Source organism: Hyla sarda, unplaced genomic scaffold (genome assembly GCF_029499605.1).
Source record: "Hyla sarda isolate aHylSar1 unplaced genomic scaffold, aHylSar1.hap1 scaffold_457, whole genome shotgun sequence".
Classification (NCBI taxonomy): domain Eukaryota; kingdom Metazoa; phylum Chordata; class Amphibia; order Anura; family Hylidae; genus Hyla; species Hyla sarda.
In genome coordinates this window covers 6,256-78,344 of record NW_026610470.1, presented here as the reverse complement: position 1 = coordinate 78,344, position 72,089 = coordinate 6,256, and the positions used below count along the sequence as shown (strand labels likewise).

The window sequence follows — 72,089 nt, the reverse complement described above, 5'->3', positions numbered from 1 at the left end:
CAATCTATTGTTCTCTGTTATCAGCCATGTCAGGAGGGGAGAGGTGACTGTAGGACAGGTGAATACAATCTATTGTTCTCTGTTATCAGCCATGTCAGGAGGGGAGAGGTGACTGTAGGACAGGTGAATATAATCTATTGTTCTCTGTTATCAGCCATGTCAGGAGGGGAGAGGTGACTGTAGGACAGGTGAATATAATCTATTGTTCTCTGTTATCAGCCATGTCAGGAGAGGAGAGGTGACTGTAGGACAGGTGAATATATCTATTGTTCTCTGTTATCAGCCATGTCAGGAGGGGAGAGGTGACTGTAGGACAGGTGAATATAATCTATTGTTCTCTGTTATCAGCCATGTCAGGAGGGGAGAGGTGACTGTAGGACAGGTGAATATATCTATTGTTCTCTGTTATCAGCCATGTCAGGAGGGGAGAGGTGACTGTAGGACAGGTGAATATATCTATTGTTCTCTGTTATCAGCCATGTCAGGAGAGGAGAGGTGACTGTAGGACAGGTGAATATATCTATTGTTCTCTGTTATCAGCCATGTCAGGAGGGGGAGAGGTGACTGTAGGACAGGTGAATATAATCTATTGTTCTCTGTTATCAGCCATGTCAGGAGGGGAGAGGTGACTGTAGGACAGGTTAATATATCTATTGTTCTCTGTTATCAGCCATGTCAGGAGGGGGAGAGGTGACTGTAGGACAGGTGAATATAATCTATTGTTCTCTGTTATCAGCCATGTCAGGAGGGGAGAGGTGACTGTAGGACAGGTGAATATATCTATTGTTCTCTGTTATCAGCCATGTCAGGAGAGGAGAGGTGACTGTGGGACAGGTGAATATATCTATTGTTCTCTGTTATCAGCCATGTCAGGAGGGGAGAGGTGACTGCAGGACAGGTGAATATAATCTATTGTTATCTGTTATCAGCCATGTCAGGAGGGGAGAGGTGACTGTAGGACAGGTGAATATATCTATTGTTATCTGTTATCAGCCATGTCAGGAGAGGAGAGGTGACTGTAGGACAGGTAAATATAATCTATTGTTCTCTGTTATCAGCCATGTCAGGAGGGGAGAGGTGACTGTAGGACAGGTGAATATATCTATTGTTCTCTGTTATCAGCCATGTCAGGAGGGGAGAGGTGACTGTAGGACAGGTGAATACAATCTATTGTTCTCTGTTATCAGTCATGTCAGGAGAGGAGAGGTGACTGTAGGACAGGTGAATATAATCTATTGTTCTCTGTTATCAGCCATGTCAGGAGGGGAGAGGTGACTGTAGGACAGGTGAATATATCTATTGTTCTCTGTTATTACGCATGTCAGGAGAGGAGAGGTGACTGTAGGACAGGTTAATATATCTATTGTTCTCTGTTATCAGCCATGTCAGGAGGGTAGAGGTGACTGTAGGACAGGTGAATATATCTATTGTTCTCTGTTATCAGCCATGTCAGGAGAAAAGAGGTGACTGTAGGACAGGTGAATACAATATATTGTTCTCTGTTATCAGCCATGTCAGGAGGGGAGAGGTGACTGTAGGACAGGTGAATATATCTATTGTTCTCTGTTATCAGCCATGTCAGGAGAGGAGAGGTGAGTGTAGGACAGGTCAATATATCTATTGTTCTCTGTTATCAGCCATGTCAGGAGAGGAGAGGTGACTGTAGGACAGGTGAATACAATATATTGTCCTCTGTTATCAGCCACGTCAGGAGGGGAGAGGTGACTGTAGGACAGGTGAATATATCTATTGTTCTCTGTTATCAGCCATGTCAGGAGGAGAGGTGACTGTAGGACAGGTGAATATATCTATTGTTCTCTGTTTTCAGCCATGTCATGAAAGGAGAGGTGACTGTAGGACAGGTGAATATAATCTATTGTTCTCTGTTATCAGCCATGTCAGGAGGGGAGAGGTGACTGTAGGACAGGGGAATATAATCTATTGTTCTCTGTTATCAGCCATGTCAGGGGGGGGAGAGGTGACTGTAGGACAGGTGAATGTAATCTATTGTTCTCTGTTATCAGCCATGTCAGGAGAGGAGAGGTGACTGTAGGACAAGTGAATATAATCTATTGTTCTCTGTTATCAGCCATGTCAGGAGGGGAGAGGTGACTGTAGGACAGGTGAATATAATCTATTGTTCTCTGTTATCAGCCATGTCAGGAGGGGAGAGGTGACTGTAGGACAGGTGAATATAATCTATTGTTCTCTGTTATCAGCCATGTCAGGAGGGGAGAGGAGACTGTAGGACAGGTGAATATATCTATTGTTCTCTCTTATCAGCCATGTCAAGAGGGGAGAGGTGACTGTAGGACAGGTGAATATAATCTATTGTTCTCTGTTATCAGCCATGTCAGGAGGGGAGAGGAGACTGTAGGACAGGTGAATATATCTATTGTTCTCTGTTATCAGCCATGTCAGGAGAGGAGAGGTGACTGTAGGACAGGTGAATATATCTATTGTTCCCTGTTATCAGCCATGTCAGGAGGGGAGAGGTGACTGTAGGACTGGTGAATATATCTATTGTTCTCTGTTATCAGCCATGTCAGGAGGGGAGAGGTGACTGTAGGACAGGTGAATATAATCTATTGTTCTCTGTTATCAGCCATGTCAGGAGGGGAGAGGTGACTGTAGGACAGGTGAATATAATCTATTGTTCTCTGTTATCAGCCATGTCAGGAGGGGAGAGGAGACTGTAGGACAGGTGAATATATCTATTGTTCTCTCTTATCAGCCATGTCAAGAGGGGAGAGGTGACTGTAGGACAGGTGAATATAATCTATTGTTCTCTGTTATCAGCCATGTCAGGAGGGGAGAGGAGACTGTAGGACAGGTGAATATATCTATTGTTCTCTGTTATCAGCCATGACAGGAGAGGAGAGGTGACTGTAGGACAGGTGAATATATATTTGTTCTCTGTTATCAGCCATGTCAGGAGGGGAGAGGTGACTGTAGGACAGGTGAATATATCTATTGTTCTCTGTTATCAGCCATGTCAGGAGGGGAGAGGTGACTGTAGGACACTTGAATACAATCTATTGTTCTCTGTTATCAGTCATGTCAGGAGAGGAGAGGTGACTGTAGGACAGGTGAATATAATCTATTGTTCTCTGTTATCAGCCATGTCAGGAGGGGAGAGGTGACTGTAGGACAGGTGAATATAATCTATTGTTCTCTGTTATCAGCCATGTCAGGAGGGGAGAGGTGACTGTAGGACAGGTGAATATATCTATTGTTCTCTGTTATCAGCCATGTCAGGAGGGGAGAGGTGACTGTAGGACAGGTTAATATAATCTATTGTTCTCTGTTATCAGCCATGTCAGGAGAGGAGAGGTGACTGTAGGACAGGTGAATATATCTAATGTTCTGTTATCAGCCATGTCAGGAGGAGGGGAGAGGTGACTGTAGGACAGGTGAATATATATATTGTTCTCTGTTATCAGCCATGTCAGGAGAGGAGAGGTGACTGTAGGACAGGTGAATATAATCTATTGTTCTCTGTTATCAGCCATGTCAGGAGGGGAGAGGTGACTGTAGGACAGGTGAATATATCTATTGTTCTCTGTTATCAGCCATGTCAGGAGGGGAGAGGTCACTGTAGGACAGGTGAATATATCTATTGTTCTCTGTTATCAGCCATGACAAGCTGGGATGATGACAACTCAGTGCTGCCATCTAATGGTTATCTATAGGTACACATCCTGCCCCCGTCCTGTAATGCTGCAGTACATCTTGGTGTCCACAGGGGGGCAGTGTGTGAGCGGTTCTATGTTGGGGGTGGGAGGGGTCACACATGTAGCTGAGTGGAGGAGTCACCTGCTGTATATTATGCTGATGATGGGGGTCTGGATGTGAATCTCTGCTCAGGGAAAGACTTTGAATCCTGATCTGGGAAAAACCTCCAGAAAATTCTGCAGGTCGGTCCATGTCCCCTCCTAGACCATTATACGCGTGTAATATAGTGTCCGTGTATTATTAGTTTATGGCTATATTATGTCAGTGCCCCCCCCCCCCCCCCTCCCCATCTGTGTATACTGTGTCAGTGCCCCCCCCATCTGTGTATAATGTGATAGTGCCCCCACTATCTGTGTATAATGTATTAGTGCCCCCCCCCCATCTGTGTATAATGTATTAGTGCCCCCCCCATCTGTGTAATGTATTAGTGCCCCCCCATCTGTATAATGTCAGTGCCCCCCTATCTGTGTATAATGTGATAGTGCCCCCCACTATCTGTGTATAATGTATTAGTGCCCCCCCATCTGTGTAATGTATTAGTGCCCCCCATCTGTATAATGTCAGTGCCCCCCTATCTGTGTATAATGTGATAGTGCCCCCCCACTATCTGTGTATAATGTATTAGTGCCCCCCATCTGTGTATAATGTATTAGTGCCCCCCATCTCTGTATAATATATTAGTGTCCCCCCTATCTGTGTATAATGTGTCAGTGCCCCCATCTGTGTATGTCAGTGCCCCCACTATCTGTGTATAATGTATTAGTGCCCCCCACTATCTGTGTATAATGTATTAGTGCCCCCACTATCTGTGTATAATGTATTAGTGCCCCCACTATCTGTGTATAATATATTAGTGCCCCCCTATCTGTGTATAATGTATTAGTACCCCCCTATCTGTGTATAATATTAGTGCCCCCCCCTATCTGTGTATAATGTATTAGTGCCCCCCATCTGTGTATAATATATTAGTGCCCCCCCTATCTGTGTATAATATATTAGTGTCCCCCCCTATCTGTGTATAATATATTAGTGTCCCCCCTATCCTATCTGTGTATGTCAGTGCTCCCCCTATCTGTGTATAATATATTAGTGCCCCCCATCTCTGTATAATATATTAGTGTCCCCCCTATCTGTGTATAATGTGTCAGTGCCCCCCATCTGTGTATGTCAGTGCCCCCACTATCTGTGTATAATGTATTAGTGCCCCCACTATCTGTGTATAATGTATTAGTGCCCCCACTATCTGTGTATAATGTATTAGTGCCCCCACTATCTGTGTATAATATATTAGTGCCCCCCTATCTGTGTATAATGTATTAGTGCCCCCCTATCTGTGTATAATGTATTAGTGCCCCCCTATCTGTGTATAATGTATTAGTACCCCCCTATCTGTGTATAATATTAGTGCCCCCCCCCTATCTGTGTATAATGTATTAGTGCCCCCACTATCTGTGTATAATGTATTAGTGCCCCCCACTATCTGTGTATAATGTATTAGTGCCCCCACTATCTGTGTATAATGTATTAGTGCCCCCACTATCTGTGTATAATATATTAGTGCCCCCCTATCTGTGTATAATGTATTAGTACCCCCCTATCTGTGTATAATATTAGTGCCCCCCCCTATCTGTGTATAATGTATTAGTGCCCCCCATCTGTGTATAATATATTAGTGCCCCCCCTATCTGTGTATAATATATTAGTGTCCCCCCTATCTGTGTATAATATATTAGTGTCCCCCCTATCTGTGTATGTCAGTGCTCCCCCTATCTGTGTATAATATATTAGTGCCCCCCATCTCTGTATAATGTGTCAGTGCCCCCCATCTGTGTATGTCAGTGCCCCCACTATCTGTGTATAATGTATTAGTGCCCCCCACTATCTGTGTATAATGTATTAGTGCCCCCACTATCTGTGTATAATGTATTAGTGCCCCCACTATCTGTGTATAATATATTAGTGCCCCCCTATCTGTGTATAATGTATTAGTGCCCCCCTATCTGTGTATAATGTATTAGTACCCCCCTATCTGTGTATAATATTAGTGCCCCCCCCTATCTGTGTATAATGTATTAGTGCCCCCACTATCTGTGTATAATGTATTAGTGCCCCCCACTATCTGTGTATAATGTATTAGTGCCCCCACTATCTGTGTATAATATATTAGTGCCCCCCTATCTGTGTATAATGTATTAGTACCCCCCTATCTGTGTATAATATTAGTGCCCCCCCCTATCTGTGTATAATGTATTAGTGCCCCCCATCTGTGTATAATATATTAGTGCCCCCCCTATCTGTGTATAATATATTAGTGCCCCCCCTATCTGTGTATAATATATTAGTGTCCCCCCTATCTGTGTATGTCAGTGCTCCCCCTATCTGTGTATAATATATTAGTGCCCCCCATCTCTGTATAATATATTAGTGTCCCCCCTATCTGTGTATAATGTGTCAGTGCCCCCCATCTGTGTATGTCAGTGCCCCCACTATCTGTGTATAATGTATTAGTGCCCCCCACTATCTGTGTATAATGTATTAGTGCCCCCACTATCTGTGTATAATGTATTAGTGCCCCCCTATCTGTGTATAATGTATTAGTGCCCCCCTATCTGTGTATAATGTATTAGTACCCCCCTATCTGTGTATAATATTAGTGCCCCCCCCCTATCTGTGTATAATGTATTAGTGCCCCCACTATCTGTGTATAATGTATTAGTGCCCCCACTATCTGTGTATAATATATTAGTGCCCCCCTATCTGTGTATAATGTATTAGTGCCCCCCCTATCTGTGTATAATATTAGTGCCCCCCCTATCTGTGTATAATGTATTAGTACCCCCCTATCTGTGTATAATGTATTAGTGCCCCCCCCTATCTGTGTATAATGTATTAGTGCCCCCCATCTGTGTATTATATATTAGTGCCCCCCATCTGTGTATAATATATTAGTGCCCCCCCTATCTGTGTATAATATATTAGTGTCCCCCCTATCTGTGTATAATATATTAGTGTCCCCCCTATCTGTGTATGTCAGTGCTCCCCCTATCTGTGTATAATATATTAGTGCCCCCCCTATCTGTGTATAATGTATTAGTGCCCCCCCATTTGTAGCCTTATGTAACTTTGTATTTATCCTAATGTGTTTTGTATTCGTTACAATGTGTTACCCAAATATTTTTCTGTATAATAGTGTCAGCGAGTAACATGATGAGAAGTCACTAGTACCTGCTATCTCTGGGTATAATAGTCCTGAGCGCTGCCATCTGGGAATAGTATAATGCTCTAGTACCCGCTGACTGTACATACTGTGATTATAATGCTCTAGTACCCGCTGACTGTACATACTGTGATTATAATGCTCTAGTACCCGCTGACTGTAGATACTGATTATAATGCTCTAGTACCCGCTGACTGTAGATACTGATTATAATGCTCTAGTACCCGCTGACTGTAGATACTGTGATTATAATGCTCTAGTACCCGCTGACTGTAGATACTGTGATTATAATGCTCTAGTACCCGCTGACTGTAGATACTGTGATTATAATGCTCTAGTACCCGCTGACTGTAGATACTGATTATAATGCTCTAGTACCCGCTGACTGTAGATACTGTGATTATAATGCTCTAGTACCCGCTGACTGTAGATACTGTGATTATAATGCTCTAGTACCCACTGACTGTAGATACTGTGATTATAATGCTCTAGTACCCGCTGACTGTAGATACTGTGATTATAATGCTCTAGTACCCGCTGACTGTAGATACTGTGATTATAATGCTCTAGTACCCGCTGACAGTAGATACTGTGATTATAATGCTCTAGTACCCGCTGACTGTAGATACTGTGATTATAATGCTCTAGTACCCGCTGACTGTACACACTGTGATTATAATGCTCTAGTACCCGCTGACTGTAGATACTGTGATTATAATGCTCTAGTACCCGCTGACTGTAGATACTGTGATTATAATGCTCTAGTACCTGCTGACTGTAGATACTGTGATTATAATGCTCTAGTACCCGCTGACTGTAGATACTGTGATTATAATGCTCTAGTACCCGCTGACTGTAGATACTGTGATTATAATGCTCTAGTACCTGCTGACTGTAGATACTGTGATTATAATGCTCTAGTACCCGCTGACTGTAGATACTGTGATTATAATGCTCTAGTACCTGCTGACTGTACATACTGTGATTATAATGCTCTAGTACCTGCTGACTGTAGATACTGTGATTATAATGCTCTAGTACCCGCTGACTGTAGATACTGTGATTATAATGCTCTAGTACCCGCTGACTGTAGATACTGTGATTATAATGCTCTAGTACCCGCTGACTGTAGATACTGTGATTATAATGCTCTAGTACCCGCTGACTGTAGATACTGTGATTATAATGCTCTAGTACCCGCTGACTGTAGATACTGTGATTATAATGCTCTAGTACCCGCTGACTGTAGATACTGTGATTATAATGCTCTAGTACCCGCTGACTGTAGATACTGTGATTATAATGCTCTAGTACCCGCTGACTGTAGATACTGTGATTATAATGCTCTAGTACCTGCTGACTGTAGATACTGTGATTATAATGCTCTAGTACCTGCTGACTGTAGATACTGTGATTATAATGCTCTAGTACCCGCTGACTGTAGATACTGTGATTATAATGCTCTAGTACCTGCTGACTGTAGATACTATGATTATAATGCCCTAGTACCTGCTGACTGTAGATACTATGATTATAATGCCCTAGTACCCGCTGACTGTACATACTATGATTATAATGCTCTAGTACCCACTGACTGTAGATACTGTGATTATAATGCTCTAGTACCTGCTGAATGTAGATACTGTGATTATAATGCTCTAGTACCTGCTGTCTGTACATACAGTGAGTGGCACGTGCCCCCCCCCCCCCTTAGGCTCTGCTGAGTGGCACGTGCCCCCCCCCCTTAGGCTCTGCTGATTGGCACGTGCCCCCCCCCTTAGACTCTGCTGATTGGCACGTGCCCCCCCCCTCCTTAGACTCTGCTTAGTGGCACGTGCCCCCCTCACCCCCCTTAGGCTCTGCTGAGTGGCACGTGCCCCCCCCCCCCCAAGGCTCTGCTGAGTGGCATGTGCCCCCCTAAGGCTCTGCTGAGTGGCACGTGCCCCCCCTCCTCCCCCTTAGGCTCTGCTGAGTGGCACGTGCCCCCCCTCCTCCCCCTTAGGCTCTGCTGAGTGGCACGTGCCCCCCCTCCTCCCCCTTAGGCTCTGCTGAGTGGCACGTGACCCCCCTCCCCCTTAGGCTCTGCTGAGTGGCACGTGCCCCCCACCTTCCCCCTTAGGCTCTGCTGAGTGGAACGTGCCCCCCACCCTCCCCCTTAGGCTCTGCTGAGTGGCACGTGCCCCCCACCCTCCCCCTTAGGCTCTGCTGAGTGGCACGTGCCCCCCACCCTCCCCCTTAGGCTCTGCTGAGTGGCACGTGCCCCCCACCCTCCCCCACCTTTGGCTCTGCTGAGTGGCACGTGAACCCCCCTCCCCCTTTGGCTCTGCTGAGTGGCACGTGAACCCCCCTCCCCCTTTGGCTCTGCTGAGTGGCACGTGAACCCCCCTCGCCCTAAGGCTCTGCTGAGTGGCATGTGCCCCCCTAAGGCTCTGCTGAGTGGCACGTGCCCCCCCCTCCTCCCCCTAAGGCTCTGCTGAGTGGCACGTGACCCCCCCCCCCTTAGGCTCTGCTGAGTGGCACGTGACCCCCCTCCCCCTTAGGCTCTGCTGAGTGGCACGTGCCCCCCACCCTCCCCCTTAGGCTCTACTGAGTGGCACGTGCCCCCCCACCCTCCCCCTTAGGCTCTGCTGAGTGGCACATGCCCCCCCCCTCCCCCACCTTAGGCTCTGCTGAGTGGCACATGCCCCCCCCTCCCCCACCTTAGGCTCTGCTGAGTGGCACGTGAACCCCCCTCCCCCTTTGGCTCTGCTGAGTGGCACGTGAACCCCCCTCCCCCTTTGGCTCTGCTGAGTGGCACGTGAACCCCCCTCCCCCTTTGGCTCTGCTGAGTGGCACGTGAACCCCCCTCCCCCTTTGGCTCTGCTGAGTGGCACGTGAACCCCCCTCCCCCTTTGGCTCTGCTGAGTGGCACGTGAACCCCCCTCCCCCTTTGGCTCTGCTGAGTGGCACGTGAACCCCCCTCCCCCTTTGGCTCTGCTGAGTGGCACGTGAACCCCCCTCCCCCTTTGGCTCTGCTGAGTGGCACGTGAACCCCCCTCCCCCTTTGGCTCTGCTGAGTGGCACGTGAACCCCCCTCCCCCTTTGGCTCTGCTGAGTGGCACGTGAACCCCCCTCCCCCTTTGGCTCTGCTGAGTGGCACGTGAACCCCCCTCCCCCTTTGGCTCTGCTGAGTGGCACGTGAACCCCCCTCCCCCTTTGGCTCTGCTGAGTGGCACGTGAACCCCCCTCCCCCTTTGGCTCTGCTGAGTGGCACGTGAACCCCCCTCCCCCTTTGGCTCTGCTGAGTGGCACGTGAACCCCCCCTCCCCCTTTGGCTCTGCTGAGTGGCACGTGAACCCCCCTCCCCCTTTGGCTCTGCTGAGTGGCACGTGAACCCCCCTCCCCCTTTGGCTCTGCTGAGTGGCACGTGAACCCCCCTTTGGCTCTGCTGAGTGGCACGTGAACCCCCCTCCCCCTTTGGCTCTGCTGAGTGGCACGTGAACCCCCCTCCCCCTTTGGCTCTGCTGAGTGGCACGTGAACCCCCCTCCCCCTTTGGCTCTGCTGAGTGGCACGTGAACCCCCCTCCCCCTTTGGCTCTGCTGAGTGGCACGTGAACCCCCCTCCCCCTTTGGCTCTGCTGAGTGGCACGTGAACCCCCCTCCCCCTTTGGCTCTGCTGAGTGGCACGTGAACCCCCCTCCCCCTTTGGCTCTGCTGAGTGGCACGTGAACCCCCCTCCCCCTTTGGCTCTGCTGAGTGGCACGTGAACCCCCCTCCCCCTTTGGCTCTGCTGAGTGGCACGTGAACCCCCCTCCCCCTTTGGCTCTGCTGAGTGGCACGTGAACCCCCCTCCCCCTTTGGCTCTGCTGAGTGGCACGTGAACCCCCCCCCCCCCCTTTGGCTCTGCTGAGTGGCACGTGAACCCCCCCCCCTTTGGCTCTGCTGAGTGGCACGTGAACCCCCCCCCCCCCTTTGGCTCTGCTGAGTGGCACGTGAACCCCCCCCCCCCCCTTTGGCTCTGCTGAGTGGCACGTGAACCCCCCCCCCCCCCTTTGGCTCTGCTGAGTGGCACGTGAACCCCCCCCCCCCTTTGGCTCTGCTGAGTGGCACGTGAACCCCCCCCCCCCTTTGGCTCTGCTGAGTGGCACGTGAACCCCCCCCCCCCCTTTGGCTCTGCTGAGTGGCACGTGAACCCCCCCCCTCCCCCTTTGGCTCTGCTGAGTGGCACGTGAACCCCCCTCCTCCCCCTTAGGCTCTGCTGAGTGGCACGTGAACCCCCCTCCTACCCCTTAGGCTCTGCTGAGTGGCACGTGCGCCCCCCTCCTCCCCCTTAGGCTCTGCTGAGTGGCACGTGGCCCCCCCCTCCCCCTCTATGTTAGTCTGTGTTATGGGCGCCCCTAGTGTTCAATTTTATGGTTTTCATCTGGTTTCCTTTTTTTTTACTCTAGGGAGTTAAACGTGAAGATGTCGGAGTCCGGCTCGGCCACCAAGCGCCACAATCCGGTGGACAGCATCCGGCGCAAAATCAAAACCATCGAGATGCGAGATCAGGACCCCAGCCCGCACTTACAGATCCCAAAGTACCAGTCCCGGAATTTTGACAGCCCCCAGTCCAGCACCAAGAAGAACCTGGAGGAGGTCCTGAAGAACCGAGCCATGAAGAACACCAGCAAGGACCTGGTCAGCTTCTCCAGTCCCGGGACCAGCGTCTTGTTCTCCCCCACCGCACCGGCTCCCAGTCTACAGCGGGTGGCGTCCTGCGATTCTCCGCTCGGCACTGCTCTCTACTCCACCAGCCTGGTGCCCAAGGAGCAGAACAAGAAGCTGTGGGCGACCTGCGGGACCCAAAGCTGCTCAACCCCCCTAGTGGGGCCCCGAGAATCTCCCTTCAAGTTCCAGTCCGTCCTGCCGGGGTCTGAGTACAAGAGCGTCATCCTGGAGGACAGAATCCTCTCCGTCCCCAACTTATACGACCGCAAGTCCGACCACTTCACCCTGAGATCTCCTGTGGTGAAGAGACTGTCCATGAGCGAGGGCGGAGGTACTGGGGGCAGAGCCATGAGATCAGTGATGTCATACGGGGCGGAGCCATGAGATCAGTGATGTCATACGGGGCGGAGCCATGATAGCAGTGATGTCATATGGGGCGGCGCCATGATAGCAGTGATGTCATAGGGGGCGGCGCCATGATAGCAGTGATGTCATACGGGGCGGCGCCATGATAGCAGTGATGTCATACGGGGCGGCGCCATGATAGCAGTGATGTCATATTGGGCGGCGCCATGATGGCAGTGATGTCATACGGGGCGGCGCCATGATGGCAGTGATGTCATACGGGGCGGCGCCATGATGGCAGTGATGTCATACGGGGCGGCGCCATGATGGCAGTGATGCCATACGGGGCGGCGCCATGATGGCAGTGATGCCATACGGGGCGGAGCCATGATGGCAGTGATGCCATATGGGGCGGAGCCATGATGGCAGTGATGCCATACGGGGCGGAGCCATGATAGCAGTGATGCCATACGGGGCGGAGCCATGATAGCAGTGATGCCATACGGGGCGGAGCCATGAGATAGCAGTGATGCCATACGGGGCGGAGCCATGAGATGGCAGTGATGCCATACGGGGCGGAGCCATGAGATGGCAGTGATGCCATACGGGGCGGAGCCAAGAGATGGCAGTGATGCCATGCGGGGCGGAGCCAAGAGATGGCAGTGATGCCATGCGGGGCGGAGCCAAGAGATGGCAGTGATGCCATGCGGGGCGGAGCCAAGAGATGGCAGTGATGCCATGCGGGGCGGAGCCAAGAGATGGCAGTGATGCCATGCGGGGCGGAGCCAAGAGATGGCAGTGATGCCATGCGGGGCGGAGCCAAGAGATGGCAGTGATGCCATGCGGGGCGGAGCCAAGAGATGGCAGTGATGCCATGCGGGGCGCGGAGCCAAGAGATGGCAGTGATGCCATGCGGGGCGCGGAGCCAAGAGATGGCAGTGATGCCATGCGGGGCGCGGAGCCAAGAGATGGCAGTGATGCCATGCGGGGCGCGGAGCCAAGAGATGGCAGTGATGCCATGCAGGGGGCGGAGCCAAGAGATGGCAGTGATGCCATGCAGGGGGCGGAGCCAAGAGATGGCAGTGATGCCATGCAGGGGGCGGAGCCAAGAGATGGCAGTGATGCCATGCAGGGGGCGGAGCCAAGAGATGGCAGTGATGCCATGCAGGGGGCGGAGCCAAGAGATGGCAGTGATGCCATGCAGGGGGCGGAGCCAAGAGATGGCAGTGATGCCATGCAGGGGGCGGAGCCAAGAGATGGCAGTGATGCCATGCAGGGGGCGGAGCCAAGAGATGGCAGTGATGCCATGCAGGGGGCGGAGCCAAGAGATGGCAGTGATGCCATGCAGGGGGCGGAGCCAAGAGATGGCAGTGATGCCATGCAGGGGGCGGAGCCAAGAGATGGCAGTGATGCCATGCAGGGGGCGGAGCCAAGAGATGGCAGTGATGCCATGCAGGGGGCGGAGCCAAGAGATGGCAGTGATGCCATGCAGGGGGCGGAGCCAAGAGATGGCAGTGATGCCATGCAGGGGGCGGAGCCAAGAGATGGCAGTGATGCCATGCAGGGGGCGGAGCCAAGAGATGGCAGTGATGCCATGCAGGGGGCGGAGCCAAGAGATGGCAGTGATGCCATGCGGCGGCCGGGGCTGTGATCAGTTTTATATTACTATTTTCAAAAAACTTTTTTTTTAATCTATCAACTGGCTCCAGAAAGTTAAACAGATTTATTTATTTAACCAATTTAATTTAAACAGATTTATTTAACCAATCACTGGTGACAGGAGTCGTCATGAAGACTGGAAATTAGCAAATGTCGTGCCCATTCACATGAAAGGTAGTAGAAATGAATCAGGCAACTATAGACCAGTAAGTCTGACATCAATAGTCAGGAAATTAATGGAAACCCTACTAAAAGGATAGGATTGTAATAACCCTCCGGCAGATTACAGGATATGTGATCCAGTCCTGACCTCAGAATCTGAGGGAAATGATTTAGGGGTCATCATTATATCAGAAGACTTAAAGGGATATTCCAGGAAAAAAAATAATTTTATATATCAACTGGCTCCAGAAAGTTAAACAGACTTGTATATTACTTCTATTAAAAAAATCTTAATCCTTTCAGTACTTATGAGCTTCTGAAGTTAAGGTTGTTTTTTTTTCTGTCCAAGTCCTCTCTGATGACACCTGTCTCGGGAAACGCCCAGTTTAGAAGTGTTTTGCTATGGGGATTTGCTTCTAAACTGGGCGTCTCCCGAGACAGGTGTCATCAGAGAGGATAGAAAAGAACAACCTTAACTTCAGAAGCTCATAAGTACTGAAAGGATTAAGATTTTTTAATAGAAGTAATATACAAGTCTGTTTAACTTTCTGGCACCAGTTGATATATAAAATTATTTATTTTAAGTCTTCTGATATAATGACCCCTAAATAATTTATCACATATCCTGTAATCTGCCGGAGGGTTATTACAATCCTATCCTTTTAGTAGGGTTTCCATTAATTTCCTGACTTTTGATGTCAGACTTACTGGTCTATAGTTGCCTGATTCATTTCTACTACCTTTCATGTGAATGGGCACGACATTTGCTAATTTCCAGTCTTCATGACGACTCCTGTCACCAGTGATTGGTTAAATAAATCTGGTAACGGTTTTGCTAGTTCACCGCTGAGCACTTTGGGTGTATCCCATCAGGCCCCTGTGACTTAGTCTTCACATTAGACAGCAAACATAGAACCTCTTCCTCTATAAAGACACAGGCATCAAAATATTCATTAGTCTTCCTCCCTAACTGAGGTCCTTTTCCTTTATTTATTGAAGCAGTCAGATTCCTTCCTCATTCCTTTTTTCATCTATATCTGAAGATTGTGCGGGGCTGTGATCACACGTCATTATATTATATCAGTGATGTCATACAGGGGGCGGGGCTGTGATCACATGTCATTATAATACTATTATATGATATCAGTGATGTCATACAGGGGGCGGGGCTGTGATCACACGTCATTATATTACTATTATATTATATCAGTGATGTCATACAGGGGCGGGGCTGTGATCACATGTCATTATATTATATCAGTGATGTCATACAGGGGGCGGGGCTGTGATCACATGTCATTATAATACTATATGATATCAGTGATGTCATACAGGGGGCGGGGCTGTGATCACACGTCATTATATTACTATTATATTATATCAGTGATGTCATACAGGGGCGGGGCTGTGATCACATGTCATTATATTATATCAGTGATGTCATACAGGGGGCGGGGCTGTGATCACATCATTATATTACTATTATATTATATCAGTGATGTCATACAGGGGGCGGGGCTGTGATCACGTCATTATATTATATCAGTGATGTCATACAGGGGGCGGGGCTGTGATCACATGTCATTATATTATCAGTGATGTTATACAGGGGGCGGGGCTGTGATCACGTCATTATTACTATTATATTATATCAGTGATGTCATACAGGGGCAGGGCTGTGATCACATATCATTATATTACTATTATTATATCAGTGATGTCATACAGGGGGCGGGACTGATCACATGTCATTATATTACTATTATATTATATCAGTGATGTTATACAGGGGGCGAGGCTGTGATCACATGTCATTATATTACTATTATATTATATCACTGATGTCATACAGGGGGCAGGGCTGTGATCACATGTCATTATATTACTATTACATTATATCAGTGATGTCATACAGGGGGCGGGGCTGTGATCACATGTCATTATATTATAATAGTGATGTCATATAGGGGGCGGGCTGTGATCACATGTCATTATATTACTATTAGTGTTGTCATACAGGGGGCGGGGCTGACTCAGTTCCATGTCTTCTATACTAGGTCTGAGGCGGATGATAGAGAATAAGCCGGAGCCGCCCGCTGAGGTCAGCCTGATCTGTGAGGAGGACTTGTTGGACAGCATCTTCCACGCATGTGACACGGAGCACAGAGGTGAGGAAGGGGTGATTGGGGAGGAGCGTTTATTGGGGGGCTGTAGTGTCCTGTGACGGTCTTGCTTCTTGTTGGTGACAGGTAAAGTGGCCGTGTCCAAGATAGTGGATTACCTGCGGTACACGACCAGTCGCGGCTCGGAGGACAGCGGTCTCAGCGAACTGTGTAACATGCTGGACCCCGAGAGGAGGGACATCTCCATGGACCTGGACACCTATCACGCCATCATGAGGGAGTGGGTGGACGACTGCCGCAACAATGGGTCAGTGACATTTAGGGGGTTCCCATAATTCTATCATCTGGTCAGAGGAGATTACAGGCTGTGGCCAGCAGAGGGCGACATCTTCATTTTTGTGTTATCTTCTATAGGACCGAGAACAAAACCAAGGAATCGGTCCTGGTGGCAGATGATTCCATGATGAAGCTGCGGGAGAGTATACGTGCCGGTGAGACACTGTCCGCATAATGGTGACTTCTCCGACATAAGTGCCATTATATCCTAAATAGATATAGATCAGATCCACCTTGTTATAAATGTCATCCCACCAGGTATTGCCCTGCTCCCCAGCACCACACCTGGTCATACCTGGCACTGCCCTGCTCCCCAGCACCACACCTGGTCCCACCAGACACTGCCCTGCTCCCCAGCACCACACCTGGTCCCACCAGACACTGCCCTGCTCCCCAGCACCACACCTGGTCCCACCAGACACTGCCCTGCTCCCCAGCACCACACCTGGTCCCACCAGACACTGCCCTGCTCCCCAGCACCACACCTGGTCCCACCAGGCACTGCCCTGCTCCCCAGCACCACACCTGGTCACACCTGGTACTGCCCTGCTCCCCAGCACCACACCTGGTCACACCTGGTACATCCCTGCTCCCCAGCACCACACCTGGTCATACCTGGTACTGCCCTGCTCCCCAGCACCACACCTGGTCCCACCAGACACTGCCCTGCTCCCCAGCACCACACCTGGTCCCACCAGACACTGCCCTGCTCCCCAGCACCACACCTGGTCCCACCAGGCACTGCCCTGCTCCCCAGCACCACACCTGGTCACACCTGGTACTGCCCTGCTCCCCAGCACCACACCTGGTCACACCTGGTACATCCCTGCTCCCCAGCACCACACCTGGTCATACCTGGTACTTCCCTGCTCCCCAGCACCCCACCTGGTATTACCCTGCCCCCTAGCACCGCACCTGGTCATTCTTGGTACTGCCCTGCTCCCCAGCAGCACACCTGGTCATTCTTGGTACTGCCCTGCTCCCCAGCAGCACACCTGGTCATTCTTGGTACTGCCCTGCTCCCCAGCACCACACCTGGTCCCACCAGACACTGCCCTGCTCCCCAGCACCGCACCTGGTATTGCCCTGCCCCCTAGCACCACACCTGGTTATTCTTGGTACTGCCCTGCTCCCCAGCACCACACCTGGTCATACCTGGCACTGCCCTGCTCCCCAGCACCACACCTGGTCCCACCTGGCACTGCCCTGCACCCCAGCACCACACCTGATCCCACCTGGCACTGCCCTGCACCCCAGCACCACACCTGGTCCCACCTGGCACTGCCCTGCACCCCAGCACCACACCTGGTCATACCTGGCACTGCCCTGCACCCCAGCACCACACCTGGTCATACCTGGCACTGCCCTGCACCCCAGCACCACACCTGGTCATACCTGGTACTTCTCTGCTCCCTCCCTGCTCCCCAGCACCACACCTGGTCATACCTGGTATTGCGGTATCTACACTATGATATAACACGTTGCGATCTCCTTGTGTTCAGTGCGCAGGATTTCCGGCACAACCATGAATGTAACGTGTGGGAGTTTGGAGGCTTTTGGAGGCGAAATATCCCGAGGAGACCTGTGAGTGGCAGTAATGAGCACATCCCTTATATATTGTATATACTCCTATAGACCATATGGGACCTAGAGGTATCGGCTCATATATACAGGGATACACGCTCTCCAGAGAAGGGGCAGAGGACCCCATGATAAAGATTAATGACCCTGAGATTTATATCCTTAATATCTGATATCAGTCCGGAAATAAAGATGATGGAGCTAAACACAATGAAAGGACTCCAGGGGGCGGGGAGTAATGTAAATAGTATCAGTGACCCCGCCCCCTCGTATCCAGGGGGCGGAGAGTAATAGTATGTGACATCTGATGAATTCTAAATAAAATCGCTCATGGAGCGTCAATAATATTTATATGGGGAAGAATCAGCAGAATAGTGAGTGCAGCTCTGGAGTATAATACAGGATATAACTCAGGATCAGTACAGGATAAGTAATGTATGTACACAGTGACCTCACCAGCAGAATAGTGAGTACAGCTCTGGAGTATAATACAGGATATAACTCAGGATCAGTACAGGATAAGTAATGTAATGTATGTACACAGTGAACTCACCAGCAGAATAGTGAGTACAGCTCTGGAGTATAATACAGGATATAACTCAGCATCAGTACAGGATAAGTAATGTAATGTATGTACACAGTGTTCTCACCAGCAGAATAGTGAGTACAGCTCTGGAGTATAATACAGGATATAACTCAGGATCAGTACAGGATAAGTAATGTAATGTATGTACACAGTAACCCCACCAGCAGAATAGTGAGTACAGCTCTGGAGTATAATACAGGATATAACTCAGGATCAGTACAGGATAAGTAATGTAATGTATGTACACAGTGACCTCACCAGCAGAATAGTGAGTACAGCTCTGGAGTATAATACAGGATATAACTCAGGATCAGTACAGGATAAGTAATGTAATGTATGTACACAGTGACCTCACCAGCAGAATAGTGAGTACAGCTCTGGAGTATAATACACGATATAACTCAGGATCAGTACAGGATAAGTAATGTAATGTATGTACACAGTGACCTCACCAGCAGAATAGTGAGTACAGCTCTGGAGTATAATACAGGATATAACTCAGGATCAGTACAGGATAAGTAATGTATGTACACAGTGACCTCACCAGCAGAATAGTGAGTACAGCTCTTGGGTATAATACAGGATATAAATCGAGATTTTCCTAGCTTGTGACGGAAAATATTAGTTATATGAAGACAGGAGGCGAGTATCTTATGCATTATCTTTCTTTAATAATGCCCATAGCAGAAACAAAATTCAGTAACAATCAGTGTAGAGAAAAAACTACAACTCCCAGCAGTCCCAGGACCACAGCAGCCACTCCTCGTCTGTAGCCCCTATATAGGGACTGCCCACATATAGATCCTCCTCTTTCTTCATGCGAATCAGAGCCGCACAGGAAACCGAACTCCAGCCAGACGTCCCCACCGCTCCTTGCATCTTCAGCCAGCAGGGCCAGAACTCAGGAAACGAGGCCAATCGACGGCCTAACTTCGTCCCAACGGGGACCGTAAGGAACCCAAGCAATGCGTAACCAACAGGTTATCCGTAATCGGGAAAACAGCCGATGCATTCAGTATCCTGAAAAATATAACAAAAAATCGTAATAGGGTGGGTAGGGAGGGAAGATACTCGCCTCCTGTCTTCATATAACTAATATTTTCCGTCACAAGCTAGGAAAATCTAGATTTATATATCAGACAGGAGGCTCATATCTTATGCAAGTTCAAAGCTAACAAGTAGCGACAAAAGACGACAAACCAGACATAGCATTATAAAACTGACATGGAAACATGGGCCTCCGGCCTGAAGTAGAACCGGCGAAAGGTGGTCTCTGAAGACCAATCAGCAGCCATGAGCAGGTCAGAAAGGGAGCCCCCTGCTGTGACTATTTTAGTAGCCATAGCACCCCTAGAAGAATGAGCTCCGAACAGGGAGACGTCTATGCCCGCCATATCCATGGCCGAACGCACCCAACGCGCCAGAGTAGCGGAAGCCACTGGATGGTGAGGTCTGACATAAGAGATGAGAAGTTGAGAAAAATCCGGAGAACGCAGATCCGCAGTCTGCGATTCGTACGCCTGCAGGCAACGAATCACACACAGTCGAGGGTGCGCGGGAAAGAACGGGTAGAAAACTGAGTGGATACCCGTCTTGGTCCGTCGGACCACCGAAAACTTGACCCCCTGAGGCGAAAATTGTCGCCTAGAGATGTCCAAAGCCTTCACGTCTGAGACGCGCTTAATAGACACTAAACATAAAAGGACAGTCAGTTTATATGACAACAGTTTCAGGGGAAGACCGTCATTGTCCTCCCAAGAAACAAACATCTCGAGTAACCTGGAGACATCCCAGGTCGACTGATATCTCGGTCGAGGGGGACGCTTGAACTTAATGCCGCGCAGAAGCCTACATACCAGCGGGTGCTTGCCCACCGGCAAAGAGTCCACTGGGCAATGGTAAGCCGCGATAGCCGATCGGTATACGTTGATGGAACTATAAGATTTTCCAGATTCAAAAGAATCAGCCAAATAGTTCACCACTACGGACACAGGTGCATGTACGGGATCAATCTGTCGTTGATCACACCAACAAACCCAGAGCCTCCAGGCTGATCGATAAGCCGATCTAGTCCCGGGGGCCCAGGCCAGGGCGAGGAGATCCCTAGCTGATCTTGAAAGGTCGCGATCCGCATCCGGGACCCCGAAACCAACCACGCTTGGAGAGGAAGGTTGCCCTCCACTACCAGAGGGTGGAGACCCCCGGTCGGGTTGGAGAGAAGCTGCGGAAATTGGGGTAGAAGTCTGGGATAGTCCACGGCCATCCCCAGAAGGAGAGGAAACCACGGTTGTGTCGGCCACCAGGGAGTGATCAGCACAATCGTCGCCCTCTGGTTCATCGTATGTAGGAGGACTCTGGAGATCATCTGGAATGGGGGAAACGCGTAGTGCGTTCCCCTGGGCCAGATGAGACGGAAAGTGTCGACTGCCGACGCCTCCGGGTCCGGTCTCCAGCTGAAAAAACGAGGCAGCTGATAATTGAGGCGAGAAGCGAAGAGATCCGTGCATAATGGACCCCAAAGCTGTCTCAACCGTACGAAAACGGACCGATCCAGCCGCCAATCGCTGGAATCTAGTAAATAGCGAGAATTCCAGTCGGCCACCGTGTTGGAGACCCCCGGAATATACTCCGCCACCGGGATAACGTTGCGATGTAGGCAGAAGTGCCAGAAGTCCTTGGCCAGATCTGCTAGGATCTTGGACCTGGTGCCCCCTAGGCGGTTGACGTATTGGACCGCCGCCACGTTGTCCATGCGTAACAAAACACAACAATTGGATGCCTGTGGCATGAAACTCTTGACGGCAAAAAATGCCGCCAGGAGTTCCAAGGCGTTGATGTGCAGATCGACCTCCGTGGCGGACCAAGTCCCTCCTGTGGAAGCCTCCCCGCACCGTGCACCCCAACCGAGACGACTCGCGTCCGACTCTATGATGATGTCCGGACAAGAGTTGAATATGGTCTTGCCGTTCCACTCGACGGCATGACGAAGCCACCATTGTAACTCCTCGATGGCTGCCGGACAAAGAGGAACCTCGTCCGCATATCTGAGGCCCTGACGCAGATGCATGATCTTGAGTCTCTGAAGGGCCCTGTAGTGCAAAGGGGCCGGGAAGATGGCTTGGATAGAGGCCGCTAGAAGCCCCACCAAACGTGCTAGTACCCTTAAGGATAAGCACCCTCTGCGCAAGACTGCCCTGATCTCCTTGCGGATCAGGGCCAATTTGGATTTGGGAAGGCGGAGGACGGCCTGGTTGGTGTCCACCAAGAAGCCAAGGAACTCCATCTCTTGCATTGGGACCAAAACCGATTTTTCTCGGTTGATTATGAATCCCAGACTCTGCAGCAGCAGTACCGTCCATGACATGTGGAGAGAGGCCTGAGCTTTGGAGCGGGCCATGATGAGGAGGTCGTCCAGATAAATGATCAGACGTACCCCTCTGCTCCTCAATGATGCCACCACCGGTTTCATCAGTTTTGTGAAACACCACGGGGCTGATGAAAGGCCGAACGGAAGGCAAGTAAACTGCCACATGTGGTCTTTCCAGAGGAAACGAAGAAAATGTTGGGAATCCTGGTGGATAGGGACGGTTAGGTAGGCGTCTTTCAAATCCACCTTTACTAGCCAGTCGCCTGGTTGCAATAGATCGCGAAGGGAGTGAATTCCCTCCATCTTAAAATGGCGATACGTGACATGTTGGTTTAGTTCCCGAAGGTTTATGACCGGACGGTAACCGCCCCCTTTTTTCTTCACTAGGAAGAGGTTGCTTACGAATCCTAGGGAAGATGGGTCGATCTCTTGGATCGCCTGTTTGGATCGGAGATCCTGGATCTCGTTGTCTATGAGAACTATGTTTTGTTGTGAAAAACGGATAGGGGTTGGTCGCACACCTAGAACCGGTAGGGATTGGAGTTCTATGTGGAATCCCGCTACTGTCTGAAGAATCCACGCGTCTGCCGTAATCGCAGACCAGGCGTGGGAAAAATACATCAGGCGCCCCCCACAGGAATGTGAACATGTTGAATACCAGGCACACTTACCGGTAGGTGGACGGGAACGGGGGTATCCGTGTCCGCCACGTCCGCGCCAAGGTCGGCCTCTGGGAGGGAAGAAAGGCGACGGTTGTGCCATTGGGACGGTGTAGGACGGAGGAGCCTGAGGGTATTGGTATTGGGCATGGGGTCTGCCCTGTGGCCTATAGGGGGGGGTGCGGCCGGCAGATCGGCCTCTACCTCTGCCGGCCCGAGGAAAAAGTTTACTGGTCCCTGATTTCTTTAATGAAGTCTGGGCCTTATCCAAACCTGTAAATAGGCCGACAAACCTGTTGATGTCCTTCATCAGGTTGTCCCCAAAAAGCATCCCTGCTGCTGCAGGCCCAGACTCGGTCTCAGCCAGGTGGGACAGTTGTGGGTCGAGGCGCATAAGAATCGACCTACGTCTTTCAGTCGAGCAGGTGGTGTTGGCGGTACCTGCTAGACATATGGCTCTCTGGGCCCACCCGCGGAGTTGACGGGTATCGACGGGTTGATCCGTCGTTGCGGCCTGTTCAGACAGGTTGAGTATCTTAGTGAGAGGGCCCATTAAGTCCAGAATACGCTCCTGAATGGTTTTAAAGGAGCGTTCTATTCCCTTTTTAGGGAATTTACCCGATTTCATAAGATATTTTGTCAAAATGGGGTCTACTTCGGGGGTAGCCACCACTTTATTGGGAATAAAGGGTCTAGGACACTCAGCTCTCAGTTTGTTACGGCTGGTCCTGTCTAGGGACTTACGAGCCCAAAGCTCCACATACTGGGCCACGTGGGGAAGTGGGGACCATTCACCCGATCGTGGATGAGAGATGGAATCAGGGTGAAAAAGGGGTTCACCTAGGGAGTCTAGGATCACAGCGCCCTGTGCAACAGGGTTGGCGTCGGTGTCAAACGCTGTATCCCCAGCATCCTCGATATCAGGAGTGGATTCATAACCGTCAGACTCGTTGGATGATCCCGACGAATCCTCATCCGAGGAATCTACGTATGAGTCGGGTTTAGTCCGTCTAGCGGATCTGTGCCTCTTCTCTTGTAACTCCCTGAGGCCAAGGGGTCGAGTGGAGTCTGATGGATTCTGGGGTTGGCAGACCGGGGTAGGGGCTGCCTGGAGCACATTATTGTCTTCCCCTGCCGGGGAGTCAGATGTCGCCAAAGTATGTTTCCTTTTATGGGAAACTTTGCCCTTCTTAATCGGCGGTTCTCCGCCCTGAAATGGTGGGATAGACACACCGGATACCACAGATAGTGATCCGGAGGGTATCATGGCGGAAGCCAAAGCCGCCTGAACAGATTTATTAATTAAATCCTGTATCTGGTTGGCGGTCATGAATTGGGCAGCATCTAAAGAAGAACTCTCCCCTCTGAGGGGAACAGATGAAGGTTCTTCAGCCATGGTGAGTAACAGGTTAATAGTATAGTATAGCAAGGGAAAGGAATAAATTCCTGTCTTAGGGGGGTAAATCTACCTACAGGATAATAGAACAGCTAAAGTATAACAAGGAAAGGAATAAATTCCTGTCTTAAGGGGTAAATCTACCTACAGTAGAACAGTAAGGGTAGTACAGGCTCCGTCCTCCACACCGCTAGCGTTGCACTGACGCAGCGGTGGGAGGTGAGCCCGAGAGTCCCTGTACCCGGGAACGAAGTCTCACGAGACTACGTCCGGCAGGGGTCTGATTGGAAGGCGCGGGGGCGCCTTCCAGTGACGAGAGTAAGAAACTCCTCCCCTCTCAGAGAGAAAGCCGCGAGGAGGAATGCGGCCGACACTCGGAGGATCCGCCCCTTTCCCGCGCGCGCGAAAGCGCCGAAGACGGAGGAGAAAAGAGCTGAGGCGCAGGTAAAATGGCGCCGGAAGAGGGGAAAGGGGGGACGGTTAAGGGTAGGATGAAGCGGAAAGCAGAGAAAAGAATAGCGGAGCGGTAAACCGGCGCAAGGGGATAGTATCGGAGAAGCCGCTGACCGACAAGGAAACAATGTACAATATATGAAGGGGAGAAATAACCGCTCCCACAACACTATAAGCTCTAAAATCTATAATATCTATAATATCTTAAGAATGAGGAAAACACAATGTATGAAATCACAGAAAAACTTAGCTTGTATGCTCTGCCATGAGCAGAAAGAAAGAGGAGGATCTATATGTGGGCAGTCCTTATATAGGGGCTACAGACAAGGAGTGGCTACTGTGGTCCTGGGACTGCTGGGAGTTGTAGTTTTTTCTCTACACTGATTGTTACTGAATTTTGTTTCTGCTATGGGCATTATTAAAGAAAGAATAATGCATAAGATACTCGCCTCCTGTCTGATATATAACTCAGGATCAGTACAGGATAAGTAATGTATGTACACAGTGACCTCACCAGCAGAATAGTGAGTACAGCTCTGGGGTATAATACAGGATATAACTCAGGATCAGTACAGGATAAGTAATGTAATGTACACAGTGACCTCACCAGCAGAATAGTGAGTACAGCTCTGGGGTATAATACAGGATATAACTCAGGATCAGTACAGGATAAGTAATGTAATGTATGTACACAGTGACCTCACCAGCAGAATAGTGAGTACAGCTCTGGGGTATAATACAGGATATAACTCAGGATCAGTACAGGATAAGTAATGTAATGTATGTACACAGTGATCTCACCAGCAGAATAGCGAGTGCAGCTCTGGGGTATAATACAGGATATAACTCAGGATCAGTACAGGATAAGTAATGTAATGTATATACACAGTGACCTCACCAGCAGAATAGTGAGTACAGCTCTGGAGTATAATACAGGATATAACTCAGGATCAGTACAGGATAAGTAATGTAATGTATGTACACAGTGACCTCACCAGCAGAATAGTGAGTACAGCTCTGGGGTATAATACAGGATATAACTCAGGATCAGTACAGGATAAGTAATGTAATGTATGTACACAGTGATCTCACCAGCAGAATAGCGAGTGCAGCTCTGGGGTATAATACAGGATATAACTCAGGATCAGTACAGGATAAGTAATGTAATGTATATACACAGTGACCTCACCAGCAGAATAGTGAGTACAGCTCTGGAGTATAATACAGGATATAACTCAGGATCAGTACAGGATAAGTAATGTAATGTATGTACACAGTGACCTCACCAGCAGAATAGTGAGTACAGCTCTGGAGTATAATACAGGATATAACTCAGGATCAGTACAGGATAAGTAATGTAATATATGTACACAGTGACCTCACCAGCAGAATAGTGAGTGCAGTTCTGGGGTATAATACAGGATATAACTCAGGATCAGTACAGGATAAGTAATGTAATGTATGTACACAGTGACCTCACCAGCAGAATAGTGAGTACAGCTCTGGGGTATAATACAGGATATAACTCAGGATCAGTACAGGATAAGTAATGTAATGTATGTACACAGTGACCTCACCAGAAGAATAGTGAGTACAGCTCTGGGGTATAATACAGGATATAACTCAGGATCAGTACAGGATAAGTAATGTAATGTATATACACAGTGACCTCACCAGCAGAATAGTGAGTACAGCTCTGGAGTATAATACAGGATATAACTCAGCATCAGTACAGGATAAGTAATGTAATGTATATACACAGTGACCTCACCAGCAGAATAGTGAGTACAGCTCTGGAGTATAATACAGGATATAACTCAGGATCAGTACAGGATAAGTAATGTAATATATGTACACAGTGACCTCACCAGCAGAATAGTGAGTACAGCTCTGGAGTATAATACAGGATATAACTCAGGATCAGTATAGGATAAGTAATGTAATGTAATGTATGTACACAGTGATCTCACCAGCAGAATAGTGAGTACAGCTCTGGAGTATAATACAGGATATAACTCAGGATCAGTACAGGATAAGTAATGTAATGTATGTACACAGTGACCTCACCAGCAGAATAGTGAGTACAGCTCTGTGTGTAATACAGGATATAAATCTAGATTTTCCTAGCTTGTGACGGAAAATATTAGTTATATGAAGACAGGAGGCTCATATCTTATGCATTAATCTTCCTTTATTAATGCCCATAGCAGAAATTCAAAACTCTTTTGATGAATTTTTACTAAAACTTTAAAGAACCACTTAAAACTACAACTCCCAGCAGTCCATAGGGTGTATTGACCAATCCCTGGTCAGGATGCTTGGTATATAAAGGACTGCTTCCATCGTCTCCTCCTCTTTCTTGATGCGAAAATCGTAGCCGTAACTTGAACCTGGAATCACGGTAGAACCCAAACCGATTCCATAAGACCTTGAATCACCGGCCGAAACCATGTCCCAACGGGGACACCATAACGAGTAGGAAAATTTCCGGAACACCTCAGCCTCCGACATGTAGGGCGCCGTCTTCAGTATCCTGGGAAGAAAAGGAATACCATGATAGGGTTGGGTTGGGAGGGAAGATACTCGCCTCCTGTCTTCATATAACTAATATTTTCCGTCACAAGCTAGGAAAATCTAGATTTATATATCAGACAGGAGGCTCATATCTTATGCAAGTTCAAAGCTAGACATAAGAATGACACAAAATGATATAAATACATGACAGAAAAATTACAAAATTGACATAGATATGTGTTCCTCCGGTCTAAAATAAAAGTGACGGAAGGTGTCCTCTGAAGACCAATCCGCTGCCATTAAGAGGTCTGCCAGGGAACCTCCCGCGGTGACCACTTTAGTAGCCATCGCACCTCTGGTCGAGTGGGCCCCGAACAGGGAAACGTCAATCCCTGCCATGTCCATGGCAGAGCGTACCCACCGTGCTAGAGTGGCTGAAGTCACCGGTTGGTGAGGGCGCACGTAAGAGATGAGGAGTTGGGAGGATTCCGAGGAACGTAGCAAAGCAGTCTGAGACTCATATGATTGAAGACAGCGGACCACGCACAAGCGTGGATGTGCGGGAAAAGAAGGATAGAAAACAGAATGAAGTCCGGTTTTTGTCCTACGTACGACAGAGAATTTAACTCCTAATGGCGAGAATTGTCGCCTGGAGATATCTAAAGCCCGAACGTCCGATACGCGTTTAATGGAGATCAAACAGAGAAGCACCGTAAGCTTGAAGGACAGCAATTTCAGAGAAAGTGCGTCATTGTCCTCCCATGCCGAAAACATGGATAGGACTTTAGATACGTCCCAGGTGGCTTGATACTTGGGGCGAGGAGGACGTTTAAATTTAACGCCTCTCAGGAGGCGACATACTAAGGGGTGTTTGCCTACTGGTAGAGAATCCACTGGGGTGTGATAAGCAGAGATTGCAGATCGGTACACATTGATAGAACTATAAGATTTCCCGGATTCAAAAGAATCCGCCAAATAGTTGGCCACTACAGACACAGGTGCCTGAACGGGATCAACTTGCCGTTGATCACACCAACGTACCCAGAGTCTCCAGGCTGATCGATATGCCGATCTAGTCCCGGGGGCCCAGGCCAAGGCAAGGAGGTCCCTAGCTGATCTTGAAAGGTCTTTATCCGTGTCTGGCACCCCGAAACCAACCATGCGAGGAGATGCAGGGTGTGGTCTGTGATCAGAGGATGAAGATCCCCTGTCGGATTGGACAGGAGATGAGGGAGCTGAGGGAGCAATCTGGGAAAATCCACAGTCATCCCCAGAAGAAGGGGAAACCATGGCTGTGTCGGCCACCAGGGCGTGATCACCACCACCAACGCCTTCAGGTTCGTCACCTGTAAAAGCACCCTGAGGATCATTGAGAACGGTGGGAATGCATAGTGCGTCCCCCGGGGCCATATGTGGCGGAAGGCGTCTACCGCGTAGGCTTCTGGATCCGGCCTCCAGCTGTAAAAACGGGGCAGTTGATGATTGAGTCGGGAGGCGAACAGGTCCATAGAGAGAGGACCCCACAGGCGGCAAATGGACTGAAAAACTAATCGGTCCAGTCGCCAATCGCTGGAATCTGTCAGGTAGCGTGAGTTCCAGTCCGCCACTATATTGGAAATCCCCGGAATGTATTCCGCTATGGGGACAATGTTGCGGGCAAGGCAAAAATGCCAAAGCTCTCTCGCGAGGTCTGCAAGTACTCTGGACCTGGGACCTCCCAATCGATTGACATATTGGACCGCAGACATATTGTCCATGCGCAACAATACACAGCAATTGGATACTCGAGGTAGAAGGCTCCTGATGGCAAAAAATGCTGCCAGAAGCTCCAGCGCATTGATGTGCAGCAGAGACTCCTCTGCGGACCATGTCCCTCCTGTTGAAGAGAGACCGCATCGAGCACCCCAACCGTGCCGGCTCGCATCCGACTCCAAAATGAAGTCTGGAGTGGGATTGAAGATGGTCTTGCCGTTCCATTCGACGGCATGACGTAACCACCACCGAAGTTCCACTACGGTTTCCGGACATAGGGGAACTTCGTCCGCGTAACGGAGCCCTCGTCGCAAATGTAGCGACTTGAGCCTCTGAAGGGCCCGATAATGGAGAGGGGCGGGAAATATGGCCTGTATGGAGGCTGATAAAAGTCCGACCAGGCGTGCTAGCACACGTAACGACACTCGTCGTTTGTGTAACACGGTCTTGATTTCCTTGCGGATGGTGGTCAGCTTGGCTTTGGGTAATTTGAGGACAGCATGATCGGTGTCCACCAAGAATCCCAAAAATTCCATCTCCCGAGTTGGGACGAGAACTGACTTCTCGTGATTGATGATGAACCCTAAGTGTTGTAACAATTGAACCGTCCAGCCAGCATGTTCCTCCGCTTGAGGTTTGGAACGAGCCATGATGAGCAGGTCGTCTAGATATATAATCAATCTCACTCCCCTGCTCCTTAGGGCTGCCACCACCGGTTTCAGAAGTTTGGTGAAACACCATGGGGCGGACGAGAGACCGAAGGGTAGGCAAGTAAATTGCCACATTCTGGCCCTCCACAGGAAACGTAGGAAGTGTTGGGAAGCCTGATGTACGGGAACCGTGAGATATGCGTCCTTCAGATCTACCTTCACCAACCAGTCTCCCGGTTGTAGAAGGTCTCGTAGAAGGTGGATGCCTTCCATCTTGAAATGTCGATAAACGACATGTTGATTGAGATTTCGCAAGTTTATGACGGGGCGATAACCTCCCCCTTTCTTTTTGACCAGAAAGAGGTTGCTGAGGAAACCCGGGGAAAGGGGGTCCACCTCCATCACCGCTTGTTTGGACAGAAGGTCCTGTAATTCGTTGTCTATAAGAGCAACGTTTAGTTCGGAGAACCGGATGGGGTGTGGAATTGAAGTTAAGTCTGGTAGGGAACAGAATTCTATCTGATACCCTGCCACTGTCCGGAGTATCCATGCGTCTGCAGTAATTGCTGACCATGCGTGGATAAAATGTTGCAGTCTGCCCCCTACGGGAGTGGGAAAAGAACTCAGGTGTGTTGTACTCACCAGTAGTATGCCTGGAGCGGGGGTAGCCTCTTCCTCCACGTCCTCTCCAAGGGCGTCCACGGGGTGGAAAGAAGGGTGAAGATTGTGCGACTGGCACAGGGTAGGGTTGAGGAGCCTGGTTGTACTGAGGAGCTGGGGCTCTGTTGTACGGTCTAGTATTGTAGTTGCGGCCGGCAGATCGGCTCCTGCTTCTGCCGGCCGTTGTGAAAACCTTAGCCGAACTCGATTTCTTAAGGGATGTTTGGGCTTTGTCAAGGCTGGTATACAGCCCGACCATCTTATTGATGTCTTTAATAAGGGTATCTCCGAAGAGAAGGCCCTCGGCAGCGGGTCCGGGTTCAGTCTCCGCTAAGTGAGAGAGTTGTGGGTCAAGTCTCATCAAGATGGATCGTCGACGTTCAGTCGCACAAGTGGTGTTTGCACACCCGAGCAAACATACTGCTCTTTGGGCCCAACCTCTAAGTTGCAGCAGATCGATCGGTTGATCGGTTGCCGCCGCCTGTTCTGATAGATTGAGGATCATGGTGACAGGACCGAAGAGGTCCAAGATTCGATCCTGGATGGTCCTGAAGGACCTCTCGATACCCTTCTTGGAATATTTTCCATGTTTAGTGAGGTATCGTAAGAGTATGGGATCAATTTCGGGCGTCAGCACCACCTTCTTGGGTATGCATGGTCGGGGGCATTCCGCCTTTAACTTGTTGCGGTTAGCCTTATCCACTGACCTGCGAGCCCAATGTTCAATATATTGGGACACTTCAGGGGTGGGAGCCCAGTCTCCAGAGCGTGGATGGGTTATAGCCTCTGGGTCAAAGAAAGGCTCTCCACGAGAGTCTAACACGATGTCACCCTGGGGTACAGGGTTAGCGTCCTCAGGGATCGCCATATGCCCACTATCCTCAATTGCATCGTCAGACTCATTGGCATCAGCCACTTCGGATTCCGCGGAGGATTCTTCATCTGTAGAATCTACAAATGAATCCGGTTTGGTCCGTCTAGCGGATCGTTGCCCCTGCTTACGCAACTCCCCGGGGCCCAGGGGTCTATTAGAGTCTGGAGGCAAAGTGGGTCGGCAGGCCGGTTCGGGAACTGCCTGGTGCATACAATTTACTTCCCCTGCCGGGGAGTCGGATACCATGATGGTATGATTGCGTTTTTGAGACGCTTTACCCTTTTTATAGGGTGGTTCGCCACTGCATGAGGGTTTTTGAGAAGTATGTGCAGGATGCTGCGAACTTTTGGGGGGTAGGACAGAGGACATCGCTGCTTGCACTGATTTATTTATCAGATCTTGGATCTGGGCAGCAGTCAGGTAAAGGGGTGCATCCAAGGAAGGATCCTCTCCCCTGGGGGAACTGGTAGTATTGTCATCTGCCATAATGCTAGTCAGTATGGGGTATGTGAATGTACCCAGGGACTGTAGCAGTTAGAAACTACAAGGGCTTTATAGAGGTAAGCTGGGGCAGTAGGGGTAATAGGGAATAAATTCCCAGTAAATACCGAATGTACAGCGACAACTAGTCCAGGCTCCGTCCCTCACGCCGATCTCACTGAACTGGAGATTGCGATGCAGGGAGGAGTGTTGAAAAATCGCAGAGCGGCGAAATCTCGCGAGATTACCGCTCACTGTGCACAGATAGGACGAGCTAACTGGCTAAGACACGCCTACCTCCCCTCCGCGCGGAGCGAGCGCGAAAAGGAGGAAGAAGAAGAAGATAGGTAAATAAAATGGTGCCGAAGATGGCGCTGAAGAAGGAGAGATTTGACTTGTGACAGGCGCCGCACAGGGGCGGCGTGTGCCGCTGACAGGAAAAAGAAAAACCCCGAAGTGGGTGTAAAAGGGCGCAGTATAGAAATAATAGATAATATAATCGCAAATATAATGAATAGAATGTAATAACAAATGGAATGAAAAATGGAATGAAAAGAATGAAAAACACACAGGGCAACAGGGAGGACTGTATTATAGAATACAGACCTATACTTGAAATGCCCAGACAGTCAAACAACATTGATAATACTTATCTGAAGTTCTGCTATGAGCAGAAAGAAAGAGGAGGAGACGATGGAAGCAGTCCTTTATATACCAAGCATCCTGACCAGGGATTGGTCAATACACCCTATGGACTGCTGGGAGTTGTAGTTTTAAGTGGTTCTTTAAAGTTTTAGTAAAAATTCATCAAAAGAGTTTTGAATTTCTGCTATGGGCATTAATAAAGGAAGATTAATGCATAAGATATGAGCCTCCTGTCTGATATATAACTCAGGATCAGTACAGGATAAGTAATGTAATGTATGTACACAGTGATCTCACCAGCAGAATAGTGAGTACAGCTCTGTGGTATAATACAGGATATAACTCAGGATCAGTACAGGATAAGTAATGTATGTACACAGTGACCTCACCAGCAGAATAGTGAGTACAGCTCTGGAGTATAATACAGGATATAACTCAGGATCAGTATAGGATAAGTAATGTAATGTATGTACACAGTGACCTCACCAGCAGAATAGTGAGTGCAGCTCTGGGGTATAATACAGGATATAACTCAGGATCAGTTCAGGATAAGTAATGTAATGTATGTACACAGTGACCTCACCAGCAGAATAGTGAGTGCAGCTCTGGAGTATAATACAGGATATAACTCAGGATCAGTATAGGATAAGTAATGTAATGTATGTACACAGTGACCTCACCAGCAGAATAGTGAGTACAGCTCTGGAGTATAATTCAGGATATAACTCAGGATCAGTACAGGATAAGTAATGTAATGTATGTACACAGTGACCTCACCAGCAGAATAGTGAGTACAGCTCTGGGGTATAATACAGGATATAACTCAGGATCAGTACAGGATAAGTAATGTAATGTATGTACACAGTGACCTCACCAGCAGAATAGTGAGTACAACTCTGGAGTATAATACAGGATATAACTCAGGATCAGTACAGGATAAGTAATGTAATGTATGTACACAGTGACCCCAGCAGAATAGTGAGTACAGCTCTGGGGTATAATACAGGATATAACTCAGGATCAGTACAGGATAAGTAATGTAATGTATGTACACAGTGACCTCACCAGCAGAATAGTGAGTACAGCTCTGGAGTATAATACAGGATATAACTCAGGATCAGTACAGGATAAGTAATGTAATGTATGTACACAGTGACCTCACCAGCAGAATAGTGAGTACAGCTCTGGAGTATAATACAGGATATAACTCAGGATCAGTACAGGATAAGTAATGTAATGTATGCACACAGTGACCTCACCAGCAGAATAGTGAGTACAGCTCTGTGGTATAATACAGGATATAACTCAGGATCAGTACAGGATAAGTAATGTAATGTATATACACAGTGACCTCACCAGCAAAATAGTGAGTACAGCTCTGGGGTATAATACAGGATATAACTCAGGATCAGTACAGGATAAGTAATGTAATGTATGTACACAGTGACCTCACCAGCAGAATAGTGAGTACAGCTCTGGAGTATAATACAGGATATAACTCAGGATCAGTACAGGATAAGTAATGTAATGTATGTACATAGTGATCTCACCAGCAGAATAGTGAGTACAGCTCTGGAGTATAATACAGGATATAACTCAGGATCAGTACAGGATAAGTAATGTAATGTATGTACACAGTGACCTCACCAGCAGAATAGTGAGTACAGCTCTGGAGTATAATACAGGATATAACTCAGGATCAGTACAGGATAAGTAATGTAATGTATGTACACAGTGACCTCACCAGCAGAATAGTGAGTACAGCTCGGATATTTCCTGCAGTGACACCTCGGACCTAATCACCTGTATCGCTGATCTCCAGTATAATAACCAGAAGCTGCAGGAACAGCAGAGTAAACTGAAGGCGGCCATTGAAGCGCAGGAAGAATCCAACCACCGACTCCTGGAGGAGAACGAGGATCTGCGGAACCAGTTGAAGAGGTGACAACCGGCCCCATTGTTATAGGAAATGGGGGTTCAATAAGAGATGAAGAAATGACAGGAAAATGATTGAGGAGGATTGATGATGATTGAGGAGGATTAATGATGATTATTGATAGAGGATGGATGATTATTGATGATTGATGATTGAGGAGGATTAATGATGATTGAGGAGGATTAATGATGATTGAGGAGGATTAATGATGATTGAGGAGGATTGATGATGATTGAGGAGGATTGATGATGATTGAGGAGGATTGATGATGATTATTGATGATGGAGGAGGATTGATGGTGGAGGAGGAGGTGGAGGGGGATTGGAGGAGGAGGAGGATTGATGACGGAGGAGGAGGAGGATTGATGACGGAGGAGGAGGAGGATTGATGACGGAGGAGGAGGAGGAGGATTGATGACGGAGGAGGAGGAGGAGGATTGATGACGGAGGAGGAGGAGGATTGATGACGGAGGAGGAGGAGGATTGATGACTGAGGAGGAGGAGGAGGAGGATTGGTGACGGAGGAGGAGGAGGATTGGTGACGGAGGAGGAGGAGGATTGATGACGGAGGAGGAGGAGGAGGATTGGTGACGGAGAAGGAGGAGGATTGATGACTGAGGAGGAGGAGGAGGAGGATTGGTGACGGAGAAGGAGGAGGATTGATGACGGAGGAGGAGGATTGATGACGGAGGAGGAGGAGGATTGGTGACGGAGGAGGAGGAGGATTGATGACTGAGGAGGAGGAGGAGGATTGATGACGGAGGAGGATTGATTATTGATGATGGAGGAGGAGGAGGATTTATGATGACTGCGGAGATTGAGGCTTCGTTTACATGATATGGATATACTGTGTATAGTGGAGATCACTGCTCAGCGCCCGGTACACAGGTTCTTCTCCTTCCCGCAGGATCTTGTGGATAGGGGATGTGTGTCTGATCACAGGGGGGGGGGGTCCTACTGCTGGGACCCCGCAATCTCCTGCCCAGCACCCCGCATCTCCCCATGTATTTCTATGGGATCCCCACCATCAGACACATCCCCGATCTACAGGAACCTGTAGGGGATCAGTACTTAAAAACCGGAGTTCCACTTTAACACCTAATCTTTCTCCCTGTTGATCACAATTATCTGGTTTCCTTCTTGCAAAAAATGTTGTCTCCTGTTCAATAGACTCTCTCCGCGCTGTGCAGTAGACTGTCTCTCCGCGCTGTACAGTAGACTGCCTCTCCGTGCTGTGCAGTAGACTGCCTCTCCGTGCTGTGCAGTAGACTGTCTCTCCATGCTATACATTCCTGTATTATCTGCTGTACAGTAGACTGCCTCTCCGTGCTGTGCAGTAGACTGCCTCTCCGTGCTGTGCAGTAGACTGCCTCTCCGTGCTGTGCAGTAGACTGCCTCTCCGTGCTGTGCAGTAGACTGCCTCTCCGTGCTGTGCAGTAGACTGCCTCTCCGTGCTGTGCAGTAGACTGCCTCTCCGCGCTGTGCAGTAGACTGCCTCTCCGCGCTGTGCAGTAGACTGCCTCTCCGCGCTGTGCAGTAGACTGCCTTTCCGCGCTGTGCAGTAGACTGCCTCTCCGCGCTGTGCAGTAGACTGCCTCTCCGCGCTGTGCAGTAGACTGTCTCTCCGCGCTGTGCAGTAGACTGTCTCTCCGCGCTGTGCAGTAGACTGTCTCTCCGCGCTGTGCAGTAGACTGTCTCTCCGCGCTGTGCAGTAGACTGTCTCTCCGCGCTGTGCAGTAGACTGTCTCTCCGCGCTGTGCAGTAGACTGTCTCTCCGCGCTGTGCAGTAGACTGTCTCTCCGCGCTGTGCAGTAGACTGTCTCTCCGCGCTGTGCAGTAGACTGTCTCTCCGCGCTGTGCAGTAGACTGTCTCTCCGCGCTGTGCAGTAGACTGTCTCTCCGCGCTGTGCAGTAGACTGTCTCTCCGCGCTGTGCAGTAGACTGTCTCTCCGCGCTGTGCAGTAGACTGTCTCTCCGCGCTGTGCAGTAGACTCTCTCCGCGCTGTGCAGTAGACTGTCTCTCCGCGCTGTGCAGTAGACTGTCTCTCCGCGCTGTGCAGTAGACTGTCTCTCCGCGCTGTGCAGTAGACTGTCTCTCCGCGCTGTGCAGTAGACTGTCTCTCCGCGCTGTGCAGTAGACTGTCTCTCCGCGCTGTGCAGTAGACTGTCTCTCCGCGCTGTGCAGTAGACTGTCTCTCCGCGCTGTGCAGTAGACTGTCTCTCCGCGCTGTGCAGTAGACTGTCTCTCCGCGCTGTTCAGTAGACTGTCTCTCCGCGCTGTGCAGTAGACTGCCTCTCCATGCTCTCTTGCTCCGCCCATCTTGTAGTGCTCAGCAATCCAACACCAGAGTGCGGACCCTAAAAGGCGAAGTGGAAGAGTTAAAGCTAAATATGGCGGCGCTGGAGGAGTCGAAGTCCCTGTTGGTCGCCCAGAACAAGCAAATGGTAATGAGTTTAGATTCACCGGGTGAAATTGTCAGTTTTTTTATTAATTTTTTTGTAATAAAGAATTTTTATCTATTTTAGGAAAAAGAGAATCTGTCCATGATCCACAAGATCAGTTCTCTGCAGGAAGAGGTGAGTGCGCAGCAGGAGCGGAGGTCACAACTGTCTGCACAGCGAGGAAGTGTTCTTACAGGTCACAACTGTCTACACAGCGACACCTGCTGGTCAGGAAGTGTTATTACAGGTCACAACTGTCTGCACAGCGACACCTGCTGGTCAGGAAGTGTTATTACAGGTCACAACTGTCTGCACAGCGACACCTGCTGATCAGGAAGTGTTATTACAGGTCACAACTGTCTGCACAGCGACACCTGCTGGTCAGGAAGTGTTATTACAGGTCACAACTGTCTGCACAGCGACACCTGCTGGTCAGGAAGTGTTATTACAGGTCACAACTGTCTGCACAGCGACACCTGCTGGTCAGGAAGTGTTATTACAGGTCACAACTGTCTGCACAGCGACACCTGCTGGTCAGGAAGTGTTATTACAGGTTGATTGCTGGGAGAATTCATCAAAATGTAAGGTACAAATATACACATATATACAATAAACACACTACACATATATACAATACACACACACTATATATATATATATATATATATATATATATATATATATATATACATACATACGCACACACTACAGATATATACGTGGTGTCTGGGGTGTTGCAATGGTGAATGAAGGGTCTGGTGGTATTGACCCTTACTTGTCGTGATGCCAGGGTGCTGTATGCTAAATAGTAATGTTCCTGCCACCAACCGGCCCACAAACAGCAGGGATAATAAACGGAATGTCCACAGCAGATTTTATGAAGTAACCGGAGAACTTTACTTTAACTGGAATGCCACAGTCTTTACAATTACGCAGTCTGTCGGAGAGAACCGGGATACAGGTTCCTCACAGGTTTTGCCGGGACTTGAAATAATGAGCTGTTTATACAGGCCACTGTGCCACTAATTATAATATTCTAGCTGGTAGTAGTCACACAGGATTGGATAGGTTGAGCTCGATAACGGTTTTATGTGGCGGCTGGTTCTTTAGGCTTTGTCCTAGATGAATCGAGTGACGTTATGAGGATTGTGCTTTGTATTTGCTTTGATAGTCCGGAACTAAGAGAGGGAATTCAGTGACTACAGCCCTTTATATATAATAGGGGGCCGGACTAAGCTCATTGGTCAGCAGACCTGTAAGTCCTGAACCCAGTGAACTCTGGGCACATCACATGACACAGTAAGGTCCTTAAACAATTATACATCACAACTGTACATCACATGACCTGGGAAAGATCCTATACATTTATATTTCCTATACATTAAATAATATACACAATTTATATGAGGCGACCAGGGGGAAGCCCTGCAGGAGAGCCCTATGGAAATGGAGGGACTCTGGCTGAGGGGACAGGGACAGGACCAGGTCCTTTACTGGGACACCACATATATACATACCGCACACACTACAGATATAGATATAGAGATATATATACACACTGCACACACTATAGGTGTGTGTATATATATATATATATATATACACTGCACACACTACAGATAGACATATATATATATATATATATATATATATATATACACACACACACTGCACACATGATATATATACACCCTCAGTCACGTTGTCGTCTTTCCTCATACACAGAATTTGCGCAGCGCGCTGGAAGTTGAAGAGATCCGAAGATCTTTGTCTCAGGTCACTGATAAAGCTTCCGAGCTCCAGGTAAGGCCCCGTCTTGGTGTCCGCTGGGATTTGTCTCCCCCCTATAAGACTTTGTACAGTGGGGGCGCTGTTTTGTTCTGGCGTCCTGTTTATTTTCCTCTTTTCGCTGCAGTCACAGTTGGCGAGTTTCGAGAGCGCGCTGCAGAAGAAGGACGCGGGATTGTTGCTGGTCAGTGGGGTCCTAGAACTTATCACGGGGGTCTGCAATATCTGTATCTCTTTTATACATAGTATTTTCATATAAATAACTCTGCTTGCTGTCAGGTCATTGTTTACATCTGTGGGGTATGAACTCTAATGCTGAGGTTCTGTTACAATGTGTAAGTGCAGAACTTCTGCTATTTTAACCCATGCAACCTGTTTATTTCAGAAAGATCTTTACGTTGAGGAGATGAAGTCCACCCTGATGGAGTATAACTGTGTCATCGAGGTATTTGGGTTTCTGTGTTTGTTCCTTTTTGGGGTCCTCATCGCTCCTTGTTACAGAAGTGGGGACCCTGATTCTGTACATACAATAGGTTTCTCAGATATAAGTACTGCAGGGGCTGGTCTTCTGTGCCTGCTATTCATAGGGGGAGGAGCTTATGTGCAGTCTTCCAGCCCCTATTGAGCACTTTAGGGAGCTCATCTTAAAGGGTTACTCCACCCCTAGATATCTTATCCCATATCCCAAAAATAGGGGGTAAGATGTCTGATCGTGGGGGTCCCGCTATTGGGGACTACTGCAATCTCCCTGCTGCACCCGGTGTTCGTTTAGAGCGTCGGGTGCAGTTCCGGAGGCTTGTGACGTCACGGTCATGCCCCGCTCATGACATCACGACCACACACCCTCCCATAGACTTGCATTGAGGGGGCGTGGCCGTGATGTCATGAGCAAGGCATGACCGCAACGTCACGAGCCTCCGCCCCGCCAGTCATCCGGCACGGAGCAAAGTTTGCTTTGTGCACCTATATCTGGGGTGCCGCCGCCATGATCGTCCCAACGGTGGGACCCCCGCGATCCCCTATCCTTTGGATAGGGGATAAGATGCCTAGGGGCGGAGTAACCCTTTAAGCTTTATGTCACACTTGCACTTTGGACACATGAGAAGACTCTATGGTGGCACTTTAACCCTTTTTTTTTTTATCTTCTTCCTTTCTTCACTTCCTTCCAAGAACTTGCGAATTGAGAAGAACAAATTGGAGAATAATCTGCAGCAAATGGAGCAGGAGCTTCTCTCGTGAGTCCCACCGGCAGATTCACCAGATCTGTCACCCTGAACCGTGACCCTCAATCTTATGGCAAATTCTATTCTAGGAACGGGATCAGCTCTCCGATCACCTACAAGCTGAACCGGGTCATCGGTGGAGGCCTGAACTCCCTGCACAACGAACTGGAGTATGCGCAGCACTCGTTGGAGGTGACCGCAGCGTACATAGAAGTGGGATGTTCGTCTTAAAGGGGTACTCCCATGCCCCAGCCTTCTAAACATCTGGTTCAGAAGGCTTGGAGCAGCGGTCGCCTCGTACCCCTCCATTGATGTCTATGGAGGGGACGTTTGTTCATTCAAGACGTGTTTTGTCTACTGAATCTTTCAATCATGTTCCAGGTGTCTAAGTCTGACTGGATGAGCCCCGAAGGGCGGATGTCTTCGCTTGATGTCACTCTGGATCGGGAGGTCTTGTTGTTGCTCCAAGGACCCAGCCACGAGCAGATAGCGACAGAGTTCAAGACCATTTTGCAGGCGCTGGTGAGGATGATGGTTTGTTTGGGTGGCTATGGTGATGGATTGGTTGGCTGTGGGTGATGATGATGGTTGGGTGATGTTGGGTGAGCTGGTATTGGTTGTCGTTTATTGGATGGTTTGGCGACAGTGACTCAGGTGATTATGGTGCAGGTTTGTTGGTTGAGTGATGTTTGGTTTTAGTTTGGTTGGTTTGGCAACGGGGACTCGGGTGATTATAGCGCAAGTTTGTTGGTTGGGTGATGTTGGTTGGGTGGGCTGGTATTGGTTGTAGTTTGTTGGTTGGTTTGGTGACAGTGACTCAGGTGATTATGGCGCAGGTTTGTTCATTGGGGGTTAAGTCACAACGGAGTTGGTTGGGTAGGATGGTACTGGTGAATTTGGTGATTATGGCCCCCGGTTTGTTGGTTGGGTCACAATAGCGCTGGTTGTTGTTATGGCGCAGGTTTGTTGGGAAGGGTTGGATCGCAATGGAGCTGGTTGGTTGGGGAACTATGGTACTGGTGGAGTGGGTGATGATGGTGCAGATTCGTTGGTTGGGTCGTAGTGGAGCTGCTTGTGAAATGATGGTACTGGTGGTTTGGCGCAGGATCATTGGCTGGGATTGGGTCGCAATGGAGCTGGTTGGGGGGAATGATGGTACTGGTAGTTTGGGAAATTATGATGCCGGTTTGTTGGTTGGGCTTGGATCACAATGGCGTGCGTTGGTTGGGGTAATGATGGCACTGGTGGATTGGGAGAATATGGCGCAGGTTTGTTGGTTGGGCTTGGGTCACAATGGCATTGGTTGGGGTAATGATGGTACTGGGGGATTGGTTGATGATGACGCAGATTCGTCATGTGAGGTTGGGTCGCAATGGAGCTTGTTGTGGGGGGGGGGCATAGTACTGGTGCATTGGGTGATTATGGCCCAGGTTTGTTGGTTAAGGTTGGTTCGCAATGGACCTGGTTGGTTGGGGAATGATGTTACTGGTGGTTTGGGTGTTTTATGGTGCAGGTTTGTTGGTCGGGTCACAAAAGCGCTGGTTGGTGGAATGATTATACTGGTGGAGTCGGCAATAGCACAAGTACATTGGTTGGGGTTTGGACATGATGATGCTGGTTGGTTGGTTTGGTCATGATGGTGTGCATTGGGTTATGCTGGCGCAAGATGTTGGGTTGGGTCACAATGGTGGTTGTATCATCTACTTATAGATGGGCAGTCAAAATATGGACCAAATCTTCAGTCCTTTAACGGTTCGACTCCACCAAGCGACTCCACCAAGCTTCACCTTTTTCCACGTCTTGTGGGTTGTCAGTTTGGTGTCTTAGTGGGTCATGGTGTCGCACACTTGGGGGCAGTAATGCTCGGCTGCGGAGGGTGGTGACACATATATACCTATAGCGTTCTTATTGAGTTATCAACACCTTCTAAACCAAGGCTCCTGCTCTCTACCAACTGGTCCAATCCTAAAGCTCTGGGCCCCACAGGTAGAATACAGGGCCCCACACCTACCATGCGGCACTGCCAGTATTGTGATGGTGTATTAGTGCTACATCAGGTACAACTGCACCCTAACCAAGCCTCTGATCCCACTGACCCCACAGAAGACTAGTTTAGGTGGAATCCCCCCTTAAATTTTTTTTCCCTCCATTTTTCGTCCTGTCCAGCAAGAAGACACCAGCGCGATGGCTGAACAAGTGCTCCTCCCCCTCCAGCACCTGATCGAGTCTGATATCGATGTGAAGGATCTGTCTGGGAAGATGCTGGAGGTAAAACAGGTCCCGTAGTAGAATCATTGACCCGCCCCCAAAAAAAAAAATCTATTACCCCTCCCCCCCCCCCCCGAAATCTTGGTGTCCAGTAATTATTGTCATTTTTATTGTCTCGATTTGGTGTTTAGGAATCTCCCCAAAAAAGTAATATTCCTATAGGTTGTCGCCCAAAAATATGATTATTCATATGAATTTGACCGCTATGTATTACTTATAGTCGCCACTAGTGGCCACTGTAGACAAATCTCTACAGTAGGATAATCACTGATCACATGATCGTAGGGGCCGGCTGATCACCGGGGTGTCTTGATCTATAGGCAGTGGCCTTAAACTGTGGCCCTCCAGATGTTGCAGAACTTCAACTCCCAGCATTACCGGACAGCCAAACACCTTTCTGCCTCCTCCAGAGGATCCACACTGATCATGAAAGGTAAATCAAGGCTTCTCTTTTGCAAAACTTAAACTCCCAGCATGCCCGGACAGCCAACGGCTGTCCGGGCATGCTGGGAGTTTAAGTTTTGCAACATCTGGAGGGCCACAGTTTGAGACTACTGCTCTAGATCCAGACATCCTGGTGATCAGCCGGCCCCTACAAACATGTGATCAGTGATTATCCTACTGTAATTTCGTCTGCAGTGGCAACATATAGTATTACATAGTGGTCAAATTCTTAATATTCATATTATTGGGTGACAACCTACAGGAATGTGACTCCTTTTTTTTGGAGGCGAATGCTGGGAGTTGAAGTTTTACAAAAGGAAAGCCTTGATTTACCTTTCATGATCAGTGTGGATCCTCTGGAGGAGGCAGAAAGGTGTTTGGCTGTTTAGGCATGGTGGGAGTTGAAGTTTTGCAACATCTGAAGGGCAACAGTTTGAGACCACTGATCAAGAGGAGACAATAGACCGAATTCGGAATTTGTGTTCTATTTCCTCAGATAATACAAAAAGATTTCAGGGAAAGAAGGAAAAACTGGGAACAGAAACTGAAGGAGCTGGAGAAGCACAAAGAATCCCAGGACAAGGAGATCGCAACGGTGTCGGGAAACCTGCGGAGGATGAAGACGGAACAACTGCACCTAAAGAAGGAACTGACCGCCAGGTGTGATGGGAGATAGGGGGCAGTATTATAGTGGTTATATTCTTGTATATAGGAGGCAGTATTATAGTAGTTATATTCTTGTATATAGTGGGCAGTATTATAGTAGTTATATTCTTGTATATAGGAGGCAGTAATATAGTAGTTATATTCTTGTATATAGGGGGCAGTATTATAGTAGTTATATTATTGTATATAGGAGCAGTATTATAGTAGTTATATTCTTGTATATAGGAGCAGTATTATAGTAGTTATATTCTTGTGTATAGGAGGCAGTATTATAGTAGTTATATTCTTGTATATAGGAGGCAGTATTATAGTAGGTATATTCTTGTATATAGCAGCAGTATTATAGTAGTTATATTCTTGCATATAGGAACAGTATTATAGTAGTTATATTCTTGTATATAGGAGCAGTATTATAGTAGTTATATTCTTGTATATAGGAGCAGTATTATAGTAGTTATATTCCTGTATATAGGGAGCAGTATTATAGTAGTTATATTCTTGTATATAGGAGGCAGTATTATAGTAGTTATATTCTTGTATATAGGAGCAGTATTATAGTATTATATTCTTGTATATAGGAGCAGTATTATAGTAGATATATTCTTGTATATAGGAGCAGTATTATAGTAGTTATATTCTTGTATATAGGAGCAGTATTATAGTAGATATATTCTTGTATATAGGAGCAGTATTATAGTAGTTCTTGTATATAGGAGCAGTATTATAGTAGTTATTTTCTTGTATATAGGAGGCAGTATTATAGTAGTTATATTCTTGTATATAGGAGACAGTATTATAGTAGTTATATTCTTGTATATAGGAGGCAGTATTATAGTAGTTATATTCTTGTATATAGGAGGCAGTATTATAGTAGTTATATTCTTGTATATAGGAGCAGTATTATAGTAGTTTTTATTCTTGTATATAGGAGCAGTATTATAGTAGTTATATTCTTGTATATAGGGGCGGTATTATAGGAGTTATATTCTTGTATATAGGAGGCAGTATTATAGGAGTTATATTCTTGTATATAGGAGCAGTATTATAGGAGTTATATTCTTGTATATAGGAGCAGTATTATAGTAGTTATATTCTTGTATATAGGAGCAGTATTATAGTAGTTATATTCTTGTATATAGGAGCAGTATTATAGTAGTTATATTCTTGTATATAGGGGCAGTATTATAGTAGTTATATTCTTGTATATAGGAGGCAGTATTATAGTAGTTATATTCTTGTATATAGGAGGCAGTATTATAGTAGTTATATTCTTGTATATAGGAGCAGTATTATAGTAGTTATATTCTTGTATATAGGAGCAGTATTATAGTAGTTATATTCTTGTATATAGGAGGCAGTATTATAGTAGTTATATTCTTGTATATAGGGGCAGTATTATAGTAGTTATATTCTTGTATATAGGAGGCAGTATTATAGTAGTTATATTCTTGTATATAGGGGCAGTATTATAGTAGTTATATTCTTGTATATAGGAGGCAGTATTATAGTAGTTATATTCTTGTATATAGGGGCAGTATTATAGTAGTTATATTCTTGTATATAGGAGCAGTATTATAGTAGTCATATTCTTGTAAATAGGAGCAGTATTATAGTAGTTATATTCTTGTATATAGGAGGCAGTATTATAGTAGTTATATTCTTGTATATAGCAGCAGTATTATAGTAGTTATATTCTTGTATATAGGGGCAGTATTATAGTCGTTATATTCTTGTATATAGGAGCAGTATTATAGTAGTTATATTCTTGTATATAGGAGCAGTACTATAGTAGTTACATTCTTGTATATAGGAGCAGTATTATAGTAGTTATATTCTTGTATATAGGAGCAGTATTATAGTGGTTATATTCTTGTATATAGGAGGCAGTATTATAGTAGCTATATTCTTGTATATAGGAGCAGTATTATAGTAGTTATATTCTTGTATATAGGAGGCAGTATTATAGTAGTTATATTCTTGTATATAGGAGCAGTATTATAGTAGTTTTATTCTTGTATATAGGAGCAGTATTATAGTAGTTATATTCTTGTATATAGGGGCGGTATTATAGGAGTTATATTCTTGTATATAGGAGGCAGTATTATAGTAGTTATATTCTTGTATATAGCAGCAGTATTATAGTAGTTATATTCTTGTATATAGGGGCAGTATTATAGTAGTTATATTCTTGTATATAGGAGCAGTATTATAGTAGTTATATTCTTGTATATAGGAGCAGTACTATAGTAGTTACATTCTTGTATATAGGAGCAGTATTATAGTAGTTATATTCTTGTATATAGGAGCAGTATTATATTAGATATATTCTTGTATATAGGAGCAGTATTATAGTAGTTATATTCTTGTATATAGGAGCAGTATTATAGTAGTTATATTCTTGTATATAGGGGCAGTATTATAGTAGTTACATTCTTGTATATAGGAGCAGTATTATAGTAGTTATATTCTTGTATATAGGAGCAGTATTATAGTAGTTATATTCTTGTATATATAGGAGCAGTATTATAGTAGTTATATTCTTGTATATAGGAGCAGTATTATAGTAGTTATATTCTTGTATATAGGAGCAGTATTATAGTAGTTATATTCTTGTATATAGGAGCAGTATTATAGTAGTTATATTCTTGTATATAGGAGCAGTATTATAGTAGTTATATTCTTGTATATAGGAGCAGTATTATAGTAGTTAAATTCTTGTATATAGGAGCAGTATTATAGTAGTTAAATTCTTGTATATAGGAGCAGTATTATAGTAGTTATATTCTTGTATATAGGAGCAGTATTATAGTAGTATATTATTGTATATAGGAGGCAGTATTATAGTAGTTATATTCTTGTATAAAGGGGCAGTATTATAGTAGTTATATTCTTGTATATAGGAGCAGTATTATAGTAGTTATATTCTTGTATATAGGAGCAGTATTATAGTAGTTATATTCTTGTATATAGGAGCAGTATTATAGTAGTTATATTCTTGTATATAGAAGGCAGTATTATAGTAGTTATATTCTTGTATATAGGAGCAGTATTATAGTAGTTATATTCTTGTATATAAGAGCAGTATTATAGTAGTTATATTCTTGTATATAGGGGCAGTATTATAGTAGTTATATTCTTGTATATAGGGGGCAGTATTATAGTAGTTATATTCTTGTATATAGGAGACAGTATTATAGTAGTTGTATTCTTGTATATAGAAGCAGTATTATAGTAGTTATATTCTTGTATATAGGAGCAGTATTATAGTAGTTATGTTCTTGTATATAGGAGCAGTATTATAGTAGTTATATTCTTGTATATAGGAGCAGTATTATAGTAGTTATATTCTTGTATATAGGAGCAGTATTATAGTAGTTATATTCTTGTATATAGGAGCAGTATTATAGTAGTTATATTCTTGTATGTAGGGGGCAGTATTATAGTAGTTATATTCTTGTATATAGGAGCAGTATTATAGTAGATATATTCTTGTATGTAGGAGCAGTATTATAGTAGTTATATTCTTGTATATAGGAGCAGTATTATAGTAGTTATATTCCTGTATATAGGAGCAGTATTATAGTAGATATATTCTTGTATGTAGGGGGCAGTATTATAGTAGTTTATATTATTGTGTATGTAGGTATACGTCTGCAATACCCAATAATAGAGATAAATTAGAGGGATTTACTTGCACAGCATATGGGGATAAGTCAGACCTTTAGAGTAATGTTTCTTAGTTATTTTTCTCATAACAAGGGGTTAATGAGGGCCCTTGACATGGTGGTTGTGGAGATTTGGCAGCAGGTAGAGGCGGTCTCTCGGTGGTGTCTGTGTACTGTATTCATGATCTGTATGTAAACATCATTTAATCGCTCGGCGCAGCTTCACACGGGGAGACAGATCCATCTCCCGGCGCTGCGCTGGACTCGCGTGACTCCGCCATTTATTACCCCCGTCCCCCCCCCCCCCCCCCCCCACTTAGTTTTCCTTCTTTTACCGCTTGTTCTCCAGGCTTTCAGGGTATTAGACCTAGAATTAAGTTGTCGAGATGATATAAAATGGATGATAAAGTTGTGTTCTGTTCTTATACAGAGAGGGATCAGCTGTGCTGGGGATCAGCAGGGAGGAGACGGTGAAGAGGCCTCCGAGAGTGGTCACCGGCCTCCTCCTTTGCCCTCGCCTTTGCCCTCGCCTGATTGAGGAGGTACAATTGTTATAATAAGGTCTGCTGACACTTGTAGTCCTGCTCATTCTACAGCAGGGAAAGTCAGAAGGCCGGACTGGTGAGAGAACCCAAGTATCGACTTTAGCATCACTAGTAGTTTAGGTTGAGTGCTGCGGTGTTCCCCTGGGGCGCTCCTGGTGACTATTTCCAGGCCAGTGGTATAAAGAAGCCCCTGGTGGGATGTGTGTAGTAAAAACCAGGACACCGGGACTCAAAGGGGGATGCAGAGTAACAGTAACTTTTCTTAAACTACTTCCACATAGTGGGGGCACAGATCTTTTGCCTTTCCCTACCCTTAGCCCTAGCCTTGCCCCCGCCTTAGCCTTGCCCCAGCCCCAGCCTTGCCCCCAGCCCTAGCCTTGCCCCAGCCCTAGCCTTGCCCCAGCCCTAGCCTTGCCCCAGCCCTAGCCTTGCCCCAGCCCTATCCTTGCCCCAGCCCTAGCCTTGCCCCAGCCCTAGCCTTGCCCCAGCCCTAGCCTTGCCCCAGCCCTAGCCTTGCCCCAGCCCTAGCCTTGCCCCAGCCCTAGCCTTGCCCCAGCCCTAGCCTTGCCCCAGCCCTAGCCTTGCCCCAGCCCTAGCCTTGCCCCAGCCCTAGCCTTGCCCCAGCCCTAGCCTTGCCCCAGCCCTAGCCTTGCCCCAGCCCTAGCCTTGCCCCAGCCCTAGCCTTGCCCCAGCCCTAGCCTTGCCCCAGCCCTAGCCTTGCCCCAGCCCTAGCCTTGCCCCAGCCCTAGCCTTGCCCCAGCCCTAGCCTTGCCCCAGCCCTAGCCTTGCCCCAGCCCTAGCCTTGCCCCAGCCCTAGCCTTGCCCCAGCCCTAGCCTTGCCCCAGCCCTAGCCTTGCCCCAGCCCTAGCCTTGCCCCAGCCCTAGCCTTGCCCCAGCCCTAGCCTTGCCCCAGCCCTAGCCTTGCCCCAGCCCTAGCCTTGCCCCAGCCCTAGCCTTGCCCCAGCCCTAGCCTTGCCCCAGCCCTAGCCTTGCCCCAGCCCTAGCCTTGCCCCAGCCCTAGCCTTGCCCCAGCCCTAGCCTTGCCCCAGCCCTAGCCTTGCCCCAGCCCTAGCCTTGCCCCAGCCCTAGCCTTGCCCCAGCCCTAGCCTTGCCCCAGCCCTAGCCTTGCCCCAGCCCTAGCCTTGCCCCAGCCCTAGCCTTGCCCCAGCCCTAGCCTTGCCCCAGCCCTAGCCTTGCCCCAGCCCTAGCCTTGCCCCAGCCCTAGCCTTGCCCCAGCCCTAGCCTTGCCCCAGCCCTAGCCTTGCCCCAGCCCTAGCCTTGCCCCAGCCCTAGCCTTGCCCCAGCCCTAGCCTTGCCCCAGCCCTAGCCTTGCCCCAGCCCTAGCCTTGCCCCAGCCCTAGCCTTGCCCCAGCCCTAGCCTTGCCCCAGCCCTAGCCTTGCCCCAGCCCTAGCCTTGCCCCAGCCCTAGCCTTGCCCCAGCCCTAGCCTTGCCCCAGCCCTAGCCTTGCCCCAGCCCTAGCCTTGCCCCAGCCCTAGCCTTGCCCCAGCCCTAGCCTTGCCCCAGCCCTAGCCTTGCCCCAGCCCTAGCCTTGCCCCAGCCCTAGCCTTGCCCCAGCCCTAGCCTTGCCCCAGCCCTAGCCTTGCCCCAGCCCTAGCCTTGCCCCAGCCCTAGCCTTGCCCCAGCCCTAGCCTTGCCCCAGCCCTAGCCTTGCCCCAGCCCTAGCCGTGCCCCAGCCCTAGCCGTGCCCCAGCCCTAGCCGTGCCCCAGCCCTAGCCGTGCCCCAGCCCTAGCCGTGCCCCAGCCCTAGCCGTGCCCCAGCCCTAGCCGTGCCCCAGCCCTAGCCGTGCCCCAGCCCTAGCCGTGCCCCAGCCCTAGCCGTGCCCCAGCCCTAGCCTTGCCCCAGCCCTAGCCTTGCCCCAGCCCTAGCCTTGCCCCAGCCCTAGCCTTGCCCCAGCCCTAGCCTTGCCCCAGCCCTAGCCTTGCCCCAGCCCTAGCCTTGCCCCAGCCCTAGCCTTGCCCCAGCCCTAGCCTTGCCCCAGCCCTAGCCTTGCCCCAGCCCTAGCCTTGCCCCAGCCCTAGCCTTGCCCCAGCCCTAGCCTTGCCCCAGCCCTAGCCTTGCCCCAGCCCTAGCCTTGCCCCAGCCCTAGCCTTGCCCCAGCCCTAGCCTTGCCCCAGCCCTAGCCTTGCCCCAGCCCTAGCCTTGCCCCAGCCCTAGCCTTGCCCCAGCCCTAGCCTTGCCCCAGCCCTAGCCTTGCCCCAGCCCTAGCCTTGCCCCAGCCCTAGCCTTGCCCCAGCCCTAGCCTTGCCCCAGCCCTAGCCTTGCCCCAGCCCTAGCCTTGCCCCAGCCCTAGCCTTGCCCCAGCCCTAGCCTTGCCCCAGCCCTAGCCTTGCCCCAGCCCTAGCCTTGCCCCAGCCCTAGCCTTGCCCCAGCCCTAGCCTTGCCCCAGCCCTAGCCTTGCCCCAGCCCTAGCCTTGCCCCAGCCCTAGCCTTGCCCCAGCCCTAGCCTTGCCCCAGCCCTAGCCTTGCCCCAGCCCTAGCCTTGCCCCAGCCCTAGCCTTGCCCCAGCCCTAGCCTTGCCCCAGCCCTAGCCTTGCCCCAGCCCTAGCCTTGCCCCAGCCCTAGCCTTGCCCCAGCCCTAGCCTTGCCCCAGCCCTAGCCTTGCCCCAGCCCTAGCCTTGCCCCAGCCCTAGCCTTGCCCCAGCCCTAGCCTTGCCCCAGCCCTAGCCTTGCCCCAGCCCTAGCCTTGCCCCAGCCCTAGCCTTGCCCCAGCCCTAGCCTTGCCCCAGCCCTAGCCTTGCCCCAGCCCTAGCCTTGCCCCAGCCCTAGCCTTGCCCCAGCCCTAGCCTTGCCCCAGCCCTAGCCTTGCCCCAGCCCTAGCCTTGCCCCAGCCCTAGCCTTGCCCCAGCCCTAGCCTTGCCCCAGCCCTAGCCTTGCCCCAGCCCTAGCCTTGCCCCAGCCCTAGCCTTGCCCCAGCCCTAGCCTTGCCCCAGCCCTAGCCTTGCCCCAGCCCTAGCCTTGCCCCAGCCCTAGCCTTGCCCCAGCCCTAGCCTTGCCCCAGCCCTAGCCTTGCCCCAGCCCTAGCCTTGCCCCAGCCCTAGCCTTGCCCCAGCCCTAGCCTTGCCCCAGCCCTAGCCTTGCCCCAGCCCTAGCCTTGCCCCAGCCCTAGCCTTGCCCCAGCCCTAGCCTTGCCCCAGCCCTAGCCTTGCCCCAGCCCTAGCCTTGCCCCAGCCCTAGCCTTGCCCCAGCCCTAGCCTTGCCCCAGCCCTAGCCTTGCCCCAGCCCTAGCCTTGCCCCAGCCCTAGCCTTGCCCCAGCCCTAGCCTTGCCCCAGCCCTAGCCTTGCCCCAGCCCTAGCCTTGCCCCAGCCCTAGCCTTGCCCCAGCCCTAGCCTTGCCCCAGCCCTAGCCTTGCCCCAGCCCTAGCCTTGCCCCAGCCCTAGCCTTGCCCCAGCCCTAGCCTTGCCCCAGCCCTAGCCTTGCCCCAGCCCTAGCCTTGCCCCAGCCCTAGCCTTGCCCCAGCCCTAGCCTTGCCCCAGCCCTAGCCTTGCCCCAGCCCTAGCCTTGCCCCAGCCCTAGCCTTGCCCCAGCCCTAGCCTTGCCCCAGCCCTAGCCTTGCCCCAGCCCTAGCCTTGCCCCAGCCCTAGCCTTGCCCCAGCCCTAGCCTTGCCCCAGCCCTAGCCTTGCCCCAGCCCTAGCCTTGCCCCAGCCCTAGCCTTGCCCCAGCCCTAGCCTTGCCCCAGCCCTAGCCTTGCCCCAGCCCTAGCCTTGCCCCAGCCCTAGCCTTGCCCCAGCCCTAGCCTTGCCCCAGCCCTAGCCTTGCCCCAGCCCTAGCCTTGCCCCAGCCCTAGCCTTGCCCCAGCCCTAGCCTTGCCCCAGCCCTAGCCTTGCCCCAGCCCTAGCCTTGCCCCAGCCCTAGCCTTGCCCCAGCCCTAGCCTTGCCCCAGCCCTAGCCTTGCCCCAGCCCTAGCCTTGCCCCAGCCCTAGCCTTGCCCCAGCCCTAGCCTTGCCCCAGCCCTAGCCTTGCCCCAGCCCTAGCCTTGCCCCAGCCCTAGCCTTGCCCCAGCCCTAGCCTTGCCCCAGCCCTAGCCTTGCCCCAGCCCTAGCCTTGCCCCAGCCCTAGCCTTGCCCCAGCCCTAGCCTTGCCCCAGCCCTAGCCTTGCCCCAGCCCTAGCCTTGCCCCAGCCCTAGCCTTGCCCCAGCCCTAGCCTTGCCCCAGCCCTAGCCTTGCCCCAGCCCTAGCCTTGCCCCAGCCCTAGCCTTGCCCCAGCCCTAGCCTTGCCCCAGCCCTAGCCTTGCCCCAGCCCTAGCCTTGCCCCAGCCCTAGCCTTGCCCCAGCCCTAGCCTTGCCCCAGCCCTAGCCTTGCCCCAGCCCTAGCCTTGCCCCAGCCCTAGCCTTGCCCCAGCCCTAGCCTTGCCCCAGCCCTAGCCTTGCCCCAGCCCTAGCCTTGCCCCAGCCCTAGCCTTGCCCCAGCCCTAGCCTTGCCCCAGCCCTAGCCTTGCCCCAGCCCTAGCCTTGCCCCAGCCCTAGCCTTGCCCCAGCCCTAGCCTTGCCCCAGCCCTAGCCTTGCCCCAGCCCTAGCCTTGCCCCAGCCCTAGCCTTGCCCCAGCCCTAGCCTTGCCCCAGCCCTAGCCTTGCCCCAGCCCTAGCCTTGCCCCAGCCCTAGCCTTGCCCCAGCCCTAGCCTTGCCCCAGCCCTAGCCTTGCCCCAGCCCTAGCCTTGCCCCAGCCCTAGCCTTGCCCCAGCCCTAGCCTTGCCCCAGCCCTAGCCTTGCCCCAGCCCTAGCCTTGCCCCAGCCCTAGCCTTGCCCCAGCCCTAGCCTTGCCCCAGCCCTAGCCTTGCCCCAGCCCTAGCCTTGCCCCAGCCCTAGCCTTGCCCCAGCCCTAGCCTTGCCCCAGCCCTAGCCTTGCCCCAGCCCTAGCCTTGCCCCAGCCCTAGCCTTGCCCCAGCCCTAGCCTTGCCCCAGCCCTAGCCTTGCCCCAGCCCTAGCCTTGCCCCAGCCCTAGCCTTGCCCCAGCCCTAGCCTTGCCCCAGCCCTAGCCTTGCCCCAGCCCTAGCCTTGCCCCAGCCCTAGCCTTGCCCCAGCCCTAGCCTTGCCCCAGCCCTAGCCTTGCCCCAGCCCTAGCCTTGCCCCAGCCCTAGCCTTGCCCCAGCCCTAGCCTTGCCCCAGCCCTAGCCTTGCCCCAGCCCTAGCCTTGCCCCAGCCCTAGCCTTGCCCCAGCCCTAGCCTTGCCCCAGCCCTAGCCTTGCCCCAGCCCTAGCCTTGCCCCAGCCCTAGCCTTGCCCCAGCCCTAGCCTTGCCCCAGCCCTAGCCTTGCCCCAGCCCTAGCCTTGCCCCAGCCCTAGCCTTGCCCCAGCCCTAGCCTTGCCCCAGCCCTAGCCTTGCCCCAGCCCTAGCCTTGCCCCAGCCCTAGCCTTGCCCCAGCCCTAGCCTTGCCCCAGCCCTAGCCTTGCCCCAGCCCTAGCCTTGCCCCAGCCCTAGCCTTGCCCCAGCCCTAGCCTTGCCCCAGCCCTAGCCTTGCCCCAGCCCTAGCCTTGCCCCAGCCCTAGCCTTGCCCCAGCCCTAGCCTTGCCCCAGCCCTAGCCTTGCCCCAGCCCTAGCCTTGGCCCAGCCCCAGCCCCAGCCCCCGCCCCAGCCCCAGCCCCAGCCCCCGCCCCAGCCCAGCCCCCGCCCCAGCCCAGCCCCCGCCCCAGCCTAGGCCCAGCCCCCGCCCTAGGCCAGCCCCCGCCCTAGGCCAGCCCCCGCCCTAGGCCAGCCCCCGCCCTAGCCCCAGCCCCCGCCCTAGCCCCAGCCCCCGCCCTAGCCCCAGCCCCCGCCTTAGCCCAGTGAACAGCTATATGTATATAACAGAGATGATGACCACGGGGCTGGTCAGTGGTGATGATATCACTCAGCGGGCGGGGCTAGTGTGTAGAGAAGAGATGAAGACACACCTCCTGGCACTGTAGAGGATAATGCATTGTCTAGGAAGAGAGGGAGGAGCCAGGGAGCTGCTGAGACAACACCACACTGACATTGAGAGGACTACACAACTTATTGTCAGGAAAGAGAGAGGAACTGTTGGGATAACACTCTCCCAGCCTCTACCCCACCGCCAACTCCTAGTGAGCAATCCATCTCAGCCCCCCCCCCCCCCCCCCCCTCACACACACCTCTCCTGCAATGGACAACCTACCTCCAGCCTCTAACCTGCTGATACCTCTAGGTGAACAATCCCCATAACATATATACAGTAGAACATACACAACATATATGCCGTATAAAATACACAAAATATATACAGTAGAACATACACAACATATATACCGTATAAAATACACAACATATATACCGTATGAACATAAACAACATATATGCCGAATAAAATACACAACATATATACCGTATGAACATACACAACATATATACCGTATGAACATACACAACATATATACCGCATGAACATACACAACATATATGCCGCATAAAATACGCAAAATATATACAGTAGAACATACGCAAAATATATACAGTAGAAAATACGCAAAATATATATACAGTAGAACATACGCAACGTATGTACAGTATAAGGAGCAAAGTATATGACCTCACTGACAACTTTATGTACAGAAGATTCATCCTCAGACCTTGTGACATGGAAGAACATTAGGTTCACCACCCCCGTCTGTTCAGTCTGTATCATATTACCGCCTCACTTATAGTATAAATCCTCATGTCACCGCATCATCTGCTCAGTGTCCTGTAACCTCCACTGCTGCTTTCTATCAGAAGCCTATAGATAGAAAACATCCAGTACATAGGGGGCAGTATTATAGTAGTTATATCCTTGTGTATAGGAGCAGTATTATAGTAGTTATATACTTGTATATAGGGAGCAGTATTATAGTAGTTATATTCTTGTATATAGGAGCAGTATTATAGTAGTTATATTCTTGTATATAGGAGCAGTATTATAGTAGTTATATTCTTGTATATAGGAGCGGTATTATAGTAGTTATATTCTTGTATATAGGAGCAGTATTATAGTAGTTATATTCTTGTATATAGGAGCAGTATTATAGTATTATATTCTTGTATATAGGGGCAGTATTATAGTAGTTATATTGTTGTATATAGGGAGCAGTATTATAGTAGTTATATTCTTGTATATAGGAGCAGTATTATAGTAGTTATATTGTTGTATATAGGAGCAGTATTATAGTAGTTATATTCTTGTATATAGGAGGCAGTATTATAGTAGTTATATTCTTGTATATAGGGAGCAGTATTATAGTAGTTATATTGTTGTATATAGGAGCAGTATTATAGTAGTTATATTGTTGTATATAGGAGCAGTATTATAGTAGTTATATTCTTGTATATAGGGAGCAGTATTATAGTAGTTATATTGTTGTATATAGGAGCAGTATTATAGTAGTTATATTGTTGTATATAGGAGCAGTATTATAGTAGTTATATTCTTGTATATAGGAGCAGTATTATAGTATTATATTCTTGTATATAGGGGCAGTATTATAGTAGTTATATTCTTGTATATAGGAGCAGTATTATAGTAGTTATATTCTTGTATATAGGAGCAGTATTATAGTAGTTATATTCTTGTATATAGGAGCAGTATTATAGTAGTTATATTCTTGTATATAGGAGCAGTATTATAGTAGTTATATTCTTGTATATAGGAGCAGTATTATAGTAGTTATATTCTTGTATATAAGAGCAGTATTATAGTAGTTATATTCTTGTATATAAGAGCAGTATTATAGTAGTTATATTGTTGTATATAGGGACAGTATTATAGTAGTTATATTGTTTTATATAGGGGCAGTATTATAGTAGTTGTATTCTTGTATATAGGAGCAGTATTATAGTAGTTGTATTCTTGTATATAGGAGCAGTATTATAGTAGTTATATTCTTGTATATAGGAGCAGTATTATAGTAGTTATATTCTTGTTTATAAGAGCAGTATTATAGTAGTTATATTGTTGTATATAGGGACAGTATTATAGTAGTTATATTGTTTTATATAGGGGCAGTATTATAGTAGTTGTATTCTTGTATATAGGAGCAGTATTATAGTAGTTGTATTCTTGTATATAGGAGCAGTATTATAGTAGTTATATTCTTGTATATAGGAGAAGTATTATAGTAGTTATATTCTTGTATATAGGAGCAGTATTATAGTAGTTATATTCTTGTATATAGGAGCAGTATTATAGTAGTTATATTCTTGTATATAGGGGGCAGTATTATAGTAGTTATATTCTTGTATATAGGAGGCAGTATTATATTAGTTATATTCTTGTATATAGGAGCAGTATTATAGTAGTTATATTCTTGTATATAGGGGGCAGTATTCTAGTAGTTATAGTATTTTATTAAGGAATGTTATAAAACCCTATTTCAGTAGTGTGCGGTAGTTTTTCTCCCCGCAGACCTCTCCGGCCTCATCCTGTTTGATGCTCTTCAGTCATTGTGAGGTTTTGTGTGTCTTTTATCTGGTTTTTGCATGTGACATCAGTCGGTAGTTTGAGGAACAAAGAAAACCTTCGGACAGGTGCACGCTCCCCTCCTCCGCTTCATGTCATTGACTTGTGGTTTCCACTCATTGAACAGAACCCACGAGCTGGAGGCTGCCAGGCACCATCAGGAGGAAGCCGAGGGGAAGAACGCCGCCGTCCTCGCCCAACTCCACGACTCGGCCTGCAGACAAGCGGAGCTGGGCGCACAGGTACCACTCTCTCCTGGTACACCCTATGGCACTGCCCGGCTCTGTGGGTGGCGTGGACTCTTGGCTGCCTTCGTGGTTACACAACTTTGACCAACCGAAGGGTGAGGGGAGGTTTTGGGGAAGTTGTCCTTTACCCAATCTGCTTCCTGCAGAAGCTTTCTCAGGCTTTAATCTCTGGTGTCAGCCGCTCACTCTTCTGCTGTAGCCGTATACCTGTCCTAAGCCTCCTAGTTGCAGCGCCGGACTGTGGCTATACATATAACATATATTCTCTTCTTCATTGTCATCTGCAGATTGAGGAGCTGGAAGCTTCTCTCCACACCGTGCGATCAGAGGCGGAGGAGCGGCAGAGGGACCTGGCGGAAGCGCAGAGGCAGCAGCGAGAGCTGCAGACGGCGGTGGAGGGGTTAACCAGCGAGTGCCGGAGCCGAGAACAGAAGGCGATCGAGCAGGAGGGTGAGTGAGATCTGTGGGGATCGGCCGTATGGCTGCACTAGAATGACAAGGCTGCGACCAGAGAACGGCGCCAACTGCGCAAAAAATAAATAATTCTATTGGTCGCTATCGATTGACCCGATTGTTGTCAGTGCCGGCCGGTGAAACGCCGAAACACTTAAGAAATGTCATTTGTAAAAATGTGCTCATTTCTGGTGGGAACTTCTGCAAAATTTAATAATCTGGAGATGAAAATGTGTTTTGTACTTTTTGCACGTAAGATTTTTTTTTATCTTTTAAAATGTTACTAATAAAAAAAAAATATATAATGTGTGTGTGTGTTTATATATATATATATATATATATATATATATATATATATATATTTCACGTACATACATATACACTTTATTTATTTTTTAATCTTTTTTTAAGGTTTTTTCGGCAATGGTCTTCAGATTGTGGACCATTTTAGATGTTGCGATACTACAACCTCCAGCATGCCCGGACAGCCAACAGCTGGGAGTTGTAATTTTACAACATCTGGAGGTCCAGGGTTTGAAGACCACTGGTTTATACCTCCTCCTTATTTCCCTTCTGCTGCACAAGAATTTCTTCAATAAAACCCGTCCATGCAGAACGACTTCACGGGAAAGTTTCTGGAATTTTGGAATAATGTCACAAATTTTCATGTTATTGGGGGGTGTGTGTGTGTTTTTTTTTTTATCTTTTTCTTGTTGTTGTTGTTGTTGTTGTTGTTCCTCTTCCATGTCACAATTTCCAGGATTTTTTTTTTTGAAATGTATTATTAAATGAATACTAATAATTTGCAAACAATAAATATTTGCATATTTAAAATACTTTTTTTTTAGTTTCCGCTTGGGTTTGCTTTCCGGTTTAATTATTATTATTATTTATTATTATTTATTATTATTATTTAGCTTCATATGATGTAGTCATTTTGCGATAATTGAGGTTACAGATTTGTGTAATCTTCCTCATTTATTATTAAGTATAAGGTTGATGATGATGATATTATATTTTTTTTTTATTTTCCCCCAGAGACCATAAAAGTTCTGCGGAGCCGGCTGTGGGATCACCAGGTAGATCTTGTTGTCCTCGATCTCCTCCTCGTGTTTGTAGACTTGATGGTTTTTGTGCTTTGTTTTTTCCCATCAGCCTCTTCTGTCGGGTTCTCTCCGCATGATGCGTTGAGGTTTGGGGGGGTTGTCTCATTAATGTGTGTGGGTCCTATTATTGTGTGTGGGTCCTATTATTGTGTGGGGGTCCTATTATTGTGTGTGGGTCCTATTATTATGTGGGGGCCCTCTCCTCACTTTGTAGGATCCTCTATGAGTTGGAGAATCCTTTCAAGGTCAGGGGTCCTCTGCTAACATTGTGTGCTAACATTAAGTGAGGGTTCACTTAATGTGTGTGGGGGTCCTCTTGGTGTTTTGGCACCTCTCATCACTTTGTGGGGTCCTCTTCTTATTGTGTGGGGGTCTTCTGACTCTGTGGCAGAGGGGCAATCTTCTTATACTGGGGTCTCCTCGCTCTGTGTGGTGGGGAGCAGTCCTCTTATTGTGCGGGGGTCTCCTCTCTGTATGTGAGGGGTTTTCTTTTATACTGGGGTCTCCTCGCTCTGTGTGATGGGGGGCAGTCCTCCTCTTATTGTGTGGGGGTCTCCTCTCTATGTGAGGGGTCTACTTTCCTTATACTGGGGTCTCCTCGCTCTGTGTGGTGGGGGCAGTCCTCTTATTGTGCGGGGGTCTCCTCTCTGTATGTGAGGGGTTTTCTCTTATACTGGGGTCTCCTCGCTCTGTGTGGTGGGGGCAGTACTCTTATTGTGCGGGGGTCTCCTCTCTGTATGTGAGGGGTTTTCTTTTATACTGGGGTCTCCTCGCTCTGTGTGATGGGGGGCAGTCCTCCTCTTATTGTGTGGGGGTCTCCTCTCTGTATGTGAGGGGTCTACTCTCCTTATACTGGGGTCTCCTCGCTCTGTGTGGTGGGGGGCAGTCCTCTTATCATGCTGGGGTCTCCCCTCTGTATGTGAGGGGTTTTCTCTTATACTGGGGTCTCCTCGCTCTGTGTGGGGGTCTCCTCTGTATGTGAGGGGTTTCTCTTATACTGTGGTCTCCTTGCTCTGTGTGGTGGGGGGCAGTCCTCTTATCATGCGGGGGTCTCCTCTCTGAATGTGAGGGGTTTTCTCTTATACTGGGGTCTCCTCGCTCTGTTGTGGGGGGCAGTCCTCTTCTTATTGTGCGGGGGTCTCCTCTCTATATGTGAGGGGTTTCTCTTATACTGGGGTCTCCTCGCTCTGTGTGATGGGGGGCAGTCCTCCTCTTATTGTGTGGGGGTCTCCTCTCTGTATGTGAGGGGTCTACTTTCCTTATACTGGGGTCTCCTCGCTCTGTGTGGTGGGGGCAGTCCTCTTTTTGTGCGGGGGTCTCCTCTCTGTATGTGAGGGGTTTCTCTTATACTGGGGTCTCCTTGCTCTGTGTGGTGGGGGGGTCTCCTCTGTATGTGAGGGGTTTTCTCTTATACTGGGGTCTCCCCCTCTGTGTGGTGGGGGGCAGTCCTCTTATCATGCGGGGGTCTCCTCTCTGTATGTGAGTGGTTTTCTCTTATACTGGGGACTCCTCGCTCTGTGTGGTGGGGGGCAGTCCTCCTCTTATTGTGCGGGGGTCTCCTCTGTATGTGAGGGGTTTTCTCTTATACTGAGGTCTCCTCGCTCTGTGTGGTGGGGGGCAGTCCTCCTCTTATTGTGCGGGGGTCTCCTCTGTATGTGAGTGGTTTTCTCTTATACTGGGGTCTCCTCGCTCTGTGTGGTGGGGGCAGTCCTCTTTTTGTGCGGGGGTCTCCTCTCTGTATGTGAGGGGTTTCTCTTATACTGGGGTCTCCTTGCTCTGTGTGGTGGGGGGCAGTCCTCTTATCATGCGGGGGTCTCCTCTCTGTATATGAGGGGTTTTCTCTTATACTGGGGTCTCCTCGCTCTGTGTGGTGGGGGGCAGTCCTCCTCTTATCATGCGGAGGTCTCCTCTCTGTATGTGAGGGGTTTCTCTTATACTGGGGTCTCCTTGCTCTGTGTGGTGGGGGGCAGTCCTCTTATCATGCGGAGGTCTCCTCTCTGTATGTGAGTGGTTTTCTCTTATACTGGGGTCTCCTCGCTCTGTGTGGTGGGGGGCAGTCCTCTTCTTATTGTGCGGGGGTCTCCTCTCTGTATGTGAGGGGTTTTCTCTTATACTGGGGTCTCCTCGCTCTGTGTGATGGGGGGCAGTCCACCTCTTATTGTGTGGGGGTCTCCTCTCTGTATGTGAGGGGTTTTCTCTTATACTGGGGTCTCCTCGCTCTGTGTGGTGGGGGGCAGTCCTCCTCTTATTGTGCGGGGGTCTCCTCTGTATGTGAGTGGTTTTCTCTTATACTGGGGTCTCCTCGCTCTGTGTGGTTGGGGGCAGTCCTCTTATTGTGTGGGGGTCTCCTCTCTGTATGTGAGGGGTTTTCTCTTATACTGGGGTCTCCTCGCTCTGTGTGATGGGGGGCAGTCCTCTTCTTACTGTGCGGGGGTCTCCTCTCCTTATACTGGGGTCTCCTCGCTCTGTGTGGTGGGGGGCAGTCCTCTTATCATGCGGGGGTCTCCTCTCTGAATGTGAGGGGTTTTCTCTTATACTGGGGTCTCCCCCTCTGTGTGGTGGGGGGCAGTCCTCTTATCATGCGGGGGTCTCCTCTCTGTATGTGAGGGGTTTCTCTTATACTGGGGTCTCCTCGCTCTGTGTGGTGGGGGGCAGTCCTCTTCTTATTGTGCGGGGGTCTCCTCTCTGTATGTGAGGGGTTTCTCTTATACTGGGGTCTCCTCGCTCTGTGTGGTGGGGGGCAGTCCTCCTCTTATCATGCGGGGGTCTCCTCTCTGAATGTGAGGGGTTTTCTCTTATACTGGGGTCTCCTCGCGCTCTGTTGTGGGGGGCAGTCCTCTTATCATGCGGGGGTCTCCTCTCTGAATGAGAGGGGTTTTCTCTTATACTGGGGTCTCCCCCTCTGTGTGGTGGGGGGCAGTCCTCCTCTTATCATGCGGGGGTCTCCTCTCTGTATGTGAGGGGTTTCTCTTATACTGGGGTCTCCTCGCTCTGTTGTGGGGGGCAGTCCTCCTCTTATCATGCGGGGGTCTCCTCTCTGTATGTGAGGGGTTTCTCTTATACTGGGGTCTCCTCGCTCTGTGTGGTGGGGGGCAGTCCTCTTCTTATTGTGCGGGGGGTCTCCTCTCTGTATGTGAGGGGTTTCTCTTATACTGGGGTCTCCTCGCTCTGTTGTGGGGGGCAGTCCTCCTCTTATCATGCGGGGGTCTCCTCTCTGTATGTGAGGGGTTTCTCTTATACTGGGGTCTCCTCGCTCTGTGTGGTGGGGGGCAGTCCTCTTCTTATTGTGCGGGGGGTCTCCTCTCTGTATGTGAGGGGTTTTCTCTTATACTGGGGTCTTCTCACTGTTTTTGGTGGGGGGCAGTCCTCTTATCGTTCGGAGGTCTTCTCCCTGTTGGGGGGGGGGGGTTCCTCGTTTTGTGTACTCCTTCACTATAATCAGTCCGCACTCCCAGTAAACCAGTCTGTGCAGGATCCATCCCAGTATACGGCTCCAGTGCAGACGCTCCCCATAGACCGGCGACTTGTACGGCCTGGAACAGTCAGAATCGGATCCTCGGAGAAGCAGTGGGGGGGGGGGAGGAATTGGTGGGGGGGGGGCGGACCTCCCTCCCAGACCTCACATTATGGGGGAGTCCACAATATAAATATTTGCTCCTTATATACAAACACCTTCTCTTCTTCTCCAGGCAAGTGAAGGATCCGGACGTCTCCCGCCTGCACTCAAGGAGGAGGCTCAGCTCGGATACACTCCGCTATTAGGTAACATCTGCTGCTGAGATACATCTGGTCTGTTATATGGAATTATTGCATGTTCTGTATCTTCACTAAAGGAGGACAAAGGAGTTATATAGGATTATTTATATTTAAATAAAAAATAGCGACTTCTCCCAGGAACAGCTCCACCCCATCCCTCAGGTTACGTGTGGTATTGCTGCTTAGTTCTATTAAAGTGATTGGAACCTGGCTGTAATACTGCACACAACCTGGGAACAGAGGTGGCGCTGTTTCTGGGAGAATCATTTTTAATAATTTATTTTTTTTTCTTCACTAATCCTTGACTCCAGGTGGAGTTAACCCTTAAACTGTCCCACTATCTTTTTTGACATTGATATGAAAATTAGGAACATGGAGTCATGTGACCAGCAAGGGACGCATATTGGCCCCAATATATGAGGTTTAATCAGCTTCCGTAACAGCGTCTGTCAGAAATGCCTTGGATGGGATCAGAAAAGGGGAGGAGCCTCTAGGTGTCAAAACAAAGATGGCGGCCGGTAGCTGGTTAATACGTACACTGGGTATAATCTGTAGCTGCAGAATAAAAATGGCTGCTGGGGGCCACAGAAACAACTTGTAAATAACACGCATTAAATCTGCGTTTCAGATGCTCTGTCGCTGGAGGCGGGGCAGCGAACGGCGAACCAACAAAAAGCGGACGCAAACCTGAGAGAATCTGCAGCATCACAAGAGGTGACATCACTGATCCCAGAGCGGTGAGCACGGCCGAGGGAGCGGGAATTAAAAAAAATATATAATAATAATAATAATAATAATTTTTTTAATTTTTTTGTACATTTTTGCATTTTTTTTAGTTATTTTAATATTTTATTTAATAATAAATTAAAATTTCATTTTATTAATATTGTTAATTTTATTATTTTACTTTTTTCTATCCTTGGTGGTGGCAGAATTTTTTTTTTTTTTTTTTTTTTGTAGAGGTTTGCATTTTTTATATTTATTTAATTATTATTATTAATAATTACATTTTATTTAAAATGTATTTCATTATTTATAATCTATTTAAAATGTATTTGAATTAGGATTGTACAAAATATTACTAAATTATTATTAAATAAGATTATAAATGTATTACTTAATAAATATTATAAAAGATAAAATAATAAAATATAATATTAGTAATAGAGGCTTTCATCTGAAAACAGCGCCACCCCTGTCCTCAGGTTGTGTGCGGTATTACTACTCTGCTCCGTTTACTTTAATGGCACCCATCTGCAATACCGCACACAGCCAGAGGACGGGGTTGGCGCTGTTTTTGGACAAAAGCCGCCTTCTAATCCTGGATAAACCCTTTTTAGTTCTTGGTCCATTTGAATATTTACGTCTCCGGGCGCGTTACACTAAACACATGCAAAGCTGCTGCCGACAATACATACGTGTGGAAAGAATGAGGAGATAAACAAATCAGGGGGGTGTAAACTTTCCCTTCCGGGCACGAAGCGTCCTGACAGGCGCCGCCAGCTGCGCCGCAACGTGACCATCTATAGAGCGGAGGAGAAGTCATTGCTATAGGATGGAGACGTTCAGTGACAGCAAGCAGAGATAGTTAGTGTTTCCATTCCATGGTTGCAAAACTACAACGCCCAGCATGCCCGGACAGCCGAAGGCTGTCCGGGCATGCTGGGAGTTGTAGTCTTGCAACAGCTGGAGGCACCCTGGTTGGGAAACACTGGACTACACAGAACAGCTCAGAATAAACTGCAACATTGTAACAATTTGTATTTATTATTGTTACTAAATTGTTACAATGTTGCAGTTTATTCTGAGCTGTTCTATCTGTGTAGTCCAGTGTTTCCCAACCAGTGTGCCTCCAGCTGTTGCAAAACTACAAATCCCAGCATGCACGGACAGCCAACGTCTACCCCGTGACCCCTGACCTCTGGTGCCCCCTTTTTTGGTCACTCTTCAGGCCCCAATATCTTCTGTGTTTTTTAGGAAATTGTTGTTTCCAGTTCTCCATTCTGGCAGCTGAGGGGAAACTTCTTACTGTTCTAATTACTTGTTTTTTCCAACCTAAAGTGAAACCTCCCAGGTGTTCAGAAAGCGAAAGGAGGGGGGAATCGGCACTTAAAGGGACAGTAACCCTACAAGAGCGTTATAAGAGGAGCGGCTGATATCATCACATATGATGTAATATATAGAGATTATATCAGTACTGGAGCGTTATAAGAGGAGCGGCTGATATCAGTCACATATGATGTAATATATAGAGATTATATCAGTACTGGAGCGTTATAAGAGGAGCGGCTGATATCATCACATATGATGTAATATATAGAGGTTATATCAGTACTGGAGCGTTATAAGAGGAGCGGCTGATATCATCACATATGATGTAATATATAGAGATTATATCAGTACTGGAGCGTTATAAGAGGAGCGGCTGATATCACATATGATGTAATATATAGAGGTTATATCAGTACTGGAGCGTTATAAGAGGAGCGGCTGATATCACATATGATGTAATATATAGAGATTATATCAGTACTGGAGCGTTATAAGAGGAGCGGCTGATATCATCATATGATGTAATATATAGAGGTTATATCAGTACTGGAGCGTTATAAGAGGAGCGGCTGATATCACATATGATGTAATATATAGAGATTATATCAGTACTGGAGCGTTATAAGAGGAGCGGCTGATATCATCACATATGATGTAATATATAGAGGTTATATCAGTACTGGAGTGTTATAAGAGGAGCGGCTGATATCATCACATATGATGTAATATATAGAGATTATATCAGTACTGGAGCGTTATAAGAGGAGCGGCTGATATCATCACATATGATGTAATATATAGAGATTATATCAGTACTGGAGCGTTATAAGAGGAGCGGCTGATATCATCACATATGATGTAATATATAGAGGTTATATCAGTACTGGAGCGTTAAAAGAAGAGCGGCTGATATCATCACATATGATGTAATATATAGAGATTATATCAGTACTGGAGCGTTATAAGAGGAGCGGCTGATATCATCACATATGATGTAATATATAGAGATTATATCAGTACTGGAGCGTTATAAGAGGAGCGGCTGATATCATCGCATATGATGTAATATATAGAGGTTATATCAGTACTGGAGTGTTATAAGAGGAGCGGCTGATATCATCACATATGATGTAATATATAGACGTTATATCAGTACTGGAGCGTTATAAGAGGAGCGGCTGATATCATCACATATGATGTAATATATAGAGGTTATATCAGTACTGGAGCGTTATAAGAGGAGCGGCTGATATCACATATGATGTAATATATAGAGGTTATATCAGTACTGGAGCGTTATAAGAGGAGTGGCTGATATCATCACATATGATGTAATATATAGAGGTTATATCAGTACTGGAGTGTTATAAGAGGAGCGGCTGATATCATCACATATGATGTAATATATAGAGGTTATATCAGTACTGGAGCGTTATAAGAGCAGCGGATGATATCATCACATATGATGTAATATATAGAGGTTATATCAGTACTGGAGCGTTATAAGAGGAGCGGCTGATATCACATATGATGTAATATATAGAGATTATATCAGTACTGGAGCGTTATAAGAGGAGCGGCTGATATCATCACATATGATGTAATATATAGAGGTTATATCAGTACTGGAGCGTTAGAAGAGGAGCGGCTGATATCATCACATATGATGTAATATATAGAGGTTATATCAGTACTGGAGCGTTATAAGAGGAGCGGCTGATATCATCACATATGATGTAATATATAGAGGTTATATCAGTACTGGAGCGTTATAAGAGGAGCGGCTGATATCAGTCACATATGATGTAATATATAGAGGTTATATCAGTACTGGAGCGTTATAAGAGGAGCGGCTGATATCATCACATATGATGTAATATATAGAGATTATATCAGTACTGGAGCGTTATAAGAGGAGCGGCTGATATCACATATGATGTAATATAGAGGTTATATCAGTACTGGAGCGTTATAAGAGGAGCGGCTGATATCACATATGATGTAATATATAGAGGTTATATCAGTACTGGAGCGTTATAAGAGCAGCGGATGATATCAGTCACATATGATGTAATATATAGAGGATATATCAGTACTGGAGCGTTATAAGAGGAGCGGCTGATATCACATATTATGTAATATATAGAGATTATATCAGTACTGGAGCGTTATAAGAGGAGCGGCTGATATCATCACATATGATGTAATATATAGAGGATATATCAGTACTGGAGCGTTATAAGAGGAGCGGCTGATATCATCACATATGATGTAATATATAGAGGATATATCAGTACTGGAGCGTTATAAGAGCAGCGGATGATATCATCACATATGATGTAATATATAGAGGATATATCAGTACTGGAGCGTTATAAGAGGAGCGGCTGATATCATCACATATGATGTAATATATAGAGGTTATATCAGTACTGGAGCGTTATAAGTAGTGTTGCTCGCGAATATAGCGCTATATATTCGTAATTACGAATATTCTTTTTTTTTTTTTTTTTTTTTTTCTTCACAGTACACATCACAGTGATCATCCCTCTCTGCTTCCAGCTTGTGTGGTGTAAAGAAGGCTCTAATACTACTGTGTGAGACTGGCGCGCGAAAATTCGCATATACGAAAATTAGCATATGCTACTTTTCGCATATGCGAATTTTCGAGAATGCTAATTTTGTATATGCTAATTTTTACATATGTTAATTTTCGCATACGCGGATTTTCGCATATGCGAAAATAAAAAGAGAATATAACGAATATGCGAATATTTGCGAATATATGATGAATATTCGTCCATATATTCGCGAATATTCGCGAATTCGAATATGGCCTATGCCGCTCAACACTAGTTATAAGAGGAGCGGCTGATATCAGTCACATATGATGTAATATATAGAGATTATATCAGTACTGGAGTGTTATAAGAGGAGCGGATGATATCAGTCACATATGATGTAATATATAGAGATTATATCAGTACTGGAGCGTTATAAGAGGAGCGGGTGATATCAGTCACATATGATGTAATATATAGAGATTATATCAGTACTGGAGCGTTATAAGAGGAGCGGCTGATATCATCACATATGATGTAATATATAGAGATTATATCAGTACTGGAGCGTTATAAGAGGAGCGGCTGATATCACATATGATGTAATATATAGAGGTTATATCAGTACTGGAGCATTATAAGAGGAGCGGCTGATATCATCACATATGATGTAATATATAGAGATTATATAAGTACTGGAGCGTTATAAGAGGAGCGGCTGATATCATCACATATGATGTAATATATAGAGATTATATCAGTACTGGAGCGTTATAAGAGGAGCGGCTGATATCACATATGATGTAATATATAGAGATTATATCAGTACTGGAGCGTTATAAGAGGAGCGGCTGATATCATCACATATGATGTAATATATAGAGATTATATAAGTACTGGAGCGTTATAAGAGGAGCGGCTGATATCATCACATATGATGTAATATATAGAGATTATATCAGTACTGGAGCGTTATAAGAGGAGCGGCTGATATCACATATGATGTAATATATAGAGATTATATCAGTACTGGAGCGTTATAAGAGGAGCGGCTGATATCATCACATATGATGTAATATATAGAGATTATATCAGTACTGGAGCGTTATAAGAGGAGCGGCTGATATCACATATGATGTAATATATAGAGATTATATCAGTACTGGAGCGTTATAAGAGGAGCGGCTGATATCATCACATATGATGTAATATATAGAGGTTATATCAGTACTGGAGCGTTATAAGAGGAGCGGCTGATATCACATATGATGTAATATATAGAGGTTATATCAGTACTGGAGTGTTATAAGAGGAGCGGCTGATATCATCACATATGATGTAATATATAGAGGTTATATCAGTACTGGAGCGTTATAAGAGGAGCGGCTGATATCACATATGATGTAATATATAGAGGATATATCAGTACTGGAGCGTTATAAGAGGAGCGGCTGATATCATCACATATGATGTAATATATAGAGGTTATATCAGTACTGGAGGGTTATAAGAGGAGCGGCTGATATCATCACATATGATGTAATATATAGAGATTATATAAGTACTGGAGCGTTATAAGAGGAGCGGCTGATATCATCACATATGATGTAATATATAGAGATTATATAAGTACTGGAGCGTTATAAGAGGAGCGGCTGATATCATCACATATGATGTAATATATAGAGATTATATCAGTACTGGAGCGTTATAAGAGGAGCGGCTGATATCACATATGATGTAATATATAGAGATTATATCAGTACTGGAGCGTTATAAGAGGAGCGGCTGATATCATCACATATGATGTAATATATAGAGATTATATAAGTACTGGAGCGTTATAAGAGGAGCGGCTGATATAATCTCTATATATTACATCATATGTGATATCAGTACTGGAGCGTTATAAGAGGAGCGGCTGATATTATTCCTGAAAATATGAGATATAATGGATGAATTATGGGGAGGTTTCTGCACTTGTTATTGTTATTTTATAGGTTGAGATACAGTCTCCTCTAAACAACTTAAAATGGCCGATAACAGGGAGCAGGCGACAGTCTATTGGTATATTATATTTATATCCTTCTGTATATTGAGAAACATTTCTGTTTTTACTCTGACTCCTCGCTGTCTGATAATACAGTTTTGGAAGACATCACATTTTGAAATTTAACAATTTGAAATGTAAAAAAAAACAAGGAAAAGGACGATATCGGCAAAGAAAACGAGAAGTGAGACGAAAACTACAATTCTGAGAATAACAGGTTCATTGTATTTAAATCCACATTAGGCCAAAACTCGCAACGAAAGGGATTCAGACGGATGAGGAGATTGTTACCGCGTCTGAGATGGAGAAATCCTCCTCAAAGGTAAGAACCAGATAGAACTACTATAATACTGCTCCTATATACAGGAATATAACTACTATAATACTGCTCCTATATACAAGAATATAACTACTATAATACTGCTCCTATATACAAGAATATAACTACTATAATACTGCTCCTATATACAAGAATATAACTACTATAATACTGCCTCCTATATACAAGAATATAACTACTATAATACTGCTCCTATATACAAGAATATAACTACTATAATACTGTTCCTATATACAAGAATATAACTACTATAATACTGCTCCTATATACAAGAATATAACTACTATAATACTGCTCCTATATACAAGAATATAACTACTATAATACTGCTCCTATATACAAGAATATAACTACTATAATACTGTTCCTATATACAAGAATATAACTACTATAATACTGCTCCTATATACAAGAATATAACTACTATAATACTGCTCCTATATACAAGAATATAACTACTATAATACTGCTCCTATATACAAGAATATAACTACTATAATACTGCTCCTATATACAAGAATATAACTACTATAATACTGCTCCTATATACAAGAATATAACTACTATAATACTGCTCCTATATACAAGAATATAACTACTATAATACTGCTCCTATATACAAGAATATAACTACTATAATACTGTTCCTATATACAAGAATATAACTACTATAATACTGCTCCTATATACAAGAATATAACTACTATAATACTGCTCCTATATACAAGAATATAACTACTATAATACTGCTCCTATATACAAGAATATAACTACTATAATACTGCTCCTATATACAAGAATATAACTACTATAATACTGCTCCTATATACAAGAATATAACTACTATAATACTGCCTCCTATATACAAGAATATAACTACTATAATACTGCTCCTATATACAAGAATATAACTACTATAATACTGCTCCTATATACAAGAATATAACTACTATAATACTGCTCCTATATACAAGAATATAACTACTATAATACTGCTCCTATATACAAGAATATAACTACTATAATACTGCTCCTATATACAAGAATATAACTACTATAGTACTGCCTCCTATATACAGGAATATAACTACTATAATTCTGCTCCTATATACAAGAATATATAACTACTATAATACTGCCCCTATATACAAGAATATAACTACTATAATACTGCCTCCTATATACAGGAATATAACTACTATAATTCTGCTCCTATATACAAGAATATATAACTACTATAATACTGCTCCTATATACAAGAATATAACTACTATAATACTGCCTCCTATATACAGGAATATAACTACTATAATTCTGCTCCTATATACAAGAATATATAACTACTATAATACTGCCTCCTATATACAAGAATATAACTACTATAATACTGCTCCTATATACAAGAATATAACTACTATAATACTGCTCCTATATACAAGAATATAACTACTATAATACGGCTACTATATACAGGAATATATCTACTATAATACTGCCCCCTATATACAAGAATATAACTACTATAATACTGATCCTATATACAAGAATATATCGACTATAATACTGCTTCCTATATACAAGAATATAACTACTATAATACTGCTCCCTATATACAAGAATATATCTACTATAATACTGCTCCCTATATACAAGAATATAACTACTATAATACTGCCCCTTATATACAAGAATATAACTACTATAATACTGCTCCTATATACAAGAATATAACTACTATAATACTGCCCCCTATATACAAGAATATAACTACTATAATACTGCTCCTATATACAAGAATATAACTACTATAATGCTGCCTCCTATGTACAAGAATATAACTACTATAATACTGCTCCTATATTCAAGAATATAACTACTATAATACTGACCCTATATGCAAGAATATAACTACTATAATACTGCCTCCTATATACAAGAATATAACTACTATAATACTGGTCCTATATACAAGAATATATCTACTATAATACTGCTCCTATATACAAGAATATAACTACTATAATACTGCTCCTATATACAAGAATATAACTACTATAATACTGACCCTATATACAAGAATATAATTACTATAATACTGCCCCTATATACAAGAATATAACTACTATAATACTGCCCCTATATACAAGAATATAACTACTATAATACTGCTCCTATATACAAGAATATAACTACTATAATACTGTCCCCTATATACAAGAATATAACTACTATAATACTGCTCCTATATACAAGAATATATATACTATAATACTGCCTCCTATATACAAGAATATAACTACTATAATACTGCTCCTATATACAAGAATATATATACTATAATACTGCCCCTATATACAAGAATATAACTACTATAATACTGCTCCTATATACAAGAATATAACTACTATAATACTGCTCCTATATACAAGAATATAACTACTATAATACTGCCCCTTCTGTATACAGACTAGGGGAGGATTTAGTTTTTTCTATTAAACAGTATAAAAATAATAGTTGCAGTGATAATTATTAATGTGGTGACTTTGTGGCTGGAGATTAGTCAGAGGTTCGGGATGAGATGTCTCTGGGGGTCGCTCTGTAGGTTCGGGATGAGGTGTCTCTGGGGGTCGCTCTGTAGGTTCGGGATGAGATGTCTCTGGGGGTCGCTCTGTAGGTTCGGGATGAGATGTCTCTGGGGGTCGCTCTGTAGGTTCGGGATGAGATGTCTCTGGGGGTCGCTCTGTAGGTTCGGGATGAGATGTCTCTGGGGGTCGCTCTGTAGGTTCGGGATGAGATGTCTCTGGGGGTCGCTCTGTAGGTTCGGGATGAGGTGTCTCTGGGGGTCGCTCTGTAGGTTCGGGATGAGGTGTCTCTGGGGGTCGCTCTGTAGGTTCGGGATGAGGTGTCTCTGGGGGTCGGGGTCGCTCTGTAGGTTCGGGATGAGATGTCTCTGGGGGTCGGGGTCGCTCTGTAGGTTTGGGATGAGATGTCTCTGGGGGTCTCTCTGTAGGTTCGGGATGAGGTGTCTCTGGGGGTCGCTCTGTAGGTTCGGGATGAGATGTCTCTGGGGGTCGCTCTGTAGGTTCGGGATGAGGTGTCTCTGGGGTCGGGGTCGCTCTGTAGGTTCGGGATGAGGTGTCTCTGGGGGTCGCTCTGTAGGTTCGGGATGAGATGTCTCTGGGGGTCGCTCTGTAGGTTCGGGATGAGATGTCTCTGGGGGTCGCTCTGTAGGTTCGGGATGAGATGTCTCTGGGGGTCGCTCTGTAGGTTCGGGATGAGATGTCTCTGGGGGTCTCTCTGTAGGTTCGGGATGAGGTGTCGGGGTCGCTCTGTAGGTTCGGGATGAGATGTCTCTGGGGGTCGCTCTGTAGGTTCGGGATGAGATGTCTCTGGGGGTCGCTCTGTAGGTTCGGGATGAGATGTCTCTGGGGGTCGCTCTGTAGGTTCGGGATGAGGTGTCTCTGGGGGTCGCTCTGTAGGTTCGGGATGAGGTGTCTCTGGGGGTCGCTCTGTAGGTTCGGGATGAGGTGTCTCTGGGGGTCGGGTCGCTCTGTAGGTTCGGGATGAGATGTCTCTGGGGGTCGGGGTCGCTCTGTAGGTTTGGGATGAGATGTCTCTGGGGGTCTCTCTGTAGGTTCGGGATGAGGTGTCTCTGGGGGGTCGCTCTGTAGGTTCGGGATGAGATGTCTCTGGGGGTCGCTCTGTAGGTTCGGGATGAGATGTCTCTGGGGGTCTCTCTGTAGGTTCGGGATGAGGTGTCTCTGGGGGTCGCTCTGTAGGTTCGGGATGAGGTGTTTCTGGGGTTGGGGTTGCTCTGTAGGTTCGGGATGAGATGTCTCTGGGGTCGGGGTCGCTCTGTAGGTTCGGAATGAGGTGTCTCTGGGGGTCGGGTTCGGGATGAGATGTCTCTGGGGGTCGCTCTGTAGGTTCGGGATGAGATGTCTCTGGGGGTCGCTCTGTAGGTTCGGGATGAGATGTCTCTGGGGGTCGCTCTGTAGGTTCGGGATGAGATGTCTCTGGGGGTCGCTCTGTAGGTTTGGGATGATATGTCTCTGGGGTCGCTCTGTAGGTTCGGGATGAGATGTCTCTGGGGGTCGCTCTGTAGGTTCGGGATGAGATGTCTCTGGGGGTCGCTCTGTAGGTTCGGGATGAGATGTCTCTGGGGGTCGGGGTCGCTCTGTAGGTTCGGGATGAGGTGTCTCTGGGGGTTCCTCTG

The 72,089-nt window shown here is 47.4% G+C and overlaps 1 protein-coding gene across 1 annotated transcript; it reads left to right on the top strand.

The window, feature by feature from the left end:
* Positions 1-11,383: 11,383 nt before the first annotated feature.
* Positions 11,384-67,870, top strand: LOC130335811 (inositol 1,4,5-triphosphate receptor associated 2-like). The gene is made up of 22 exons (XM_056553906.1): positions 11,384-11,972; positions 15,865-15,975; positions 16,057-16,237; positions 16,345-16,421; positions 17,769-17,850; positions 33,666-33,824; positions 36,146-36,263; positions 36,345-36,395; positions 37,986-38,063; positions 38,176-38,232; positions 38,434-38,493; positions 39,219-39,283; positions 39,361-39,463; positions 39,653-39,793; positions 41,438-41,539; positions 42,480-42,643; positions 55,435-55,549; positions 55,843-56,005; positions 57,047-57,087; positions 60,804-60,876; positions 61,499-61,607; positions 67,777-67,870. The coding sequence occupies exons 1-22, from the start codon at positions 11,396-11,398 to the stop codon at positions 67,868-67,870; spliced, it is 2,721 nt and encodes a 906-aa protein (XP_056409881.1). The 5' UTR covers positions 11,384-11,395.
* The last annotated feature ends 4,219 nt before the right edge of the window (positions 67,871-72,089 follow it).

Bases quoted from the DNA above. Each gene is read 5' to 3' on its own strand.
- LOC130335811 (XM_056553906.1), top strand. From the start codon at position 11,396: ATGTCGGAGTCCGGCTCGGCCACCAAGCGCCACAATCCGGTGGACAGC. The intron at 16,422-17,768 runs GTGAGACACTGT...CCTTGTGTTCAG, and splicing joins GCGGGAGAGTATACGTGCCG to TGCGCAGGATTTCCGGCACA. The intron at 56,006-57,046 runs GTGAGTGAGATC...ATTTTCCCCCAG, and splicing joins GAAGGCGATCGAGCAGGAGG to AGACCATAAAAGTTCTGCGG.